The sequence below is a fragment of the Vitis vinifera genome, chromosome 12 (genome assembly GCF_030704535.1).
Source record: "Vitis vinifera cultivar Pinot Noir 40024 chromosome 12, ASM3070453v1".
NCBI lineage: Eukaryota > Viridiplantae > Streptophyta > Magnoliopsida > Vitales > Vitaceae > Vitis > Vitis vinifera.
The window spans coordinates 15,855,240-15,927,328 of record NC_081816.1 but is presented as its reverse complement, the minus strand read 5'-3'; the positions used below and the strand labels follow the sequence as shown (position 1 = coordinate 15,927,328).

The 72,089-nt window shown below is 34.1% G+C and overlaps 4 protein-coding genes across 20 annotated transcripts; 1 reads left to right on the top strand and 3 right to left on the bottom strand.

Moving 5' to 3' along the window:
- Positions 1-17,358: 17,358 nt before the first annotated feature.
- Positions 17,359-27,141, bottom strand: LOC100253849 (uncharacterized). Of its 5 annotated transcripts, none has more exons than XM_010659274.3 (6): positions 27,026-27,135; positions 24,010-24,116; positions 20,209-20,809; positions 19,725-20,112; positions 18,584-18,867; positions 17,359-18,378 (listed from the first exon to the last, which is right to left on the bottom strand). In XM_010659274.3, the coding sequence occupies exons 3-6, from the start codon at positions 20,747-20,749 to the stop codon at positions 17,609-17,611; spliced, it is 1,983 nt and encodes a 660-aa protein (XP_010657576.1). In that variant the 5' UTR covers positions 20,750-20,809; positions 24,010-24,116; positions 27,026-27,135; the 3' UTR covers positions 17,359-17,608. The 5 variants fall into 5 exon arrangements, with proteins under 5 accessions (XP_010657576.1, XP_059597161.1, XP_010657574.1 ...); XM_059741178.1 differs by having other exon boundaries at positions 26,978-27,077; XM_010659272.3 differs by having other exon boundaries at positions 19,725-20,809; positions 27,026-27,141.
- An 18,456-nt stretch (positions 27,142-45,597) lies between these two features.
- On the top strand, positions 45,598-58,305 carry LOC100248753 (vacuolar protein sorting-associated protein 20 homolog 2). Of its 13 annotated transcripts, none has more exons than XM_010659277.3 (8): positions 45,598-45,824; positions 46,973-47,040; positions 50,366-50,528; positions 51,377-51,529; positions 51,685-51,837; positions 57,274-57,357; positions 57,688-57,850; positions 57,942-58,305. In XM_010659277.3, exons 3-8 carry the CDS (start codon positions 50,427-50,429, stop codon positions 57,965-57,967), a joined length of 681 nt encoding a protein of 226 aa, XP_010657579.1. In that variant the 5' UTR covers positions 45,598-45,824; positions 46,973-47,040; positions 50,366-50,426; the 3' UTR covers positions 57,968-58,305. The 13 variants fall into 13 exon arrangements, with proteins under 13 accessions (XP_010657579.1, XP_002270590.1, XP_010657577.1 ...); XM_002270554.4 differs by having other exon boundaries at positions 50,361-50,528; XM_010659275.3 differs by having other exon boundaries at positions 46,958-47,040; positions 50,361-50,528.
- A 6,583-nt stretch (positions 58,306-64,888) lies between these two features.
- Positions 64,889-66,803, bottom strand: LOC100243618 (putative clathrin assembly protein At1g03050). The gene is made up of 2 exons (XM_010659280.3): positions 66,148-66,803; positions 64,889-66,074 (listed from the first exon to the last, which is right to left on the bottom strand). The coding sequence occupies exons 1-2, from the start codon at positions 66,788-66,790 to the stop codon at positions 64,969-64,971; spliced, it is 1,749 nt and encodes a 582-aa protein (XP_010657582.1). The 5' UTR covers positions 66,791-66,803; the 3' UTR covers positions 64,889-64,968.
- A 2,561-nt stretch (positions 66,804-69,364) lies between these two features.
- Positions 69,365-70,101, bottom strand: LOC100265935 (14 kDa proline-rich protein DC2.15-like). Its single transcript, XM_002270733.5, has one exon. It carries the CDS (start codon positions 70,015-70,017, stop codon positions 69,610-69,612), a length of 408 nt encoding a protein of 135 aa, XP_002270769.1. The 5' UTR covers positions 70,018-70,101; the 3' UTR covers positions 69,365-69,609.
- Positions 70,102-72,089: the final 1,988 nt, after the last annotated feature.

Below are 72,089 nucleotides of genomic sequence, written 5' to 3'. Positions count from 1 at the left end.
TGTGAACTCTGCACATCAATTAGCAGATGTCTTTACTAAAGCTCTGGTAAAAGAAGTCTTTACTCCTATGATTCGCAAGTTAGGAGTACAGGATATCCACTCTCCAACTTGAGGGGTAGTGTTAGGAAATTAATCTAGCAAATCTTCTATATAAAGAAGATATATTCTGTATATAACAATTTCCCCTTTATATTCCTAGATTGTAGTTAGATTGATTGGTGATAGCTTAATTATAGAAGAGACTAACGTGTAACCAAAGTTTACTTGATGTATAAATACATCAATTGACATAAATGAAATTCAATTCAGCCAATTCTTCTTCTTTTCAGAAGGCTAGATCATTCTTGGTGGAGAAATTTTATCCTGACATCTCTCTCAATAAATAAAGCATTGATATCACCACAGTGCAACTACCACCCAACTAAGGTGATTTCTCAGACAAATTTGAGTCTTTTGACTGGTGTTACTTCATTGGCCTACAAAGAAAATAGAGAGTTCTGGTAAATGAAGGTGAACTAACTGTTTGATAGATTATCAAGAATTTAACCCCACTTCATGTTCCCATGTTTCCTGGTGAAATTGTATGGCGGATCTCAATGTTTTGTATATAATTTTCATTTTACATGAATAAACCACTTTTAATAAGAAAAATAAAATGGTTGGATAAAAGTCTCTCTCTTCCTTTCCTGTTTGTTTTCTGTTTAGAAAGCATTTGATTTCTTTGCAAGTTTAAAATTCTTCACTTTGAATGACTACAACATCCAACTTGTGTTTTACTTTATCTATATAATTTGGCAAATTTCATTGGCCTTTCTAGTAGCTACAGTGTTTACAAACATTAAGGTTGCCATAGGTTGGGCCATGACTAATTGATGTCATTTATTGTTGTGGGCAAGATCTTGTTTTTTGTTCCCAAAAAGCTTGCTTAACTAACAAATGTTCTCATGGAAATTTGTTGATTGCAGTATTTGGATATATTTGCGTCTTTGGAACAAGGCTCTTAAGGAAGCTTTCTTTTCTCGTTCTTAACAAATGTTCTCAAGATACATCATTCCCAAGTAAGTGGAAGACATTTTGAAAATAAGGTCTAACAATAAGTTCTCATGGCTTTCTGGATATACTTTGATCCTGTTTTTTTAAGCATATCATTTCCTGACAGAAACTTCTGTTCTAATTGACTTCTTCTGAAGGGCTAATTCTACGTCTATGTGGTTAAAACTTTTTTTTTTTTTTGGTTCCAAGTTATGTCAATTTCAATTTTAATATTGGTAAAACCTTTAATCTGATTTCAATTTCATTGTTAATCTTAGCCAAATTACTCTGAATTGTGTTGAGATCAGGCTTAATCTCGAGGAAAAGGATTTTAATGACATCAAATTGTCTATGGGGCTAGCTCAGAACATGCACCTAATTATGCCTCAGCAAATCCTAGTTATGGTGGGATGCTGTGTGGACTACACAAAGATGTATGGGCAGGGTAGGTCCTTGTCTAAGTCAACAATAAATTAATTTTAGAATTTCTTTCAAGTGGCTGCATGCAGATGCATGTGGCAATAAGAGTTAGGTGTGGGGACATGTCCTACATCGGAATGCAGGGGGTAGGATATTTCTTACAATGAATGGAAGTTCCATCACAATAGTGAACCTTTGATGTGAGATGCAAGGAGAGTGCATTTAGACTTTACAACAATAAAAATGACACCATTTTGTTTGAGACAATGTGGTCATGTTTGAATTTCCAATTCTGAAACCTCTCCTATCAGCAATATGAAGTCTTTCTACTTGCCAAAGCCTAAAATCTCCTGTCCTTCATCAGAACTCTACAAACCTACAACCTCACCCCTCACAAGGAAATAAATAGTAATAATAAAAAGTACCCATTTTCAGCTTCTTATGGGATCTCTCATCATTGATGCTTTTGATAAAAGTGCCAAGTTGTTATTTAACTTTTCAAAATTCCCTTGCCAAATATGCAACACAATTAGGAAAATAGAAATTATGGTGGACTTTGGGTGTCAACTCTATTCCATCTATAAGGATCAATGTTTTTAAGGGTCATTCGAATGTAAACTCAGATTTGAGCTATTGCAATGCAAGTTATTTTTTGTTGCTCTTGTCAGTATTTCTATTATACCATTCAAAATGCTTTTACTAATTATTTAAAGATGTCAATTTTGTTAGGTTATTTTGGTGGCATTTCTTTGTGATGTTTTGCAATAACTGTTTTGAAACATTATTTTTTTTCTTGCTATAGATGGTTGTATAATAGTTATGGAGTTATATCCTAGTTTTTCTTATATTGGGGTTTATATGATTTTGTGCAATACTCTTTCATAGGGAATCATATGGGGGCTAATAGTTGGTAGTGTTTTTTGTTGCACATTATATTAGACCAAGTTGTATGATCAAGGAATGATGTTAAAAGAAGTTATCTATTTTTTTTTTATTAGGAACAAAAATGAACTTTTATTGATTAAAAAAAGAAGAGAAGGATGAGGGGTTATTCTCTCAAAATACAAAACCTAATCAAAGTAAAAGTATATTCCTCCACTATGAATTATAAAGCGAAAGTCAACTTAGCTGAATAATATTAAGTTGAACTCCCCTAAAAGCGATGGAACAAAAGGCCCAAAGAGAGGAGTAGAAATAAAATAGATCCCACAACGTCTCTTCCATTCTCCATCTATGCTAAAAAATCCTAATGTTTCTCTCTTGCCACACAATACAAAGAATAGTGAGGCAAGTAATTTGTCAAAGGGTCATACCTCTCAATGAAAACCTCAATCCTTTAAAAGAGATAAGCATCATATTTCTAATACTCCTCGATGGCACCCAAGCCAAATTGGCTAAATTGAAGAGCTTATTCCAAATGCCCAAAGTTAGTGGACAATGTAGAAAAAGATGGTAATCGATTCTCCACTTCCTTTGCATAAAATGCACCAATGCGGACTAAGGGATTTGTAAGATTTTATCACCTGTTTTACCTTCTTGTGTACCACCAACCAAGCAAAGGGCTTCACTTTTAAAGAGGCTTTTGATTTCCAAACAAAATTGGACGGAAAGGTTTTGATGAGGATTTATAAGCATTCATTAATTAAACTTAAAATATGGTAAACATTGTTCTATCTCTTGCATTTGTAAAGGTGGTAATGTTGACAGTCGAATTATAAGTTCTCTTTGCCATTCTCACGATTATATTTTACTTATTGTTTGCTTATCTTTCTTTGTTGGATTTCTTACCTCTCTTTACCATTCTCATGACATACTTGCAATAATTTCATTGATTGAACTACCTATTAGGAAAAAAAGAAAAGACATTTGTTTATGAAATTTAGAGTTTACCACTTAGGACTTAGAAATTAAATTTCACCTGTGTATGATCAGTTCATTTTTGTTATCTTAATAGATCTTACCTATTACGTACCTTCATTTATCCTTAATGTTTTATGAATGTGGCCCAGTTGTGTAGGAAAATAATAATTTCAGTTATTTTATTATTTATTGCAAAGGGTGAAGGTTGAACAACTATTAATTGAATCCATTGTAGATCAATGCCATCATTTGTGAAACCTCAAAAAGTGTATCTAGGACAGTGTTCTTAAAAGCAAAAGGCGAAAAACAAGGTAATCGTAAGACAATGAAGAATATAAATATATTTACCTATTTGATTCTTAACCAATATAAGTATCATATTTTCTTTTTATTATTAGAAACGAAATAAAAGTTATATTAATAATCTTAAAGATACAAGAGAAGGATAAGAGGTCATGCCCTCAAAATACAAAATCTGATCAAAGTAAGAAGACACCCCTTTATACAAATCTATACACAAAGAAAACCCCTACCTATCTCAAACTTTTGAATCACAAATTGCAAGCCAATTCAATTGTATAACACTAAGCAGAACTCCTTTAAAAGCAATAGTATAAGAGGCCCATGGATAGGAATAGAAGTGAAGTAAATCCCATAACATTCCTTCCAATCTCCCATTATCCTAAAAAATCCTAGTGTTTCTCTCTTACCACACAATCCACAGTAAAGAGAAGTAAGCAATTTGCCAAAATGTTTTACCTCTGATTGAATTCCCCAAACCTTTAAAAGTAATAATCATTATGTCTCCAATACTCCTCGGTGGAACCCAATCCAACCTGGCTAGAGTGAATAGTTTGTGCCATAGCCCAATAGTTAATGGACAATGTAGAAAAATGAGGTCAATTGATTCTCCATTTTCTTTGCATAAAACGCACCATTGAGGACAAAGGGATTTGTAGGGTCTTCGCAACTATAGCATGTCATTAGTGTTTACCTTCCTATGTGCTACTAACCAAGCAAGGGCTTTAACCTTTGAAGGGACTTTTGATCTCCGGCCGGAAGGAATAAGGTGGGATATGAGAAATTGGACAAGGCCAAGAAAAAAGATTTAACAATAAGCAAGTCTAGGGAAGACAAAGACCAAGCTATTGAATTTTTCACAGAAAAAGATAAATGCACTAAACTAAGGGAGGACAGTCTTTGAAGGAGTTCAATTTCTACATAAGTGAGATTGCGACAAAAGTTTAAAATTCTAAAAGAGTGGATAGGAATTGCCAAGGACAACTAAAACGGTGAAGTTTTTTCACATAAATAACTCTATAAATACCAAGGAAATGTGAGCACAAAGATTGGTCACCCCATCAAAGATCTTCCCCAAAATGGATTCTCTCCCCATTTCCTACCACAAGACGGATATATGGGGAGAAATCCTGAAAAACTTGTGCAATAGCCTTCCAAGGACATTTGTGTGAGCATAACCACCATGTTAGTGTCTCATCCATTAGGATGGTTCCCATAGATACTCACAGTAATGTGATTCCAAAGACCACTCATTTCCCTAGGGAACCTCCACAGCCACTTCGCTAAAATAACACGATTTCTCAATAATGTCTTCCCAAATCCCAAACCTCCCAACTTTTTAGCTTACAAACAATATCCCACCTAATAAAATGATCTTTCTTCATTTTCCCCATCCTTGACCAAAGGAAATCCCTTTGCATTTTTTCAATCTTTGAGGCTATTGATACTGGGATCTTGAAGAAAGAGAGGAAATAGCTAGGAATGTGAGACATATTTGACTAAATTAAGGTAAACCTTCCTCTTTGGTGACAAAAAAAGCCTTTTTCCACCCATCCAACCTCTTCGAGATTCTCTTAACCACCGAAATCCCAAAAACATATCGTCTTTGGGTTTCTTCCTAAGGGAAGATCCAAATAAGACAAAGACCACTCTAACATTCTACAATCAAGAATCAAAGCCAAACTAGACAACAACTCCCAACTTGTATTAATATCGAATAAGGTGTTTTTTTGTAGATTGATTTTCAATCTTGATACTTGCCCAAAAACCAATAGGATTAGCTTGAGGGTTTGTAGAAGTTTCGGAGAAAGTTTAGAGGAGAAAATGGTGTCATCTGCAAACTTTAGTAAAGACACTCTAGTCATATCCCTACCCACAATGAAACCCTAAGTTAACTCACTTTCCTCCACTCTGATCATCATCTTGCTTAGAACATCTACTACTAAGGTAAAAAGAAAATGAGAAAGGGGGTCTCATTGTCTCAAACCTCTAGTAGCGTTTACTTGATCTTTCACATTTCTGTTAACAAGGATTGCAAAACTTGTTGAAGATAAGCACCCCCTTATCCAAGATCTCCATTTTTGGTCGAAACCCTTACTTTCTACCACATGATCCAAAAAGCCCCAATCCACATGATCATAGGCCTTCTCAAAATCAATTTTAAAGATCACTCATTCCTCTCCTGACCTCATTTTCTCATCTACCACTTCATTGGATATCAACACAGAATCCAAAATTAGTCTTCTTTCAACAAAGGCTCCTTAAGAGCTAAAGATTGTTTTATGGAGGACTTTGTGTAATTGCCCTAATAAGACCTTAGTAATTATCTTATATAAGCTTGTAACTAGGCTAATAGGTTTGAAGTATGATATTTTAAAGGTTTGACTCTTCTTAGGCACTAGGGTAATGAAAGTAGCATTAGTACTTTGATTTATTATCTCATTACTGTGAAACTTTATAAACACCCTCATAAGGTCCTCTTTTATCACATTCCAGCACTCTTGATACACTGCAATAGTGAACTCATCTGGGCCAAGGGCCTTTTCCATGTTCAATTGGAAAACTGCAAAGCATACCTCCTTTTTAGAAAATGACCGATCTAGCCAAGTTGCACTCTCTCCAGAAATGGGAAACCAATCTGAACCTTCAACTCTCCAAGAAACACTTGCAAATTTAGAGTAGAGCTTCCCAAAGAAATTTACTATATCATCTGAAATAATTTCAATGTTGCTTAAAGTCACTCTTTCCTCATGAACCAACAATTTAATGAACTTTCTCATTTTGCCTATCGTCTTCAACAATCAACACTATGAATTTTTCATCCCTCATGATGTCTTATAAAATTAATAAAGTATTAATAATTAAGTGTTAAATATTAAAGCCCACACATAAGAAAAATCATATTGTTTAGAGAAATTTATGTTGTTCAAATGCATATTCTAATTTTTCAAACATCCAAAAATCAGAATAAAAAACAAAATAAAAGAATGAACATCCTACATAAGTTTAAAGATCCTCATCATAATTATCATTGAAATTAAAATTGTCATCACTTCCATCAAGACTAGGTTGCTAACTCTTCATCTTATAATCACTATGATTGATAATATGATATTTCATCTTATACTTTGTTTAATTTGATGTTAGATTGAATTAAATTACAATACAAGTATGCTTAATCTTAACCCATGGTCCAAGGTGACCGACTCTACATCTTAAGCCTAGGTGTTGCCTCTTTGAAGCCACCTTGTTTGGGTCATTAAAAGGCGACTTTAATATGCCCCACCTCACTTGGTGGCTTAAGGGACTTAATGCAATGAGAGAGTTGTCTTTTACTTTGTCTCATAAGGGGTGTTTTGGCATGCTTGTTCCTAATGGCTCCGACAAAACCTCTTTCATTAGTGTCACACTTAGCAAAATCACCACCAATTTTTTTTCTGTGTGTGGTGCTAAGAACCCTTTTTAGCCAACCTTTCCAAATGCCCCAACAAAAGCATCATAAAGAGGTAACAATCAAATATGGGAACCCTTTCTAACTTGTGTTATTAATCAACTACATGAATTACAAAATTGCTTAAGTGTCCCAACACTTATACATAGTTAGAGAATCCAAGCCACAATGCTTTACAATCTGATCAAGCATTATCTTTAAGTCCTTCTACCACACAGGAGGCTTTTATACACAATGCCTCTAATTTGAATTTCAAATTCAAACACTTGAATTCAAATCAGGAGCCTATGGTGGTGGTTGTGCAACTGCCACAACCAGCCTGCTAAAGACACTCTTTCAAACTGAAGTATTCTTTCATGTCACTTACAACCAACAACTATCTTCATGTTCCCTCCATGTTGTACCAAGGTTGGTGCACTCAAAGTGCCTCTTCCTAACAAGTACTAAGTAACTTCCTTTAAAAAGCCTCTTGCCAATGAGTGTCACTTAACCATCCTCTATAACTTAGCCAAATGACCCATTCTCTAAGTGAATCAAGTTGAAACGATGTTTGGTTCATGTTTGCAAGTCGATTCATGCCAATATGGTGCCTTACCCTTAATGCTTATAAATTTGGCCCACATCAAGCACCTCATGTGTGTGCCAACCCATCCAACTAGCATCTTGCCTTGGCCATCAAAGTATGTCCAACCCACTCTGGTACATCAATATGCTTTACCACACACACCGATGTCTAGCTCCATGCCATGTCAAGGTGCCCATGGCTCAATGGGGCTTCAATCCATGTCATGAACCATCTATTGCAAGGCCCTCTTATGTTTTGCCTGAGCTAACCATGCATCATCATGTCTATTGGTGTAATTGCTACAACAACACCCTGTGTCATGCCCAAGCCTTCTTGATTGCAACAATAATCCATGGCACAAAGCCCATGGCTTAGTTGGTTTCGTGCACAAGGCATTGAGCCCTTGTGCCATGCATAACCATCGTCCAAGTCAATCACATATGTCGCAACACCATCATGCCATTACATTGCACTCATGACTTCATGAATCACCTCAATGGACAAGGTTGAGTGTCCTTGTGCCAATTTCAAGGAGTGATAGGTCACACCACACCCCATGCCATTATAGCTATGGGTTTCACATCACACACATTGTAGAGCCCATGTGTGTGTGCTAGCTAATTGGAGCCAAAATATGTGCTCTAATAACGCATATTCAATATGATTTGCGCCCCAAAGGACACTCAAATCACCCAACTTGACCTAAATCAAAGCTAATGCCCTATCCATAAGTTTAACTTGTATTTTGGAGATTTATCTAAGGTTAAAGGGAAGAAAATGGTGCAAGTTGAATCACTTTAGATTTTGAAAGATCAAGAAAGTGTTAAACAAGGAAATAAGCGAGTCAAGACTCATAGATCTTAAGGAAAGGCAAGACGAGGATATCATGAGTTTGGAAGATGAGAAATGACCATTATGGAGTAAGAAAGAAGGCAAGAAAACATGGGAAATGAGGCATAAAGCAAGATTCAACTGCATGGAAATTTAAAACTCAAAATCTGATGACAACATATAATCTAACTTCAAGGACAAATTTGGAGCACTTCCTGAAGTCCATTTTATACATAATATAAATCATTTCAAAGCTTGGGAAGTTAGGAGTCCAACACTTCAAACAATATGCAAATCAGAGTTGAAATGAAGAAGTTATGGCCATTGGAAGAAAACTGCATAAAGTTAAAGGGCCATTTTGAAATGATTTCAAAATTCAACTTATGAATTCGAAATCTAACTTATGAATTCAAAATCCAATTTGAAATGACCCTAATTTCGAATTCACCCACTGTCACTTTGATGTTTTGTCTCCTCTGCCTTAGGAATTGCATCTAGAGCACTCCATCCACCCTAAGTTGGTCTCACACGACTTGAAATCACCATTTGATTATTTTATAATCATTTTTTAGATAATTATTTTTGTAATAAATGGCCAATGAGAGTGTGCCACATGTTAGGTAATTGGTGATATTATATAAAATCCCTTTTAGGTTTTAGGGATCTTGGATTTTTTTCTAGAGAGTTAGATATTAAAGGTAGAAGAAGACGAGAACTTTGGTTTGTTTTGTTTTTCTTCTTTATTAAATATATTGTTTTTAGTTTCTTTTTATTCAAATTATGGATTTTTACCCTATTATGGATTGTGAATGTGACATCATCCCCATGAGAGGCTAAGAAGCCAACTTGTGGCTTGAAGCATGAAAATCTAAGGGCTAGGAAACCTATAGGGGTAATGGAAAAATTATTATAACAATGAGATTAATTATTGGTTAGATGACAATTTATCAATTTTTTTTATCCTATCATTGTGAGTTAGTTTAGGGAATGATACGGTAGGTTATTACCCAATACTAGTGATTGTTGGAAATTCTTGATCATTAGTTATCCTCGTCTTCCCTATTATTATTTTCCCCAAAACAAATCTATAAGGAGTAGGAAGGGTTAAAAAGTCAAATATTAAACTGGTAGTCAATCTCATTCATTTGATGGTTTTAGGAATTTGTTTTAAAAATGAAAAAATAGGTTTCAAATGCAATTTTGAGTTATAAAACTCAAGTTGATCTGTTGTGACCGATCAGATTGGGTGTGATCTGTGATGAAAACCAAATAGGACAACGACGTGATTGATCGTATAGATGTGGTTTATGATGAAAATGAAATGGAGCTGTCATGACTAATCGGACTGGGTGCGGTTTGTGATAAAATCCATACAAGACAATGATGTGACCAATCATACAAGTGCGGTCTACGTCGAAAATGATATTGAACTATTGGGACTTATCGGCCCGAGTACAATCTATGACAAAACTAGACAGGACAAAGATGTGATAGATCTTCCACATGTGGTCTACGCATAAAACGGTACTTAGCTATCATGACCGATCGAACCAAGTGCGGTCTGTCATCAAAACTAGATAGGGCAACGACATGACCGATCATATAGGAGCAGTCTAAGCCAAAAATGGTGTTGAGTTGTCTTGACTAATCAGACCGGGTACAATATGTGATGAAAACCAGATAGCACAATGACGTGACTGATTGTATAGGTATGGTCTACATCAAAACTGAAACTGAATTATCAGGACCTATTTAACCAGGTACGGTCCATGACGAAAAACAGACAAACAACGATGTGACTGATTGTATAGGTATGGTCTACATTGAAATCGAAATTGAACTATTGAGACTTATCAAACTGGGTACGACATGTTACAAAAACTAGATAGGACAATGATATGACTGATTGTACAGGTTCAGTCTACACAGAAAGCGAAATTGAGTTATTGTGACCAATCAAAGTGGGTGCAATCTGTGACGAAAACTAGACAAGACAAGGACATGACCAATCATATAGGTCTAGTCTACTTTGAAACCGAACTTGAACTATTGGGACTTCTTTGATCGGATGCGGTCTGTCATGAAAACCAAACATGGTAACAACATGATCAATTGTATATGTGCATTCTACACTAAAAGTGATACTAAGTTGTCATGACCGATCAAACCTGGTGCAGTCTGTGATGAAAACCATATTGGACAATGATGTGACTAATCATATGGGTATGGTCTAATGCGAACTAAAACTAAACTATCGGGAGCTATCTGACCAAGTGTAGTTTGTGATGAAAACCAAACAGGACAACAACCTTACCAATCATACAGGTACAGTCTACATCAAAAACAAAATTGAGCTGTTGTGACCGATTAAACCGTGTGCAGTTTGTGATGAAAATTAGACTGGACAACAACATGATCAATCGTATAGGTCTGGTATACTCTAAAACTGAAACTGAACTATTGAGACCTATTTGACTGAGTATGGTCTATGATGAAAACTGGAAAGGACAATTATGTGACCAATTGTACATGAGTGGTCTATGCTGAAACTTAATTGTTGTGACCGATCGGACTAGGTGCCAATTGTGATGAAAACTAGATAGGACAACAACGTGACAGATCGTATAGATGTGGTCTACGCCAAAAAATGAAATTGATCTATTTTAATCGATCTGATCGGGTATGGTCTATGATAAAAACTAATCAAGACAACGACATGATCGATTGTAAAGGTTCAATCTAAACTAAAAACGAAATTGAGTTATTATAAAACTCAAGTTGATCACCTATACATGTATAGATGAATGAGATTGATTACCAGTTTAAGATTCGGCTTTTTAACCCTTCCTACTCCTTATAGCTTTGTTTTGGGGCAAATAACAATAGGGAAGATGATGATAACTAATGATCAAGAATTACCAAGAATCACTAGTATCGGGTAATAACCTATCGTATCATTCCCTAAACTAACTCACAAGGGTAGGATAAAAAAATGATAAATTGTCACCCAACCAATAATTAATCTCATTGTTATAATAATTTACCCATTGTCTCTATAGGTTTCCTAGCCCTTAGGTTTTCATGTTTCAAACCCTAAGTTGGCTCTTAGCCTCTCATGGGGGTGATGTCACATTCACAATCCATAATAGGGTAAAAAATTCATAATTTGAATCAAAAGAAACTAAAAACAATATATTTAATAAAGAATAAAAAGAAAACAAACCAAAGTTTTCGTCTTCTTCCAACTTCAATGTCAAACTCTCCGAAAAAAGATCCAAGATCCCCAAAACCTAAAATTAGGAGAGTTTATATATATTATCAATTACCTAACATGTGACAAAGTCTCATTGGCCACTTATTACAAAACAATTACCTAAAAATGAGTAAAATAATAATAAAATGGTGATTTCTAGTTATGTGGGGTCCACTTAGGGCGGATGGAGCGCCCTAGATGCAATTCCCGAGGTAGAGGAGGTGAAACATCAAATTGGCAGTGGGTGAATTCGAAATTGGTGTCATTTCGAAGTGGATTTCGAATTTATAAGTTGAATTTCGAAATCATTTCGAAATGACCCTTCACCTTGGTACAGTTGTCTTCAAATGACCATAACTTCTTCATTTCAGCTCCGATTTGTACACCGTTTAAACCTTGGATTCTTGACTTCTCGAGCTTCGAAATGATATATAGTATGTATAAAATGGACTCCGGAAAGTTCTCTAAATTTCTCCTTAAAGTTCTCTAAATTTCTCCTTAAAGTCAGAGTATATATTGCCATTAGATTTTTGAGTTCTAAATTTCCATGCAGCTAAATCTTGCTTCATGCCTCATTTCCCATGTTTTCTTGCCTTCTTTCTAACTCCGTAATGGTCATTTCTCATCTTCCAAACTCATGATATCCTTGTCTTGTCTTTCCTTATGGTCCATGAGTATTGACTCACTTATTTCCTCATTTAGCCCTTTTTTGATCTTTCAAAATCTAAAGTGATTCAACTTGCATCCTTTCCTTCCCTTGAACCTAAGATAAGTCTCCAAAGTGAAATTTAAACTCATGGCTAGGGTCTTAGCATCGATTTAGGTCAAGCTGGGTGATTTGAATGTCCTTTGGTGCACAAGTCATATCGAATATGTGTCATTAGAGCACATATTTTGGCTTCAATAAGATATACTATGACTATATTTCATTGAATTAATTAGACATTTAAAGTAATTACTACTCTCTTTGGGTTTCATATGGATAAGAGATGTAACAAACAAGTTATTAAGTTGAACAAAGGTATATGTAGTTGTAATAAGTGACAATCATTTGGCATCCCATGCTCACATGTGCTAACTGTTTCTGCTTATATGAGGATTAATAGTAGGCAATTTATTGAGAAATACTATAGGATGGATGCATATGCCAATAGTTATGCCTTAGAATTTAATCCCATTTCACATGAATCTTATTGATCGTATCCTGATTTTCCTATTGTCCACCTTGATCCCACTTTGATGAGGGATAAGGGGCATCCTAGATCATCAAGGATAAAGAATGAAATAGATTTGACGGAACCAAGCGTTAGGGTTTGATGTGGCTATAAAGGGGCATAATTGTTGCAATTGTCCTACAAGAAATGGAGAATAATCCTCCAGCCCCATTCCTTATGACAGTTGAAGTATAAAAGATTATCCATTTTTAAAATATGATGTTTTAGTGCAATGTCTTTAAATTCATATTCGAACTAATGTTAAGAATAATTAATGTCTATTTAATATATGCAAGTATTATCGCATAATGGATTTGAGACCATTGGATCTTACAGTTCTACATGGACAGGACACACAATGGTCTTCTCTAACATGGACAAGTGTTGATTCAAAGGAACCCTATTGTCAACATTGCAAGGCAATTTTCCATCACACTAGTGCACCATATGGACATATTATTCCATTACTATAGCAAGCAGGCTTCTATGGTGTTGCATGCTTAGGATTCATTTCCGATCATCAAGGATAAAGAATGAAATAGATTTGACGGAACCAAGCGTTAGGGTTTGATGTGGCTATAAAGGGGCATAATTGTTGCAATTGTCCTACAAGAAATGGAGAATAATCCTCCATCCCCATTCCTTATGACAGTTGAAGTATAAAAGATTATCCATTTTTAAAATATGATATTTTAGTGCAATGTCTTTAAATTCATATTCGAACTAATGTTAAGAATAATTAATGTCTATTTAATATATGCAAGTATTATCGCATAATGGATTTGAGACCATTGGATCCTACAGTTCTACATGGACAGGACACACAATGGTCTTCTCTAACATGGACAAGTGTTGATTCAAAGGAACCCTATTGTCAACATTGCAAGGCAATTTTCCATCACACTAGTGCACCATATGGACATATTATTCCATTACTATAGCAAGCAGGCTTCTATGGTGTTGCATGCTTAGGATTCATTTCCTTATATTGGAACCTTGTTACTGCATTTATCGAAAGATGGAGACTAGAGACTCATACTTTCCACTTACCTTAGGGAGAGTGCATAATTACACTACAAGACATTACCATTCTTTTTTAGCTACCAATAGATGCAGTAGTAGTTATTGGTACCACATGTCTAGATTGGATATATGTGTGTCATCTTTATTGAGGCTTATTATTAAGGACACATACATAGATAGGCAACGCCTTCATGTTTCATGGTTGGTTCAAAGCTTCCTTATTTTGATACTATATGTTGATGAGGAGTCTATTTGGCATTATACTGAGGCATATATTTTACATCACATTAGAGGTTTTCTTTTCTTTTCTTTTTTTCAGGAAAGTCTAGAGATAAGGTGCATCTTATGTTTTTACGCCTTCTAAAGGATTTTGAGGTTGCCGGTAGTTATAGTTAGGTAGTGTCTATTTACCTTGACTTTATCAACAATTGTGTCAAGCCTCTCAGATTGATACACATGATATATCTTATCTACTGTTTTTACTCTAGTTGTGGGTATGGGATAGGTTCCCATTTATTGCACCTCATTGTTTACAAATAGCTCCATATGATGACCAGTTGTCTCATCCATTAGCCATACAGTACATATGCATCATTACCATCAATTTACTATTATGGGGATATATAAACTTAAATTATAAATTTTATATATATATATATAGTTGGAGAGATGAGTTTCATACTACTTCGACATCCATGCACATCTTAGTTCAATATAGGCACTAGCTTGATCGACTTATGGTAGATCATGTGATAGAAGTTTGATTCTTTTCTTAAACTTTTTTCTCTAAACAAACTCCAAACCATTGATTATATTTAACCTTTCTTGACTATAGATTATATGACAAGCTTATGTTGATGACATGAATGTTGGAGTTCCCAATTATTGTACAGTTGAGAAAGACATATGGTGCATTATCTCACCTTTAATATGTTTTCACATAGTTAATTGGCATAGAATTGATCGGGTATTACAACAATTTGGATTTTGTCAAGGGATTCCTCAGTCATGTGACAATGAGTCAATCTTACATAAATGTGATTTAAGAGGTAGATATGATGTTGATTGGACTATTCGACATCGAGACTACATTCTATGTTGGGGCTCGAGGCACAAACATATGTTGGGGGCGTGATGGCTATAGGTCCATTGGGATATCATGATCCATAGATGGTGTGGTACCACTTCATTGCTCTTTGGTTTCTTACTCAGACTAGGTCCTTCCATGAGCTACTAGTAATTTGCATGTCTTATCTTTTTATTGAAATTTATTTGTTTTTTATAAGAATTTAACTTATCTCTTATTTGACTTACAGAGTCTAACATACATCATATATATGACATTGCACCTCCAAATGATATGCGTATTCACAGATTGTGCACTATTGTATTAGAGGTCATACATGAGATGGATTGCTTAGATGCTCTATTCAGTGTTGATGCCACTACGCGACTCTAGCCTCGATCAAGAGGTATACAAACTAAAGGACAAGGACCTCATAAAAAGGAGACTAGGCATACACCAGTTGTTATACATGCACCATCAACTAACATCAATCCACCACCTCATCAGTAGTTGATATCATCCACTCCTCCACCTTTGTAAGATCAGACTCAATTTAGTGTCATTATTGCTACACAACTCAAACATCGATCAAGAGGTGTACAAACCAAAGGAAGAGGGGCTCATGGGACGGAGACTAGGCATATATACCTATTCTTAGAGATGCACCATTGATTGTCATCAGCCCAACACCTATGGAGGTGTCATCCACCTCACTTGTAGTACCACATGTTGCATCATCACCACAACCATTAGAGGCTACATTGGTTGATGAGAAGTTAGTTCCTACAATAAATGATGATCAACAAGGACAGGAGGATTATTGTGGTTGAGGACATAGTAAGAGACGTGTTCATCAAGGACATGTGAGAGCACATGTCGGCCAATAGTGAAACATGCACATCATTGATGTCCACAATGAAAAAGGAAAGCTCCTTCTTGTTATACACATTAAGGATGTTACCATATACGACCTCTATGTTAGATATTGTTAATATTTTGCATGTTATTATTTTGGACAAATAGTAATAATGTATATTTATTACTTGCTATATTTTGGATTTAATAATTGTTGATTAACATAAGTTCTATAGTATTGTACCTATTTCAAAATTATTTTAGACAAAATAGTATTGCAACTATTTTAGAAGGCATGGACTTAATTGACATTTGGTTTACTCATTTTGATTAATATTGGATTGAAAGATCTAAATATTGATTATGATGATACGTGTGATAAAATTTAAATATTTAGTTGTATTAAGGATAAAACTAATTAAGAGATAGACTTTATTTTATTTTTTTAAAGTTGTCTCTTCAAACACAGCAATACACTTTTAATATAAATTTAATTTTATAAAATTATGAAAGATGTCTCTTGAAGAGACCACATTAAGTATAAATTCAATTTTTTTAATATGTATAATAAAAACAAAATTATGAAAATGTGTTTCTTGAAAAGACACGTTTCATACAAATTCATTTTTATGGAATTGTGAAAGGTGTCTCTTCATTTAATATAAATTCAATTTTGTAAAATTGTGAAAGTGGTCTCTTGAAGCACCTTTATAAATTCAATTTTTTTTTTCACTGTGTTACTCATACGAAAATTGTGGAAGGTGTTTCTTAAAAAAACATCTTTAATATAAATTTGATTTTATGGAATTGTGGAAAGGTATCTCTTGAAGAGAGACCTTCCGACATGGCAAAAAGTATCATAGATTTGTCAATATTTTTGTAACTACCAACTTTTAAGAATCTTTTTCAAACTAGCTATAGAAGTTAAAAAAAATCCTATGGAAATGACATGAAATGAAAAGTCATTGTGTATGGGGAATGGAATTGAATGGCTTAAACTAAAAAGTCACTATGACGAGAATGGAATGAATGGTATAAAAAAGTAACTACATGAATGGGGAATGAAGAGGACTAAATGGTAAGAACTGAAAAATCATTATGAATTGGGAATGAGACAAATGATGTGAACTGAAAAGTCACTATGAACAGAGAATGAACAACTGCTGGGAATGAACCAATATAAACAATGATATGAAGGGAATGGATAGGTTTTTCTAGGTTTTTTTAATTTTAATTAAATTAAACTTATTATACAATGGACGCATGTAATCAATTATGACTAAACATACTGCCACAAGCAACATTTTCAAGGCACAAACTTTTGTCCATGTCATGAGTTTCTGTAGTTGGGTAGGTTTTCTAAGTCAGTACCTGTTTTCTTCTTACCTGGTTGCTGCAGATTTTCCCATCCATGAAGTCTTATCAATTCTTAATTTCTTATATATGCAAGCTCAAGTACAAATTTGTTAAGTAAGATGTCACGGCACATAGTTGAAACATCTGGTATTGTAATTGGCTCTTACGTTTGATAAGAAGATTACAACACTCTAAGGTCCTACTCTATGCATGCTCCAACAATCAGCTGAATCAACTTCTAATTGGCACAGAATAACTATTGATTGATGCTGATGCAACATACCCAAGGTATTAGATTAGCATACAACCAAAGAAGAAAGGAAAAAAATGAACAGAAGAAAAGCTATATCAGTTTGAAATTAGTGATACATTGAAGTGGTTTTCACCTTGTACCCGCTCGTGCACTCATTGATGAATGGTAGTTGGTGCTTCTCTGTTTCCTATAAGAAGTATAAACATCATCGTATTGGCTCACTTCATTTGGATTAGCTGTGGCCCCAAGTCCCAACCGTGCTGAACCACTGGATCCTGGTTTCCGCTCCACACTTCCATCGGCATATGTCCCTGTTTCAGGATCCACCTGCAGGTTAGGAGGGGGAGGAATGCAAGCTCCTCCCTTGCGAACAGGAGAGTCTCTTTCATACTCATCATCTTCATCTTTTGAATCAGATGGTTCCATCGGTCCTTCAGAAGGATTGACCTCTCCAATCTCTTTAAAGAACTTTGATACTCTCTCAAGAATTTCAGATGGTGATACATTGGATGGAGGTATTACTGTTGGGATGTCCAAAGGGCTCATGGGGGAGTAGGGCACACCACTACCAATCTGCATCTTTCTTACCATTCCAGGAATAAGACCAGGTGGGAATAAGGGATATGGGGGCAATTTTTCACCAAGGCCAGCAGCTGTAGGCAAATGCAGTGCAGGTTGTTGGTTTGCTGGTTGAACAGAAGATGGTATGGGCATTGATCCTAGGAAAGGACCAGCAGGGACTGCATTCGGAAGAAATTGCTGTGTAGCCAAGGACGGTGGCATGGCTGCAAGGGAAGGCATTTGTTTATCAGGTTGTTCTTGCTCTAGTAAACTTGGCATAGAACATGGCTTTTCAGGCTGCCAATGCGGAATATTATGGTGTGCTGATTGTGGCAGTCCTGCATGAAGAGAACAGTGAGTAAACATTTCACTGCCATAAACTTAATTTTTTCTTTCATGCAAATCCAAAGAAGCATTACGTATTTATTGTATAAAATACCCAACAATCAGATAATCAGATTTCAACCCACTATTCTATATGTTGTGAATGAAATGTCAATGAGAGATGTGAGGTTGGTTTTGTAGGGGGGAGGATGGCACCACCTGAAACAGCTGAGGGATCCACAGGAACAGCAGATAACTCCTTATGAGGGCCTGAGAAAGAATTGCTTGGGGGTCCACCAATCATCTCACCTTCAAGCCCATAAATTGTATCATGATCATAAACTTCCTTGGAAGCCCAGAACTGTAGAATTTTCTGTAATCTTGATTGATTTTCCTCCTTGTTTTGAGGGTTGTGGTAAATCCTTGCAAGCATGGAACCTAAGACAGGTTTAAATGCTAGGGCCTCATTATCAAGTTCATGCGGATTGATCCGCCTTTGCAAGCTGCAAATTCCAGATGATAAAGATCAATTAAAATCCAAGGAAATTGCACAGCAGCATCAGAATGCAGCATATGTTTAGAAATCCTTTTTCTTTGAAAAAAAAAGTCATATATTTAAGCAGGAAAATTAATCTCCCAATGCTTGGACTACACAATTAAAATTCATTCTGACCCTGGGTCCAGGCCTCATAACCATATCATTTCAATCAGTCAATTTAGCAATCCTGCCTGAAAACATTGGAGAAGCATAAAAGAAAGCCCCCGGTTACAAAAAGTTTGTTTTCAAGCTTGGCTTGGTTGAATTTGAATTAAGGTCTACATCCCTGTTTCAACATGTTGTTTGTTCGGATCTAGTTCAGTTCAACCTTCTTCAAATTTTGGGCTTTTCAAGCTCCACATCTCTGTTTAAGCCTGGTGTTTGCTTATAGATATCTTGGATATGCAAATAGAGATAATATTAAATAGGGGTACCACATGTAAGCTGGAAGTTTACAGTGTTTGCTTATACTTGGTCAAGTTCAACCTTTTTCAAATTTTGGGTTTTCAAGCTCGGCTTGGATGGACTTGAGTTAAGCTCTAGTATCCCTGCTTAAGCATGGCACATTCAGACTTGTTTGAGCTCAACCTTGTTCATCGCTCTAACATGCATTTGTCCTCAAAAGCCAAAATTATCAAGCGAAAACATGCTTTATTGGTACAAGAGTGTGCGATCCAAGCTATCAAGTTAAAAAAAAGGAGGGGGGAGCAGGCATGGGCCATCAGGGGCTAACCACAAGTGAGTAGGAAATATAAGATTGTTTCGGGAAATGCAATCAGAACTATGATGAAATAGTGATCAGTGCAGGACTAGATGAGGTACCTGTCGAAAAGAATGTCATTGGCAAGGTAAATTATATGCAATTGTCTCTCAGAATCATCCACAGCAAAGACCCTATCTCTAAGTGCCTCAGCCAAAGCTGGTGCAAATGGAGACCTCTGCATAAACCAAATCTTGGCACCTTTAATGGATTCTTTGGTACCAGTGAGATTGTTCAGAACATTACTCAGCTCCATAGCAACATCAGATGGAAGTGGTCCAGACAGACCTTTGAAAGATTTGGATGAGGGGTCAAAATCTGGTCGACCATGTCCTAGGAAAGGCTGAGGATGTTGATGCTGTTGCTGCTGCTGGTCATAAAATGGTAGATATGGAGGTTGATGCATTTGAGGCGTGCCTAACATTGAAGCCGAAGCCCCAGCAGCAGCAGCTGGAGGAGCATTTAAAGATGGGTTCATCATGGGATTCATAGGAGAATGCATCATAGGTATAGAAGAGGGAGGGAAAGGAGAGTTGAAGGGGCCACCTGAGGAACGTGTAGATAACCAAAGCTTATATCGATAATAATTATGCCCCTCACCACCAAAGAGGAAACTGTATGCTGGGTTGTCTTGTTGTTTTTCACGGATCATGACTTCAAATTCTGGGCCATTCTTGGCCGCATACTCAACAAGTTTATCTATCCGCTTGTGAAGTTCAGGATCAGAAGGGGGGTTAGATGGGGGTGGGCCAGATTCAAAAGGACCATGAAAAGGTGAAGGAACAAGGTGAGAGGGTAAATGAGGAGGGAAACCAGATGGAGCCTGCTGTTGCTGCTGGAGATGCAGGAGGTGAGGATGAGGTGGAGGATGGGGATGGAGTTGTGGTTGTGGTGGCATGTGGCGATGGAAAGGATACTGTTGGAGAGAAGGATGTGGGGGTAGAAAAGGAGGACCATGCACTGATGGAGGGAACTGTTGGTGTTGTGGATGAAACCCAAAAGGTTGCTGCTGTTGAACATTAGCTGCTTGTTGCTGCTGCTGAGCAAATGCCATAGCAGCAGCATAATCATGAGCCTGTCGATCCATCGACCTTACTGTTAAATGCTTGAGGAAGATGCTACAACCTTTCCAAAACCCTTAATATACCTATAAAAAAACATTAGTTAGTGTAGCAAAAGGAATAGAGCAACATATTAATACAGTATCCTGATAAAGAATGACATTACCAGCAGCTGATACATTTCCTTAAAGTAATAGAAATCTTTTACAGTAAACTTTATTTTTTCAATAGGCAAGCAAAGAAATGTATTAATAGTGCACAGAAAAAGGGAGCACTCAAGTACACAGGAAATATACAGAAGGGCCAAAAGGTAAAGGACAAAAGAGGGAAACAGGAGGAAAGAAAAAAGACGCCCTCCCCTTGCTTAGAGTGTACCCAATCAACAAAGGGAAACAGGGGAAGACAAAAAAGACTCCCTCCCCTTGCTTAGAGCATACCCAATCAACAAAATCTAACATAAACATTAATGCCCCATCTAAATCCACTCCAACAAATCACACATAAAAATGATTTTGAGCACTTAATCTGATTGTTCTATATTGTCAAACAATCTTTGATTTCTCTCCTTCCAAATAGTCCAAAATACGCACAAAAAAAGGTTTCCAAGCTATCTTCCACTTTTTCTCAACAAAGAATTCATGTCAACTCAAAAGGATCGCACTTGCTATAAATGTGTCACCCAAGAAATTCCAAATAAGGAGAAGGCAAGCTGCCACAATTCATGCTTTGTCATAGTGCAGAAAGATGTGATCAATTGATTATTTTTCATCTTTGTACATAAAATATATATTCACTAATGTCCATCCTCTCCTTTTTTAACTCATTCAAAGTCAAAATGCTTTTCCAAGTTTCTTCCCAAGCAAAGAAACTCTTTAAGGTCTCTTTGGATCTGGGACATGAGGGAAGAGGAAAAAATAAGAAGAAATATCAATCTGTACTGTTTGTAACAGAAATAGGAAGGAAAGAAAATATGATGAAAAAAAATGGGAGAGAATTGTATATTTTGAAGCTACATTTTTGTAGGCAAATTAGAGATTTATTAGGTAGGCACTCATCCGATGAGGGTGCACACATCATGTATCCCTTTTCCTATATTGTGCTCTTTGTGGAAGAAAAAGAAATAGAGGAAATTTTGAAGGAAGGAAGGTATGTTTAGCTGATTGGTTGACCTCCACCAAAAAATTGGGTGGTTTTTCTTAGATATTGCATGAAAAGATATAGAGGGGATCAATTATTAGATTTCCATTTCCCACATGGAATACCATTGGTTCAAAGCCGATGTTTGGAAGACAGTTTTATTTCCATACATTTTGTGGGAAAAATTAGTGGACTATGCATACATCTTTTATAATGTTTACAATAAGATGGAGGGAAGCGAGGAATGGCAAAACTCCTTTAGACTAAAAAAAAACATGTGGCTTAAAGAGGAAGGCTTCAAAGACCTACTTAAAACTTGATGGATGGACTATAGGTTTAGAGCTTTTTTCAGCTATATCCCGGCCTCTAAAATTCAAAGCCTTGAAGATGGACTTAAAAGCTTAGAATAAAGAGGTCTTTAAGAATGCTTCAGTCAGGAAAGCAGAAGCCTTAAATTGTATTGGTTTTTAGGTTGCTCTTCTTGTTAAAGAGATTGAGGTTAGAGGGGTAACTGGAAGAATACAGCAAGCGGAAAAAGCTAGAAGAAACATCTTAGAAGCAAAATTTTAGAGACTATGGTTGAAGGGGGATGATAACAATACAAAATTTTCTCCCACAAAATGGCCAATGAGCACAGAAGAAGAAATGCCATGGCTAGAATAAGAGTGGATGGTGCTTGATAATATGAGCAAGAGGGGATTAAGGAGGTGGTTTCTAGTTCTTATCGTGAGCTTTTTGTTGAATTAGGGGATTAGAGATCTTGTATCAATGGGATTCCTTTGAACCCTTGGGGAGGGAGGAAATTGTGGTCATGGAGGTGCCCTGTTCAGAGGAGAAACTCTTTTCTGCTCTTTTTGCTTTGTGCTGGTAGAAAGCCACTGCAATGGATGGGCTCAGTATAGCCTTTTGGTATCACTATTGGGACTTTGTGAAAAGTAAAGTGGTGGGTTTATTTAGGGAATTCATGGAGCAAATAATTTTGTTTTTTGGTAAGAAGTTTAAATGGCATGTTCTTGGTCTTATTCCTTAGAAAAGGGGGAAGGGGGAAGGAGGAAAAAGAAAAAAAGCGGGAGAGGTGTCGGTTATTAGCAAAGTTGTTGGAACATAAGCTTAAAAAGGTTGTTGATAGGGTAGTAGACAAATTTTGGATGTAATGCTTATTGCAAAAGAGGTTATTAATTCAAGGCTAAAGAGATTTTTTAAATGTATGCTTATTGATTCAAGGTTGAAGAGCTTTTTCAAACGTGTTTGATGTAAGCTTAATATAAAGAAGGCCTATGACTATGTAAATTGGGGTTTCTTGCTTACAATTGTGGAAAAAAAGGGCTTTGGCTAGAAATGGGTTGGGTGGATTAAGTGGTGTATCTCAATGGTGAGGTTCTTGGTGCTCGTTAATGGACCCTTACTCTCCATAATTATTCATTTTTGTGATGAAGACTCTTAGTTGCCTTCTAAAGAGAGAAAAGGAATGGGGGTTTTATCTCAAGCTTTGTGGTGGGAGGAAGAGGTGGTGAGGGATGGAACTCTCACCTTTTGTTTCTCAATGAAAATTAACATTCATACTTACCCTAATTGGTCTTCTGTCATTCTCAAGAATAGTTGTTAAACTGCTTCTCCAGCAACCTATAAGGTACTCTGCCCACACAAACTCTTTCAATCTCCTAATTGTCCCCTGGATTCAATGAATGAAGACCACTTACAAGCAAAGTGCAATTCTTGCCAATGTAACTGGTAGATATTTTAAAATAAAAAGAAATTAAATAACAAAAAAAACTGGAAACAACTGAAACGTAGCTTCTTATTTTAACAATCCCGAAATAATGTGTAGATAAAATACTGATCTTATAAGACCATTTGACGAAACAGATATATATGGAAAAACTATTTTCTTATAGGCAAACAAGAGGATATATTAATAAAGAAAGAACCTGAAAAGAGCAAAGCAAGGTCAACTCCAAACAGGCAAGCAAAAAGGAAAAGGAAAACAAAAAAACACCCTCCCTCTCCTTATTTTGACCTCAACCAATTTATAAAGTCTATCATAGAGATATAATGATATGGAAAAAGCTAATGACAACGGAAGAATTAAAGGGAACAGAACAGTATAGCAAACAACTAAATCTGATGAAGACAAGATTGAGATTGAAACCTGGACGCTGTCAAAGCTCCAGTGGTTGAAGAGCTTCACAGTCAGCTCCTGAAGATTGGTAATTCCACCAGCAGCATCAGCTATATGAACTGCCATTCTCATCAGACCTAAAAAACCAAGGACAAAAAATTATCACAAATGATTCAGAAAAAAATAAAAATAAAAAATACATTTTACATTGATTTAGTATCCAGATGAGGTAACTCTCAACCATTCAGTTTGATATATTTTCTTGGCAAACAAACAGATGGTTTAAAGGTTCGCAAGGGAGCAAACATGTGATCATAGTCATTAAAAACCTATGATATACAACACAACACAATGCTATGATACATTTTTTTATGGAAATCAATATGTATTGCATTACGTATCTTAAGGGTACATTATAATATATATATATGGTACACAATATGATACATGATACACCAATACATATACCTTCAACTTTTTATAATTTTATGAAAAAACAAATTGAAAAAAAAAAAAAACTTAAAAGCATAATTATATTAATTGTTTAAAAAGGAGAGAGGTAAAATAATCCTGCATAAAACACTACATTCTTGTTGTCAAAGACCATATTGGAAGTTAAATGAATTATTCTTAAAATGAATATAGAGGATTTTCATTTGAATTTTGAAATTGAAAATGATGGTAATTGGTAAATAAAAACTTTTACTTTTTATATATATAATATTTTTTAAGAATGGACTTATGACAAACATTAAAAGTTAAAATTTTGGAAACGACTAGTGTTTTAAAATGCAATTGAGGCTTACACTTGGAGGTTCGCCTCAAGGCAAGGCTCTGCAAATTAGCCTTAGCCCTTGCTATAGCTTTAGTTAAGGTAACTGATGCTTAAGTCTAACCCTGTAAGAGGCTTATAGCTTTGAGGCTATAACCTCAAGGTTATTGAGAAGGCTATAGCCTTAGTTAGGGTAATTGAGGCTTATGTCTAACCATGTTGAGGCTCATATCTTTTAGGCCATAGCCTCAAGGTTGTTAAGGCTTAAGCCTCAAATATCCAAAAAGTTCTAAAGGGTTTCTAACTTTTAAGGCCTCTAGTATGCATTTTATAAGGGGCTTAAGCTTTACATTCAATGAGTTTGAATGGGTTCCATGCTTTTGTGGGCTTTTGGTATAGGTTTCATGAGTTTTATATTGGGTAATGACTTGGGTTAAACTTTTTATGAAATAAGGTTTAATTGATTTCCAATTAACCTTTTAAATGGATGGAAAAAGAGAGATTTGGACAAAAACAAAGGGTAATTGTTGACTATCTTAGTGGTTGAGCTCATACATAATCATTAAATCATTAATAAACAAGAAAAAATAACATTGCAATTGGTATATAAAGAAGAAGAATGGGTGTTACTAACATTAATGGGAAGGAAATATAGCAATTGGATATGATAATATTCCTTGGAGGCTCCCATTACTAATAGTGATAGTAGTGTTGAAAATTATTTGATGAATAGAGGTCTAAATTTGGAAGAAAGGAAAAGGAACTAAATTAGAAATTATTAAAAATGAAAAATAATTAGTTTTATTATAATGAAATTTATACCTTTTTATTATTTGATTTTCTTGTGACTTAATTACCTTTCTGATTTTTTGAGAATTTTTATTATTTATTTATTTAAGTTGGAGTCAGCACCTCATTCAATCTCCAAGGTTATGTCTCCCCTCATTTGAACAAAACACATCAAGATCATCTTTAACCTTTTAAAACATCGCAAAAGACATATAAAGACGCATATATAAACAACGCATAAGTACATATGCCTAGTTAAAATTTTGAACTAAAAATCATATATAAAAAGTTTGGTTTCATGGATTTAATTAACTTATGCCTTTAACTCATATTTTATTAAATTGAACTTTTCAAAACTCTAATATTCAATGTTTTCAAATGATTTTTTTTTTTTTTTTTGATAGATAAATTTTTGCCCCATTAGGTGTTGAACCTGGACCCTCCCACAAACCTTCCCCATCATGCCAAGCCTCAAGGGCTATGTTTTCAAATGATATGATGCAGTTAACTCTTTAAATCATATCATCTTCCATGAAATTAGTTAAATATTACTCTATACTTCATGCTTCCAATATACACACACACGCTACTCATTTTCACACAACAAAGAAAAACAAAAAAATGATACACAATATATTTTACAAGTTAACAACTAGGCCTATGATGGAAGGCTTGGAGCTTTGAGTGAAAGAAGAGAGTAAAACCCTAGTTTTCAGATGAAACCCTAGAATTAAAGGCATGCTTGGCCAGTCTCATGACACTTCCATTTTTTCACGTGCCAGTTGCATTTAGCATGATAATTTTAATTAACAAATGCATTACTGATAGTCAATACATCCAAATTTCAAATCAGATTAATTATTTCAAAATAGACTAATATACTCTTTTATATGCAGTTTATGCTAAAAATCGTTAAAATTTAAAAATAATAGAAAATAAAAAATTTCAATCTTCGGGCTCTAACAATACAAAATGAAATAAGCCAAAAAATGTTATAGAACTTTTGTGTCCTATATAGCATGTCTACATTGTTTTGGGTCTTCTACCTATACTAGTCCAGAATCTACTCATTCTGGATATATATAAAAAGTTATAAATTCCCATTGAAATTCCTTGCAAGAATTCAACTTGAAAGACGTGCATATAGGATTATTGGATTTCCTCTTTGACTATTAAGTCATCAGATATCTCCATGATCGTTTTCTCCAATCTACTTTGCTACCAATTAATATCTATTATGCTTTTAATTTTGCAGAGCCTTCTTTTGAATCACACAAACAAAAACAATAAATCAAGGATAAATCGAAATAGTAAAAAAATACCCAAAAAATAGTTCGGACAAACAAAAACCCAAAAAATACTACAGAAAATATCGTGCAAATCACCATAACAAATTCCACAAACACGAGTTCATAAACTACAACACGAATCTTATACCTAAATCCGAGACTACGAAACGATATTAAGATCGGAGCAGACACCAACCTGAAGTTCTACAGAGAGAACGATGCCGGAGGCAGGCGAAAGCAGAAATGAATCAAAAACCCTTGGAGTTTCAGTATTTGGGCCTAATTGGCTGGGCTCCAGTCATAGAATCGTTGGGCTGGACTTGGCTCTTTTCATTTGTTTTGGGTTATATTACTAACTCCAGACGCGTAAAGAAAACCCTCCATTTTTTTTATTTTTTTTTTATCATTCGCTAATTATAAAAAAAAAAAAAAAAACAACTTCAACTTTTATAAATAAGTTTTATCTTCATTCATTTAAAAATATTTTAAAATATATGCACTTTTTCATAAGTTGGATAATTATTTCCTAAATACCCTTTTACTTTATAATATTAAATAAAATTATCAAAAAAAAATAATTTATCATTTTAATATGATAAAAGCATCTTAAAAATAAATATGTTATAAAATTTTTATTACATAATATGAGATACAAATCATTTTAATTAGAAAAATTCTCCAAGATCCAATTCCCTAATTAATAATGATTTTTTATCTTGTATTATATAAATCCACTCATCTTCTCATTTTTTTTAATAAAATTGAATAAAAATATTGTTAGTTGACATTAACAATAAAAAAAGAAATTTTAAAAATTAAAAATACAATTAAAACTAAAATGCTTAAAAAATTAAACACAATTAAAACCAAAAAAATTAAAAATTAAATACAATTAAAACCAAAAAAGTTATAAATTAAAAAAAATAAAATATTGACTCTTGTTATATTTCCAACTCTTTCTCGAATCTATATTTTCTACTAGTATGGTTTAGCGAAGTAAAATTTAATGTTTTATTTTTATATTTGTAGCAAAGTTTTTTATTTTAATTGTATTTTTAATTTTAATTTTTTTTTATTTTATTGATCTCAAATTAGTTTTTACAATTTAAAAAATTGTCAATTGATGTTATTAACCTGATAAATAAAAGATCATTTTAGAGAATAATTATTTGACTTATGAAAAAATACATATATTTTAAAATATTTTTAAATAAATGAACATAAAACTAATTTATAAAAGTTGGGGTTCATTTTGTTGGGAAATCATTAAAGTGGCCCATGTTAACTAATTGTAAATTATTAGTTATCTTTTTCCATTAGCTCATTAAAGCGATCAATTAAGCATTTATTTATTTATCGTGCTTGAGCATCTCATTAAGTGTGGGCCTTAATGTGTAGATACCACTTGATTTTATTTTATTTTTATGATGAACCAAAAATAAAATAAAATAATATAACTAGGTTGAGGTCCTAGCCTAAACAAATTAGAGATTTTACTCATATTCCATCATTGAGTGAAATAGGATTTTTCTCTGTAGAGGAAAAAAAAAAGTTTAGACATGGAAGATTAAAACTGCATTCCACAACATCACATTGGATTTAGGTACACTTTCGATATATTTTTCTTAATGACCTAATATGATCTTAATTTTGGGATAAAACACATCATCTTGATTTTGGGTTATAACTTGATCTTGTTGTAGTTGGACTATTAATATGAGATTTTGAATAGGTTAACAAGAGTAAGTAGGGCACATGAGAAAATTTTTAGAAAAAGAAACTAATAGAGAGCTAGAGAAGAAGATACAAAGGCATATTTTGGGTTTTAGAGAGCAGAGAGGGCTTGCATTTAAGGGTCGAAGAACAACATAAGAAGAGCAAAGGAGGATGGTTTAGCTAGCTCACTAGTTTTGTTGGTTTTTGGAAGAGGACACAAGATGTTTGAAGCCCAGTAGAACCTTGTTGGAGATAAGCTCTCCCAAGTATGAAATGGATTCATTTGTTCATTTGGATTTTTATTGTTCTTTTATATTTCTTGTTGATATTTGAATATTATTGGCTTGCTTGGGAGTGGATAGTGAAGACTGAAGAATTTGAAGAAAAATATGAAGGAATTTGAAGACAAAATATGGAGGAACACATCAATTCATTCTGTGATACCTTCCTTTACAATGAATGAAAGCATAAATAAATAGCCTACGGATATGAGACAATTCCGGAATGGGAATTAAATAAACTACTCTTACATGGAAAGTGAATAAACTACTCTTACATGGAAAGTGAATAAACTACCTTGTTAGAATTATTCCTAAATCAATTATAATAAAGGTTGTACATTACACTAATTAGGGAAGTAAACAGAGGATGCTGGCTTGATTTCCAACACTCCCCCTCAAGCCGCGTTGTAGATGTTGATCATTCCAAGTTTTTCTGTCAGATCTTCGAAGTTAACTCGAGCAAGAGCTTTTGTGAGAATGTCAGCCGTTTGACAGTTTGTCGGAGTGTAGCTGACTTTGAAAACTCCTTCTTCAATCTTTTCCTTGATAAAGTGTCGATCTATCTCCACGTGCTTAGTTCGATCATGATGAACCGGATTCTTAGCGATACTGATGGCAGCTTGATTGTCGCAGTATAACACCATGGGATGCTTCAATGGAACCCGTAATTCTTCTAACAGCCTGTTCAACCAGATTCCCTCGCAGATACCTTGTGCCATAGCACGAAATTCTGCCTCAGCACTGCTACGGGCTACCACTGACTGTTTCTTGCTTCGCCATGTAACCAAGTTCCCCCAGACAAATGAACAATAGCCTGAAGTTGATCTCCGATCAGTCACTGAACCTGCCCAATCTGCATCTGAAAAAATTTCAATCTCTTTCTTTGTTGTTCTTTGAAAGAAGAGGCCCTTTCCTGGTGTCATCTTGAGGTATCTCAATATTCTGATCACAGCAGTCATGTGTTTTTCGGTTGGATTATTCATGAATTGACTTACCACACTAACGGAGAAGCCGATGTCTGGCCTTGTATGAGAAAGATAGATGAGTTTCCCCACAAGACGTTGATATCTTCCTTTATCAACTGGCGCACTTCCATCACTTTCTTCCAGTTTGACAGTTGTATCCATAGGTGTTTCTGTCGGCTTGCATCCTAGCATTCCTGTTTCATTCAATAAGTCCAGAACGTATTTGCGTTGTGAGACTGCTATACCTTTCTTTGACCTAGCAATCTCCATTCCGAGAAAGTACTTGAGGTTTCCAAGATCCTTGATCTCAAATTCCTTTGTCAGTAATTTTTTAAGTAAGTCAATTTTCTCTTCATGATCACCTGTCAAAATTATGTCGTCCACATATACAATGATAATTGCCAGTTTCCCTTCTGGGAAGTGTTTCACAAATAATGTGTGATCGGATTGACATTGAACGAATCCGTACCCTTTCACTACCTTAGTGAACCGTTCAAACCAGGCCCTGGGAGATTGTTTGAGACCATACAAGGATTTTCGGAGTCTGCAAACCTTGTTGAAATTTGATGTCATCTCAAGTCCAGCAGGAATGTCCATGTAAACTTCTTCCTCTAAGTCACCATTGAGGAATGCATTCTTCACATCAAGTTGGTGAAGCGACCAATCGAGATTAGCTGCCAAGGATAAAAGTACACGAACAGTATTGAGCTTGGCAACTGGAGCAAAAGTTTCTTGATAGTCAATGCCATAGGATTGGGTGAATCCTTTGGCGACCAACCGAGCCTTATACCTGTCCACATTACCATCTGCCTTGTACTTTACTGTGAAAATCCACTTACACCCAACTGGTTTCTTACCTCTTGGGAGGTCAGTAATTTCCCACGTACCATTCTTTTCCAGTGCCCGAACTTCCTCATCGACTGCCGCCTTCCACTTAGGATACTTGAAAGCTTCCTGAATATTCTGAGGAACTTGTATCTCTGTGATGCTAGAAGTGAATGCACGAAACGTAGGTGATAGCTTATCATAAGAAATAAAATTTCCAATGAGATGCTGAGTGCATGATCTAACTCCTTTCCTCCAAGCTATGGGCATATTAAGAATATCATTTTCTAACTCGGAATCAACAGTACCATCAGGAGCGTTGTTACCTGGAAGTTTGCTTGGATTAGGACCCGGTTCTGCCTCATGGGTTTGTTGAGAAAGTGCTCTTTCCTCCGTTTCCTCTTGGATGTGCTCCTTATCCCACAAGTCAACAATGGACTCGGGTTGATTAAATGACTCTGGAGGAATGTGATTTTCAGTGGTGATGGGTGACTCACTGAATGACTCAAGATCCCAAAATTGATATTCCTGAGTTGAATTCTCCCCCTGAATATCGTTTTTGGGATAGTAAGGCTGGGTTTCAAAAAAGATGACATCCATTGAATTGTAGAATTTTCTTGTGACCGGAGAGTAACACTTATACCCTTTTTTATTTGAAGAATACCCAAGAAAGATGCACTTGAGTGACCTAGGATCAAGTTTACTTCTATGTTGTTGATTGATATGAACAAAGACAGAGCACCCGAAAATTTTGGGTGGGACGGTGGAGATGAGACGAGTAGTCGGAAAGGATTTTAGGAGAGTTTGACAAGGTGTTTGGAATTTTAGTACCCTAGACGGCATCCTATTGATGAGGTAGGCTGCCGTAAGAACAGCTTGCCCCTAGAATAATTTTGGAACATTCATAGAGAACATTAGTGATCTAGCCACCTCTAACAAATGCATATTTTTCCTTTCAGCGATTCCGTTTTGTTGTGGGGTATCAACACATGAACTTAAGTGAACTATCCCTTCTTGTGCTAGAAATTCTCCTAGAATGGAGTTGAAATAATCCCTAGCATTATCAGACTTTAGAATTTGTATTTTTGACTGGAATTGGGTCTGAATCATATTTTTAAAATTTTTGAAAATTTGACTCGTTTCAGATTTTTCTTTCATGAGGAATACCCAAGTTAATCTAGTGTGATCATCTATGAATGAGACAAACCACCTAGTACCAGTTACATTTTTTATTCTTGACGGACCCCAGATATCGCTATGAATCATTGAGAATGGACTAGACTCTTTATAGGGTTGAATGGGAAAATGAGACCGGACTTGCTTTGATAATTGACAGATTTCACACTCAAAGGATTGTGGATTTTTATTAAATAATGAAGGAAATAAATGCTTGAGATACATAACATTTGGATGACCTAAGCGATAGTGCCACAACCTAATTGCACTATCGTTATTTTGACATGAAACCGAAAAAGAATTACTACCAACTGTCATTTGAGGTTGTTCTTGTGGATCGTGGCGCTCCTTAAGGATGTAGAGTCCAGAGCATTCCTCAACATTGCCAATCGTCTTTCCCGAATCCAAATCCTGAAATTCACAGTGAGTGGAGGAAAAATTAGTAATACACCTCTTTTCCTTAGTGAGTTTACTAATTGACAATAGATTACAGTCCAAGTTAGGAACAAGGAGAACAGAGTTGAGAGTAAGATCCCTTGATAGCACAACTAAACCAGTTCCGGCAACCTTTGATAGTGAACCATCTGCTATTCGGACTGTTAAATTATTTGGACATGAGCTATATGTATCAAAAATTGTCGCATCTCCCGTCATATGATCAGATGCTCCTGAGTCCACTATCCAAGGTTTTTTACGTTTCTTACCAGCAGTGAAGGCACTCAAAAAATTACCTTTGTGAGCCAAGGTTCCGGAACCAATGACCTGGTTGGAAGATGAGCCAGTTTGTGACTGTACTGACAAAAGAGGAGATAGTAGTTTCTGAAGCATCTCCATTTGCTCCTTATTAAAAGGGCTAGCTTCAGGTTGTGGCGATTGTTCATCGGTAGCCACATGATTGCCTCGTCCTTCTTTCTCAAGTGGTTGATGTGGCTTCCAATCTACTGGCTTTCCATGAATCTTCCAGCAAGTTTCTCTTGAGTGTCCCGGCTTTCTGCAATGATCACACCAAGGTCTACCTCCTTTAATTTTTTGACGGTTGTCAAAAGGAGCGAATTGAGTCTTAAGAGCCGAGCTTTCTACCATATTCAGTTGTTGATGGGATCCCATCATGAGATTTTTCCGACTTTCTTCGCGACGGACTTCAGAGAATGCCTCTCTGAGGCTAGGTAGGGGTTTTACTCCCATGATTCTTCCTCTAATTTCATCAAGATTTTTGTTCAAACCTAACAAAAATTTAAACACACGTTTCCCTTCGACAATCTTTTTATACAAAAAACCATCTGTAACACAATTCCAGTTATGAACCTCAAACGTATCAAGTTGACGCCACAGACGAGTAAGAGTATTGAAATATTCAGTTACCGTAAGGTTTCCTTGACGCAAATCGTGGAGGATGCCTTCAATCTGGATGATTTCAGATGTGTTTTCCTTGTCTGAGAAAGTTTCTTTTGCAGTGTCCCAGATTTCTTTGGCAGTATCAAATGACAGAAAATTTTCACCAATGTCAGCGGTCATAGAGTTGACTAGCCAGGACATGACCATATTATTTTCTGCTATCCACTTTTTGTCGGTTGATGCTGTGGTTTCTGGTGGCGCCGAAGCTCCGGTGATGTAGTCATCTTTCTCCTTTCCCCGTATAAACATTAATATGGACTGAGACCATTGCAAATAATTTTGCCCATTCAGTTTATGGGCTGTGATTGGAAGATGAGAGGTTTCCATCTGCTCTGATACCATGAAGAATTTGAAGAAAAATATGAAGGAATTTGAAGACAAAATATGGAGGAACACATCAATTCATTCTGTGATACCTTCCTTTACAATGAATGAAAGCATAAATAAATAGCCTACGGATATGAGACAATTCCGGAATGGAATTTCCCTTACATGGAAAGTGAATAAACTCTTACATGGGAATTAAATAAACTACTCTTACATGGAAAGTAAATAAACTACTCTTACATGGAAAGTGAATAAACTACTCTTACATGGAAAGTGAATAAACTACCTTGCTAGAATTATTCCTAAATCAATTATAATAAAGGTTGTACATTACACTAATTAGGGAAGTAAACAGAGGATGCTGGCTTGATTTCCAACAAAGACCACTTGTTGTTTGTTGAAATATGATCCTAAATCCTTATTTGTCATTGTTATTCTCATTCTGTTTTGCCTTTACTATGAAATGCTTGAGAATCATGTCAATATTAATATTTGACATGGTCTTTCCCACCTAGTCAACAGGCTCACTGATGACCCATGAAGTGGAGCCTCATTTGATGATATCTTTATTTGTTTTCTTTTATGCTCTATTTCCATCGTTTCTTCCTTGTTGTGGTTTCTCTTTGTTCTTGGCTCTTATCCAAATGCATGAGCTATGAGGAAGAAGACCCGAGTTTGGTTGTGAACTCCTACAAGGATAAGATGTCATCAAAGAGCAGGTCGGGTTTCTATGTAAGCTCCATAAGAAACCCTTGAGAAATGGTTTGAGAAGATCTCTTGTGAAGTTGTACAAAATTGGTTAGAAGAGCCTTAAGATATTTCAACAACTCTAGGCCTTATCATTGTTAGTTTTGAAGGAGGCTATTATGGTGGGAATGTACTATGATTTGGTAAATAGGATTCTACTATCGGAGGTTAAGAGGGGCTCAGTTGATTCAATGGCACCTTTCAGAATTTGTTGATGCCCCACTTGTGTGTAGAAGGGTTGTCCAATGGGTCATCTTATTAGATAACACCATTACAGAACACTTGGTTGCTCGACAGTTTGAATGGTGGCACCCAGATTCCAGCTATACTTCTTTTATCCTTGGCTCCCTTAATTACTCTTGGTCATGCATGCCAATCATAGCCTCTTCATGGGCTTGAGGCAATGACAATTTTGATACTCTTCTTGGCCACAAATTTTGTTCTCATTATTCTAGAGATATGTCTCCAATCGTCCTTGAAATCCTCTACCTAAGAATGCATCGGGGTGTTAAGAGATGTCACATTAATGACATGAGGTTGTCATCTCTCTTCTAATGCAGTCTATTAGAGATTTTGCCAACTATGGGCTATTTAAGGATGAGACTGTGAAGATTTAGAACTATCAATCTAGTCAGTACACAAGTGTGATTATCTTAATGGAAAAATTGGTTGTATGTTTAGTAAAGGTTCATGGTTGCTTATGGGTATACCAAATGTTGTTGAAGTAAGGCACACTTAAGTTTGATGATGATGAGTTCAAACTTTGAATGGTTAAGGCAATAACTGTGAGATTAATATACTGTAAGATGGATTAGATGAATCAAGTTGTAATTTGTGAGTCTCTGTATTGAACTTGTATTTGGGTAGCAGTGGTGACAAAACTTTCAATTGAAGTTGCTAACCTGAAGGTGAATAATTTTCTAAGATGTTTCCCCTTAGAATAATGTATACCCTGGGATGTTTATGGTTTGAGATATCAACATCCCCAGTCTTTGTGGGCAATTATTTAGATTTCCAAAAGACACCTATTGAAGATCCCATAAAGACAAACGAAACCTCTTGGCAAGTACTAGAATAAGCAGGAAAAGGAGTTAGAAAATGGAAAGGGACTCACTCTTCAGTCCTGCATAGGTAGTATTGTAATGACCGGGTATTTTAGGTCATGTTAGAATTTCAAGTTTGAAAAGTCTTCTATTGGACGATGGTTGAAAAGTCAAAAAGACAATTTGAGAACACGTGTCAATTTTGGATTGAAGGAATTGGAAATAATTTATAGGTCAATTAAGTGAGTTGAATTTTTTTTGTGCCACGTCAACTTTATGGTAGAAAATTTCTTAGGATCGTAGAAATTGAAAATTTTTGAAAACGAAAAGTGAAAAAAAAAAAACAAAAACGAAAAATGAAAAATGAATTAATTAAAATTAATTAGAATTAATTAAGTGAAAATTAAATTAAATTGCTTAATAATACATTTGAGAAATTAAAATTTTTGTGTTGGTGTTTGATAATTTATTTTGTGTGTTTTTAAAAAAATGAATTAAGAAAGAAAAACAAATTGAATTGAAGAAAAAAATAATAATATAAAATAATATGTTATATTAGTGGTCGTTTGGTATCTGGAGGGATTAAAAAACAAGGAAAAGAAAAGGAAATAAAAAATGAGAGAGGAAGCTTGCAGATTGCGTTGGCGACTATGAGAGGAGAACATGTTGTTTTATGATCGGCCATTTTGACGGCCAAACGTGCTCCTTTTTGCGTGAAATTTTGAGGGAACACTCTACTCGATACAAAAAATATTCATACGATGTCGGATTTCATTTTCAAAAATTGGATTGTTAGATCTGTGGTAGAGAGACTTAATCCTAAAACTTTTATTTTTAATGTCTTTTTCTTTAAAAAAAAAATTATAAATCTCGTTGTTGGAAGTTAAATAGGTAATATTTATGATACAAGAATTTTTATTGGGTGATTTAAGAATTTTCCTTAGAATTTTTGTGTGATAATGGAAGTGTTTAATTGTGGAAAAATAATTGCATTTGGTTGTTGACTTTACTGGGGTTGTTGAGAAATAATGGAATTTTGGTATAAATTATGTTTAATTGATATTTGAATTATGGAGAATTTATTTGGTTGTTTTTGGTAATTTAATTGTGGAGAAATAACTATATTTGATTATTGGAATTATTGGGATTGTTGAGAAATAATGGAATTTTGGTACACATTATGTTTAATTGATATTTGAATTATTGAGAATTTATTTGGTTGTTTTTGGTAATTTAATTGTGGATAATAATTATATTTGGTTGTTGAAATTGTTGGGATTGTTGAGGAACAATGAAATCATGGTATAAATTATAATTTTATTGATATTTGGATTAATGAAAATTTTATTTGATATTTATGATACTTGTGAATGAAGATAATTAATCTCATTGTATTTTATATGCATCATGGTTGTGAGAAGGGAAAAAAAAAAACAGTGAAAGGTGCATGAAATGGAAAAATAAAATAAAATAGTAATGAAAATTAAAGGCCTGTGAGAGGCAAATCAAGAAGATAGTGAGATCACTAGGGTGAAAGACCCAAAAATCCACCCCAAGAAGACTCTGAATGGAGAGTGTATTTGGGTACGAACGCGTATCATTCGGTGAAAACCTAAGAACAATAGTGAATTGTATGACTGTGTGTCACATTCTCATATGCATTTTATTTAATTGTTGAGAATTGTTGAAGTGGTGTAATGTGACCAAATGAAATGTTTGGAGTTATTTATTCTACGGTTGAATGCTTAGTTTGTGTTTTTTTTTCTTTTTTTAAACTTAGTAATCCCAATTAACCCCCTTTGATGTAAGACACCCTATTGAGCAATGTGGAATGTTCATCCCTTCATTCTTAAATCTTTTTAGAGGCATATGTAGCTCTTGATTATCAGTAGATGAGACAAGGAGGACTTGAGGATGCCCCAAGAGATTTTGGAGCAACTTAGAGGATTTTGTTATCCTTGGTTGTGTTGGATTAGTGGAACATGTTCTAATAGATTTTTAAATTATGTAATCGTTTATGGATTGTATTTTGAATTGCTCTATTATGGACACTTTTGTTAGACTTTGGTTAGAGATCTTATTGATATTAAATTGCTTGTTGCTCTTGAGTAGTTGTTGTATTTTGATAAGTTAGAATGTTAGTTGGAGGAAGCTTTGCTGTGATTTATGTTTAGAAAAAAAAAATTTCAAGGCATTTTAGTTAACTACCAATTTGGATTAGGAGGAACCCTTAGGGTCAAACCTTTGACTTGGGGTCATGGGTTAGATTTTAGGTCCCCCAGAATTTGGGTCGTGACAATGTGGTATTAGAACTCAAGGTTGTGATAGTATCTGAGCTTGTGTGTTATGTGTGCTTACTTTCTTATGTTTTCTTCCTTTGATGCTTGATATTGTATATTAGTTGTTAGTGGATTCCAATTTATTTGTTGAAGAAATAGTGTTAGAATAAGTATTAAAAATAGCTTAAGCATGCAAATTACATGTTATGGATGCGTAAATTGCTTGTAATTAATATTGTTGATAATGATTGAATAGAGCATGGGTTGATGTTGTTATTATTTGTTGAAACTAAATTGCGATCATGTTGGTCTTATTGTAATTTTGATTATATTATGGTAGATTGGTCTAAATATTTCATTAATCTTAAGTAGAATGATTGAAGTAAGTGAATCGTTTGGACATGGGATTGGGATGTCTCGAAGACTTAGATGAAGTGATATGATGTGAGAAAAAAAAAAAAGTAAAATTGCATCTCAAAACCTTTGAATGATTTTGGAGTTTTCCAAATATGAGTAGTATTGTCAGATTTAGACAATGACCATTTCAACAACCAAACATAGTCCTTTTCGTGTGAAATTTTGAGAGAACACTCTACTCAACACGAAAAACATTCGTACAGTGTCAAATTTCGTTTTCAATAGTTGAATTGTTAGATTTGTGGTAGGGAGACTTAAACCTAAAACTTTTATTTTTAATGCCTTTTTCTTTTAAAAAAAATTACAAATCTCGTTGTTGGAAGTTAAATAGGTAATACTTATAATACGATAATTTTTATTGGGTGATTTAGGAATTTTTCTTAGAATTTTTGTGTGATAATGGAAGTGTTTAATTGTGGAAAAATAATTGCATTTAGTTGTTGACTTTATTGGGGTTGTTGAGATATAATGGAATTTTGGTAGAAATTATGTTTAATTGATATTTGAATTATGGATAATTTATTTGGTTGTTTTTGGTAATTTAATTGTGGAGAAATAATTACATTTGATTATTAGAATTATTGGGATTGTTGAGAAATAATGAAATTTTGATATCCATTATGTTTAATTGATATTTGAATTATTGAGAATTTATTTGGTTTTTTTATTTTGTAATTTAATTGTGGATAATAATTGTATTTGGTTGTTGAAATTGTTGGGATTGTTAAGGAATAGTGAAATCATGGTATAAATTATAATTTTATTGATATTTGGATTAATGGAAATTTTATTTGATAATTGTAATACTTGTGAATGATGATAATTAATCTCAATGCATTTCATATGCATCATGGTTGTGTGAAAGAAAAAAAAAACAATGAAAGGTGCATGAAATGGAAAAAAAATAAAATAGTAATGAAAAGTAAAGGTCCATGAGAGGCAAATCAAGAAGAGAGTGAGATCCCTAGGGTGAAAGACCCAAAAATCTACCCCGGGAAGACTCTGAATGGATAGTTTATTTGGGTACGAATGCATATCCTTCGGTGAAAGCCCGAGAATAACAGTGCATTGTATGACTGTATGTCACATCCTCATATGCATTTTATTTAATTGTTGAAGTGATGTAATGTGACTACATGAAATGCTTGGAGTTGTTTATTCTATGGTTGAATGCTTAGTTTGTGTATGTTTTTTTTTTTTAACCTTAGTAATCCTAATTAACCCTCTTGGGCGTAAGACACCCTACTGAGCAATGTGGAATGCTCACCCATTCTTTCTTAAATCTTTTTGGATGCAGATGTAGCTTCTGATGATTAGTAGACGGGATAGGGAAGGCTTGAGGATGCCCCAAGAGATTTTGGAGCAGTCTAGAGGATTTTGTTGTCCTTGGTTGTGTTGGGTTATTGGAACTTGTTCTAATAGATTTTTAAATTATGTAATCGTTTATGGATTGTATTTTGAATTAAACTTGCTCTATTGTGGACACTTTTGTTAGACTTTGGTTAAAGATCTTATTGATATTAAATTGCTTGTTGCTCTTGAGTAGTTGTTGTATTTTGATAAGTTGGAATGTTAGTTGGAGGAAGCTTTGATGTGATTTATGTTTAGAAAAAAAAAAAATCAAGGCATTTTAGTTAACTACCAGTTTGGATTAGGAGGAACCCTTAGGGTCAAACCTTTGACTTGGGGTCACGGATCAAATTCTGGGTCACCGAGAATTTGGGTCATGACAATATGCTCAAGATCATCAGGCAAATCAAGAAGAGAGTGAGATCCCTAGGGTGAAAGACCCAAAAATCTACCCCGGGAAGACTCTGAATGGATAGTTTATTTGGGTACGAATGCATATCCTTCGGTGAAAGCCCGAGAATAACAGTGCATTGTATGACTATATGTCACATCCTCATATGCATTTTATTTAATTGTTGAAGTGATGTAATGTGACTACATGAAATGCTTGGAGTTGTTTATTCTATGGTTGAATGCTTAGTTTGTGTATGTTTTTTTTTTTTAACCTTAGTAATCCTAATTAACCCTCTTGGGCGTAAGGCACCCTACTGAGCAATGTGGAATGCTCACCCATTCTTTCTTAAATCTTTTTAGATGCAGATGTAGCTTCTGATGATTAGTAGACGGGATAGGGAAGGCTTGAGGATGCCCCAAGAGATTTTGGAGCAGTCTAGAGGATTTTGTTGTCCTTGGTTGTGTTGGGTTATTGGAACTTGTTCTAATAGATTTTTAAATTATGTAATCGTTTATGGATTGTATTTTGAATTAAACTTGCTCTATTGTGGACACTTTTGTTAGACTTTGGTTAAAGATCTTATTGATATTAAATTGCTTGTTGCTCTTGAGTAGTTGTTGTATTTTGATAAGTTGGAATGTTAGTTGGAGGAAGCTTTGATGTGATTTATGTTTAGAAAAAAAAAATCAAGGCATTTTAGTTAACTACCAGTTTGGATTAGGAGGAACCCTTAGGGTCAAACCTTTGACTTGGGGTCACGGATCAGATTCTGGGTCACCGAGAATTTGGGTCATGACAATATGCTCAAGATCATCAGTGGTCTTTGTCTAAGAAATCAATGGAGACTTTGAAATCTAAGCAAGTGAGGATTGGGACACATCAATTGACAACATCGCCCAAGTTGAAAGAGGTTGTTTTGAAACTGAGCAAGTCGTTGTGTTTAAGCGAAGAGAAATACTGTTCTTGGACCATGTCATCATGAATTAGAATTACTTACTATCGGCAACAACTCTCTTTCATAGTTTGGTGCCTTCAAATTTGAATTGGGTTTTTCAGTGGCAAATCCAAATGCTTTGGTAATATGGCTACTTAGAGCTGGAAACTATAGATCATTAAAGCTAATGATCTTGATATTCTTTTTCAGGTGCTGAAGTCAGGAAATCTCCATCATGGGTTATTGCTTTTTTAGGAATAAGTTGTCTCATTTATAAGCTTTTCTTTGGCATGAGATTAAATAAATAAATAAATAAAACACCAACCTAAAGAGCTATGTAACATTGTTTCCATTCCAAAGTTCTTACCTTCAAATTATGCAGAGTCTACTGTGAGGGCATGCATAACTTCAAAAGTTAACCACAATGACTGATGAGCAAGATGCATTGGGGCTCATTTCTCCCACTACTCGACCACTCACTTCCTCACAACTTTTTTTCTATCCTACCCATGTGCATGTGACCCATGCGTGCATGGCCACCCAAGGCCTTTGCAAAGTCCTCCATAAAAAATTGTCATCTATCAAATCCAATCTCAAGCAAACAATTCCATGCATAAAACCTTAAGACAAACCCACCATTTTCTTAACCTTCACACCCACTAAGCTCATAACCATACCACCACCATCAGTTGGTCCCTCATCACCATGCCCACCAAGCACTCCTCATTCCTACACGATATTGACCACTGTTTGACATGTGCTCAATCTGAGTTTTGAAGGTTTGCTTGAGAATACATCAACGGAGATAGATGCATACTTAGTCAGTCCAATTAAGTACACATCTGCAATGAAGAATGCTACAACGCCAGCTGTATGGAGATTTTTGTCAATGGCAAGAGGGTCTCTATCTGTTTCATTTGATCTGGGAGTACATTCAAAGTCTTCAACAACCAATTCTGATAAGTAAGTGCCCATAGATGAGTATCTTGATGGGTATTTAATGGCAAGAAGAAGCAAATATGGGAGAATGATGAAAAAATCGAGTACCAATTTCTTCTCCAAGTTATGACAAAGTTGAATTGAATCCTCACCTCATGGCTACCTTTGTAGCACTAAGCGATCTGACAACGCCATTGTGAAACTATCATAGTATTTCTTGAACATGCTTATAGAGGTCATTTAACACTCGTGTTTTTAATGAAACATCAGATTCAAGGATTAGAAAAGTTTTCATAAAATTGTTAGTCAAATGGTAAAAAAGAATGGTGAAGATCCACGTATTAATATTTAATTGGGAGAGATTTTGGAAAAGTTGGTCAAAAGTCAATAGTTTGAAAAGTTGCCACGTCGGATGCAAAGAGTAGGAATTTCAAAAATTAAATTTAAATTTGGAGAAAAATTTAACCATCAAATAATTGAAATTATATTTTGAAAAATTGAATATTAAATATATTATGAGCATTAATTTAATTATTATTGGATAATTATTAGAGAATCATAGTGAGAAAAACTTGGTAAAAATGTATGTTATATCAAATTGTTATAATGGATAATTAAAAAGGAATTGAATTTAAATTTATAACGAATCAATTTAATTTTTATAATTGGAATTAAACCTTATAGAATTACAAAACATCAAACAAAATTGAATTGAAATTAAATTAAGAGTAAATTATGATATGTGAATTTAAAAAGATACACAAAAAGGTAAATTAATTAAATGTGAATTTTGTGAATTTAACTTTTGAAAGTTTGATGCAATCAAAGAATTTGATAAATGAAGTAAATTAAATAAAAGTTATACTAAAGCGTTGAGAATTTGAGTATTATAAATTGAATGACTAAATAATTGATGGAATTAAATTTTAGAATAATGCTTAAATTTTTGTTGGTAAATAAATATTGGTGAAATTAACAGGTTAAATGTTATTATGAATTTCAATTTCTTGGATGCCGAAAAAATTATTTTATGTTTCAAACATTTTATGAAATTGATTTTTTTTAATAGTTAATTAAATCATATCCTAAATGAATTTCAGAGTAAAAATATTTCAGATAATTACAGTCAAATTATATTTTTTTGAAGAGCATGTTTGTAATAAACTTAATTAAGACTACGATGGTATTTTTTGTAATGTAGAAAAACATTAGTTGAGTTTGATTTATAATTGTATAATGTGAATTAAAGAATAATGGTTTTAATTTATTGAGAAAGGGATGTACATGGTATTTTAGAATTTATATATATAATTGACCTGCCAAACGAATTTCATTTTGCGTGAGATTTTAGGAGGATACTCTATTCAATACGAGAAACATTCCTACGGAGTTTGTTTTTGTTTTAATGGTTAGATTTTTGGATATGAGGTAGGGTGGTTTAATCTTAAAACTTTGATTTAATATTTTTCTTTGGAAAAAAAAAATTATATATTGTGTTTTTAGGATATAATAAGTGTTATTTATATTATTTGGAGTGTGATTATGGTTATTGATAATTTTATTTTGTAATTTATGAATTGTTTTGAAATTTTGGTAATATTTGAGATGATTTAAATATAGAAAAAAGTTGTATTGAGTATTAGGAATTATTGAGATTGTTGTATATAAGTAAAACTATGGTATAAATTGTGTTTTTATTGATATTTGAATTATTTAAAATTTTCTTGAATTTTTTGGTAATTTAAATGTGGAAAAATAATTGTATTGTGTGTTAAAAAAATTATTGAGATTGTTGGGAATAAATAAAATTAACATATAAATTATGTTTTATTGATATTTGGATTATTAGGAATTTTCTTTAATAATTGGGATGATATTGTTGAAGAAAAATTGTTATATTGGTGGTTGGAAATTATTAAGCATGTTGGAAATAAATAAAATTCATGTGGCTAAGGTTTAAAATATGTTTTGATGATATACAAATTATTGGTGAATTTTCTTTGATGTTTGTGGTGATTAAAGTGAAGAAGAAATCGTTGTGTGAATTGTTGGAAATCATGAAATATAACGGGAATAAATAAAATTATGTCTTGGAAAATTGTGGATGTTAAAATATGATTTTGATTGCACTTCATATGCATCATGGTTGTGTGAAGAAAAAGAAAAATTGGAGAAATGGTTGTGTGAAATGGAAATGAGAATGAAAAGCCCTCAAAAATAGCAAAAATGAAAAGAAAAGAGAAATAAAAGGGCCTTAGAGATGACGAATTAAAAAGGGAGTGAGATCCTTAGGGTGAAAGACTCAAAAGTTTACATAGGGAAGACTCCAAATGGGGAGTGTATTTGGGTACGGACGCATATCCTTCGATGAAAGCCCATGAACAATAGTGCATTATGTGATTGTGTGTAAGCATTTGCATCATATTGCATTTGGAAGAAGGATTTGTATTATTTATCAATTGTATATTTGAATATATTATTTGAGACTAAAATGACTTGTTTATTTTGTAAATTTAGAATTGTTGATACACTAGGCATATGATTGAATAAGAGAAGTGATAATTTTGATTGATTTAAATATGTAAGTTGTAGTTGATTTAATGTATACAATGTAGATGTAATATTATATTTTAACATGCGATTGTATTTTATTGACCTAAAATTTCAAAACCATTTGGGGTGTAAAACACCCTACTAAACAATATGGAAATGCTCACCCCTTTATTTTCTAAAATTTTTAGATGTGGATGTAGTTTGTGGAACTACAGGAAGATCAGAAAGTTTTCTAGAAAGCTCTAGAGAGTAAAATAACCATAATGATGGTTGTTTTTCAGTTGTATTACGTTTTGACATGTAATAATTTGAATTGCAAGGACTTTTGTAACTTAAATTATATTTTATTAGTTTGTAAAACTTTTTTTCTAAATATTTGGGTTATCACCTTGGGTGGTGAGTGGACTGATGGATTTATTATACTTGTGAACATGTGATAGTGTGATGGTTGCTTTTTGGAAAAAATAAAATAAAATAATATGATATGGTAAATCTTAGCTCGATAAATTTATTGGGGGAAAAAAAAAAGGTTATTAGGTTTCACTGTCAGCTTGGATAGGTGTAACCCTTAGGGTCAAACCTTTGACTTGAGGTCATGAGTCAAGTTCTGGGTTGCCCAGAATTTGGGTAATGACAGGTCATAAGTTATGTCATAATATTGTTGATTACCATTCACTCACTAGAAAGTCTACCCAACTCTACATTAGTGATATTGGTGACTTTGGATTCCTATCCGAAAGCTTCAAGTCATTTAAGCCTAATGCAGTCAGACTCAATACTATCATTATTGGGGTTGTTCTACACACCATGAAGAAATCCAATAACTTGCAAAGTGGACTCACTATTGAGGGTCTATTTGTGGTTACATCTCTCATATGGCCTTGTAATACTGTGGCTTCTTGATAGATCAATGGTTAGAAGCAAGATGATTTATGCAAGCTCCAAGGAGAAATTTAAGAGAGAGGTCAATGGGAATAAAGTTTCATAATTAATTTTCTTCAAGATGATCTAGACCAGATTTTAATAAATTTTCTTGCTATTTTTCTGCATCTTTTACAAATTTCCTTGATTTTTAATAAATTTCTAACTTTCTCAATTTTTGATAAACATGAATAAAGTTTCATAATTAAAAAAATAAATAGAATTCATATGAAAAAAACACTTTATTTTATATTTTTAAGAATAAAAAATTATTTTCTAGTTAATGAATGTAGTTTTTTTGTTTTTTTTTTATTTTTTGTTTTAAAGAACAAAAAAATATTTTATATATGGATAAAGAAGTAAACTTGTAAATAAAGTAGTGTAAATTTGACATAATATCAATTTACATTATTTTGAGATAGACTTAATTAACTTAATTATAAAAATTAATATATTAATATGGATTAAAAAAAATTTATTTATTAGACTTGTGAAAACGAAATTGACTTGGATCGAAAACTGTAATAAATTAGGGTTATTTGTCGGGGAGAGGCATAGGATGTATTATTAGAAATCAGCGCATATGCGCCAGGATAGTCCAAGAACCGAACTCACGTTCAACACGGTTTGCTGGCAGCAGAAGAAGCCCCCCATCTCTCTTTGCTCGACAGAGTTCGATCATTCCTTCTCCAAACGCTGCTTTTCGGTCGATCTCCGAGTTCAAGCATTCAAGGTACTCTTCCAATCTCTATTCCCAATTATTTCAATAGGCTGCTAGATTGTATTCAATCGTTTGGGTTCTGAGAAAATAACGAGAACATGAAAGAAAAGTTTGAATCCTAATTTTTTCATCATCTAGGGCTCGCTCGAGGTAGTAATCAAAATACGTTCTTAATTTTGATTTTTGATCTGTTTTTCTTCATTTTCTTGGTAATCCGAACAGAGGGAGGGATTTCACTCTCAGTGCTTTATAAATTGGGAATGCTGTTGCTGTGAGTTTTGAATTCTAGGGTTTCTCTTTGGACATCCGTGGAACTATTGCTAGTTTGGATTACAGATGACGCTGAAACTTTTCTTAGATTAACGGTCTTCATTAGTTGGGAATGTTTTCTTGTGTAAAAAGATTCAGTTTTGATACAGGGAAAGTATGAAACAGGCATTAAATTTTTGAATTGTAATTTTTTCTCCAACGACGGTTCGGGAATACAGAGAAATGCCACCTAAAATTGACACTGCTGAGGGCCTTTTTCTTTTCTTTCTTTTCTTTTTTCTTTTTTCTTTTTCAAAATGACTTAGGAATGAAAATGTTCGTTTCCTTCATTTGTGCATTTTTTTGGAAACCAAACAGAGAGCTAGGTTTCTCTTGGAATGCTTTCAACCTGTCAATGCTATTGTTGAAAATTTTGAACTCTAGGAATTCATTCTGGATTACATGGAAAATGCCAAATGATCAATGAAGCATCATTTCCCTCATCATGCTAAAACTGTTTTTAGTTTATATGGCTGAATTCCTGTGAAAATAACAAAGGAGAATTTCTCACCTAGATGAGGAGATATTAGAACAAATTGACTAATTCTGGAAAGGAATTTGAGAGAGAGAGAGAGAGAGAGAGAGAGAGGAATTTGCAGAAAGTGTCATTTGGATTGACAAATATAATTGGTTCAGCCACTGATTTGAAAATCCATTATTTGTAAAGTGGAATGGTTTGCAAAGGCAATCCTGTTTCATAATTTCTTATGCATTTAGCTTATAAAAAGGGAAAAATTCTTGGGCAGTTTCTATAATTAATCTTATATGAGTGTATATTATCCTTTTTTGATGGAGAAAATTTCATCTTACCTGTTCTTTTATTCTAAGAATTTCAGGCCTCTTTCTTTCAGCTGTAGTGAGGCCTATATTGGACTCCTTTGAAACATCCAAGCAAGTTCATCAACCTGCCCTAAGTCATGTAAGTATCAAATTTTGCAAAATGTTCATCTTGGTAATTAATTCATTTTGCCTTGCTGTTGAATTGTTATATATTTTAACCTAGTTTTAGAGTGTGAGCACATCTTCATTTTTAAGATAATAGGTATTATGGAAAGTATATGAGGTTTGAAATCTCTCTTAAATCACAGTATTTCACTGGCATCTGGCTAAGTTTGAAGAGAACATTTTAATGCCATCAATGAATATACCTGGAGATGAATATCTTATCATCTATATATGGTATTATTATTATTTTTTTCTAGTTGGACGGATTTGTTGGCAATAGAGTGTCTATGCTTTGTTATGTTTTATCCTTTCATCCTTTCGTTTAACCATTTAATGGGGCAGATTTTTGAGTCTAACAATTTTAAAGTGCAAAATAAGTAAAGTGGATTTTATACCTTGGTTCACTTTTTTGGTGGCCCTTTTTATCTTTTTTTACCTTTTTATGAAGTGAATTTAATTTTATCAATTATAACTGATAAAGAATAAAAGGGTCAATTTATTATGGTCTTTAAAGTGAGGTTATTATGGTTGTTATAGTTAAATGATAAATAAATGAAATATGAGAAAATGAGTGATATAATTAGGGTACTTTAGAAATAAAAAGTCTACAAACTCTTTGTACTTTTATGCACAATTTAGATATGGATATAGATTTCATATTCATTATTGTGAATATTAGAAATGGGATCATAGATAAAAAAAAATGTTATGCTTATGTAAACTAAAATGATTTTTATCATGATTTTGATTTCTCTTTTCAATATGATACTGCGATTTTCTTTTGTTCTAATTTTATTTATATGTACCAAACATACTAATGAAAAAAAAATGAATACAAATTATATTTCTTAAAAATCCTCAAAAATAGGTATGGTAGGAGGTTTTGAAATTAAGAAAAAACCATCCATTATTATTCACATGGGAAAAATTAAAAATGTAATAATGATTAACTTATAATCATATTTTTCTCTTTTAACATTAATATATACATCTCTTGATTCCGATAAAAAAAAAAATATTAATCATATTTTTTAAACTCAATATGATCTATGTGGATTTTAAAATATAAAAGTTTTGGAATTCCATTCTGTTATTCATTTTTTGGATGGTTTGGAAGGAAAGGAATAGATTAGCTTTTAGGGGGGGATTTAGCAATTTAGAGGTTTAAATATTATTTTGTATGTAATATTTGGGGTTGGGCTAAATTGTATATGGAAGAGGAGCCGCATTCCCTTTTAGGTTTCCTGGAGTGGCTTGCCTCCAGTTAAGGGGTGGTTTGTTTTTGGCCTTTTTGCTTGTAAGGCCTTTGCTTCCTTGTATACGCCCTGTATACTTTGGGGCTCTTTAGCCTCCTCTTAACGAATTGTGCTTGCTTATAAATATATATATATATATATATATATAAAATTTTTTGAAATATTGTAGGAACTCAAGTATGGCAGCATTAGCCGATTTGGTATATCAATACATGTTCCTATTCTCATTCCCATCTTGTCTAACTTTGCTAACTCCCCCTTCTCAACCTGTATCTTGTTCGTTCTGGAAACACGTCTTCCTATTCCTTCTTTTCCCGAATCTTGTTTAACAGAAGAAATAGAAGCTCTAGAAGGAATACCAAAACCTAGTTCACTTGCTGAGTCTCTTTGCATCCATGGCTGAATGGTTAAAGCGCCCAACCTATACCAACCTAATAAAGGGGCAAATTTGTAGGTTCGATTCCTGCTGTTTTTATTTTTTTATCTTTTATGTAGTATTGTTCAAAATCTTCAAGATTTAATCCTAAATATTATTCTAGTGCAAAATCTCTTAATCACCTTTTCTTCAAAATCTTTTAAATATAGTTTTGAATTATTTCATCCTCTTCAAAATACCCACCAGACCACCGGTTGTTCTTATTGACATATCAAGTTCTAATTCTAGATATTAGCATTCCACAAAATGTTTTCATATTCACCTCTTCTTTCCAAAAATAATTTTAAATATAATTTTTAATTTCCAAACTATCTATCATTTTCTTTATTATTTCACTTACTAATTATTATTTCCAAATATTGATATTATACAAAAACCTCTTCACATTCACTTTAAGTATAATTTTTTTTAATTATTTTATTAATTTAAAAAAAATTATTAGCACCTAAATTATTAATGTTTGATTTATTGGCAAGCATGACTAAATAATTAAATTTATTTGATTATTGTGGCTGATAAAAAATGGGTGAAGTGCATCTACTTTGTAATTTCATGAATTATTGTGAATTTAATTATAATGTCAAACTCACTTTTTTTCTTTTAGCTTTTTAAAGTTATTTTCAAATTTGTTGTTGAGATCAAAATGTGATGATAGAAGATGACATATGGAAATTACATTGAAACATAATCGGTCTATTGTGTTATAACGTTATACTAATTCTTTTTCATTTTGGTACCTAATGTGTGACAGTATTACTACTCAATATTCAACATTATTTTGTACCAGCTTATTATTTGTTTTTGTCTTTTTTATATTTACTAAAGAAATATTTGATTAAAAGGTAAAACATATGACCCTATTGTGCGAAAATGACTTCCATTTTTTCAAAACAAGAAGAATAACATTTTTTTTAGATGAAAATAGTCTCCATCAAACTTTTTATACCCATTTCACATTAAAACACTTTTTATAAAAGTAATATCAGGGTATTTTGGTCTATTTGAGGTTATATTTACAATTTCAAACACATGAAGGTTTGGTTTTCAAAGTGGGGAATGGTTTTACCCTTTGCACAAATATTTCTTCATTAAAAATATAGCCTACTCTTATCAAAGAGCACCTTGGAGCAAGTTAAATATTTTAATGAATAGAAATGAATACAAAGAGCACCTTAGCCCTAAGTCCAATTCTTCAGATCCATCAGACCCTACCTCTTCTATCCTCCAATCATTTCCCTTCTCAGGTTTGCTAGTGACACCCCACTGACGCTTTCATGGTTCCAATTTTTTTTAAGGTTCATCTCCTCTTTCCTTCCGTTGCAATCGTTCGATGAATGTGGTTCCTTTTTGCATTTCCTTGGTTCCTTTGTGTCTTGGTCAAATTTATTCATCTGTGGGTGTTCTGTTGAGAACTATGATGTGTTTTGGTGATTTAAGAATGAGAAGATTCATGAAGAATATATTTCCAGAATTTTGTGTTATTTCTTTTTTGGAGAATGTTAATTGTTCTCTATTTGCTTGTGAACCTTTAAATTGGTGAGTTTTTGTTATGTATTTGCTCTATTGAGTTGTGATCATGTTGTTTGTGTATCAATGCCACAGAACAGAACACAGAGAGAGGCTTAAGCTTCGGAAGGCTGTGCCAGATCGATACAATAGCAAATTAAGATGGGGAATATATTTGTGAAGAAGCCTAAGATCACAGATGTGGACAGAGCAATTCTGTCTCTGAAGACCCAGAGACGAAAGCTTGCCCAATATCAGCAACAGGTCTCCCATTTTTCTATCAAATTTTTATTCTTTAATTTCTGTTATTCAATTTTTTTTATACACCCCAACTGATGATAAGTAATAATAAGAATGCTTATTTGTGATTGGTTATGTTTGATTATTCACAGTCGAAACATGAGCTGGTTAAACCCATTTCTCATGCTTTGTTTTTTTTATCATATCATAATTGGTTTTCTTAATAATTAATGTCTGAGGACTTGCTTATCTGTTGTGTTGAGTCATTGGTGAGTATCTTCTTTTGGTTTTTACAAGTGGTTATCTACTGTTTATTTGGTTTTGGGCTGGCTTTCATTTATTTTGTTTTTAGTTATATTTTTGGGTGCTAGTTGATTAGGTAAATTATTCTGAAAATATAATTATTGTTTCGTGAATTCTCTCTTTATACGTTTTCTCTTTTGGAAATAGATAAGGTAGCTAAAGAGTATGTGCTTTGAGAATTTGCCTTGGTGTTAAATCTGGAAGTTAGTCCTTCGACATGGGTTTCAAACTATCAGTTTAAATACTGAACTAAACGCATCATTGATCCCAACAACATTGGGCTGCCATATGCCTCATATAGAACTAGACATTGTATTGATGCATTCTTTTTTCTCTCTTCAATTGGTGCAACCTCTGCCTTCTCATGTATGCACCTATTTGTTATTTTATTTTTGATTTGGAGCTGAACTATTTGGAACCTTCTAAAAGATTATAACCTTGTGGTTAATAATTAAATTTGTAACTTTTTAAGGAATTAGCATGGTGATAATGTAATTTGGAATATAATGTTAACTTCATGTCTTGTAATTCTTGTGATAGTTACCCTTTGTCATCTGATATTTTTCCAGCTTGATGCTGTCATTGAAGCTGAAAAACAAGCTGCAAGGGACCTGATTCGTGAAAAGAAAAAGGACAGGGCCTTGTTAGCATTGAAAAAGAAGAAGGCACAAGAGGAATTGCTCAAGCAAGTTGATGCTTGGGTCATTAATGTTGAACAACAAGTAAGCATCACTATTATGAAATAATCTTTTGTTCTATGTTCTTCAAATTCTCCACATTGATGGTCAAGTGGATGGTTTAGTTTTACTTGTTGGTACTTTCCTGTAAGCACGCTTTATAGTTCCAAAAGACACTTCCATTTACAGTTTCAATTTAGTTGGCAGATATTGAACTAGCAAGCAAGCAGAAGGCTGTGTTTGACAGTTTGAAGGCAGGAAATAATGCAATTAAAGCAATACAAAGTGAAATCAATTTGGAGGATGTTCAGAAACTGATGGATGATTCAGCTGAAGCAAAAGCTTATCAAGATGTGAGTTCGACTAATGATTATTTTCCCTTTGAAGCTCTTTGATGTTATGACTGGATTTAGTCATGCTTTATTTGTTTTTATTGCATGCTGGAATGATTTTATATCTACCAAAAGATTAAAAAAAAAAAAGAAGATATAAAAAAATTGATATAACTTCTTGTTTGGGGTAAGCTAAAGGATTTGTTTTGTTTCTTGTAAGAAACGGTGCAGATCCATTATGTGCAAGGACTGTTTTGGCTTTAATTGGCCTTGCATCTTGGCTCCTCCCCCTCCCCTCATTACTCTTTCGCACCCATCCCTCCCCCCCACCCATCTTTTTTCATTTATTGCTTATAGAAAAGGCAGTGCCCATGTAAACAAGAGGTATACATGAAGAAAAACAGACATGACATGTAAAATAGAAGTCATTTACCAGGTCAACCACGGAGAAAGCCCCTTTATACTTGGTTAAGGGATTTTATAAGATTCTAGCAAAAGTCTTGGTTAATAGAGTAAAAAAAGGAGTGGAAAAATTGGTTTCAGAATATTATCATGCCTTTGTGGAAGATAGATAAATTTTGGATGCTGTGCTTATTACTAATGAAGCCATTGACTCAAGGTTGAAGAGTACCGACAATGAGGTCATTTGCAAGAGGATATTATGAAGGCGTGTATGACCATGTCAATTGGGACTTCCTAATTTTGGTGTTGATTAAAATAGGTTTAGGCGATAGGTGGGGTGGGTTCGACAGATAAATGGTGTATAACTATTGCTAGATTTTTAGTTCCAGTCATCAGATCATCGTTTGAGTATTTTTTAGAGCTCTAGGGTGTGTAAGGCGGGGAGATCCCCTTTCTACCCACTTATTCATGTTGGCTATGGAAGCTCTTAGCTGAATTTTGAGTAGGACTAGGAAAGGGGGCTTTATTTTGAGTTTCAAGGTGGGTGGAAGAAGAAGGGAGGGGATGGAAGTGTCTCATATTTTGTTTGTTAATGACACTGTAATTCTTTGTGATGTCAATCAGGAACACTGGGAGCATTTAAGTTAGTCTTTCATGTGGTTTGAGATGGTATCCAACTTAAAGATAAATATGGAGAAAAGCAAGCTAATTCCAATTAGAGAAGTTGCAGATGTAGAGGGCTTAGCTTCTTGTTGGGTTATAGGGTAGGGAAGCACCCATTACTTACTTAAGTCTCCCCCTTTAGGAGCTCCTCATAAATTGACCAAGGCATGGGGTTTGATGGAAGAGAAATTTCAAAAGAAGCTTGCTATGTGAAGAGACAATCCCTCTCAAAAGGAGGTAGATTTACTTTGACCAAAATCACATTGTTAGGCCTCCAAATGTATTTCTTGTCTCTCCATTCTGAGAAGGGTAAATTTAAGACTAGAAAATATTTAGAGAGGCTGCTTCCTTTGTGGTGGTGGTGGGCTTGAGAAGAGGCCTCATTTGGCAAATTGGTCCATTGCTTGTTTGGACAAGAAGTATGGGTATCAGAAAACTTTCCCCTTTAAACAAGGGCCTATGTGGCAAGTGGAATTGGAGATTTGTAATTGACAATTAGTCCTTATAGAACCAAGTTATAGTAGGAAAGTTTGGAGAAGAGGTAGGGGATGGTGTTCAAGAGAAGTGTGGAAGGCTATTAGAAATGAGTTTTGGGAAGACATATGGTTTGGTTAAATGACTTTGGGAGAGGCTTTCCCAATGTTGTTTTCTGTAACCGTCTCCAAAGAAGAATGGGTAGCAATGGTGTGGGAGGTGGATGGAAGGGAGGCCGATGGAGTTCCTGCATTTTATGACAACTCCATGATTGGGAACTTGGAAGAGTGGAGGCTTTTTTAAGGAATTTGCACATGACCTTAATTAGAGGCAATGAGGAGGATAGGATGAGTTGGAAGGAAACCATCAGTGGCATCTCCTCTGTCAAATCTCTCTTAAGTTTCCTTAGCTAGGGAAGTTAGAAGACCTTTTCCTATTAACATGGTTTGGAATCCTTGGGTGCCAATGAAAGTAGGTTTATTTTCTGCATGGGAAGCCATTTGGGGAAAGATTCTGAAGATTGATCAACTCAACAGGAGGGGATGGAGCATGCTGAATAGATACATGTGTCAAGGTGATGAAGAATCAAATGATTACTCTCCTCCAGTGTGCAAAAGCAAGATTGTTGTAGCAGCTAGTTTTTTCTTTGTTTTGTGTGTCATGGGTTATTTGCTCCCTGTAAGAGAGGATCTTTTAAGCTTGCATGGTTCTTTTGTGGGGAAGAAACGGAGGAAAGCTTGGAAGGCCACTCCTTTGTACTTGTTTTGGACTCCTGGGAAGGAAAGAAATAGAAGGTTGTTTGTAAATACTGTGCAGTTGAATCAAACAACTAAAATATTCCTTTATGACTATTTTGTTTGGAATGGGTTTCATCAATCAATATTTATGATAGGTTTTGTCAATTGACTAAACTTGAAGTAAGGAGAGGGAGGTTGTTTTTTTGTTTTTTCTCTTTCCTTGTTGACTAGCGTTTAGGCACATATTGTATACATCATGTGTACTTTGGTGCCCCCTTTCTAAGGCACTATTAATATATTCTTTTTTATTGCCTATATAATATTATATGTATATTCCAAATGATTAGCAAGTTAGATTTTCCTATACCCTTTAGGGGACTCAACCATATCCTATTTCTGATCATGGTCTGTTTAAATGAGTTCTGGCTTCATATTTTGATTTTGGAATATGTATCTTCTTCACTCTTGTCTTTAAAGATTCTGTGAGTGAATGGTGGAGGGAATTCTCATGTTGAAGGTTGGGAGGATCATAAGTTCATGCAGATGCTGCAGCCTATTAAAATTAAACTGAAGTTTTGAAATGAAGTTACTTTTGGGGATATTAAGGAAAGTAGAACTCTAGTGAATGGCAGGCTACTTATCAAATGATCTTATAGCTCTTAGAGCCTCTAAGAAAGTGGAAAGAGAAGCTCTATTATGAGAGGAGGTGTTTTTGGGGCTAAAATCAGTAGTTAAATGGGTTCAGGGGGTTAGAATTTCAAGCTTTTTGATGGTAAAAGGGGAAAAAAAAGCTAATAAAATCCTTGATGTATAAGAATAGGTGATGTTACCATGATCTTATTTCCAAGAAGATCTTGATTTTTTTTTTTTTTTTTAGTTGAATTTACAAGAGGCCCCATTGGACACTTGGAGGTTGAGGGTTTGGCCTGGTCTCTCCTCTTCAAGGAGAGTGTGTTGGTTGTAGTGCCCTTTATCTAGATAATTTAGAAAAACAGCGTTTGTGAAAGATAAGGTAAATTGGCCTCTAGAAGGTTGAGGGTTTGGGCTGGTCTTTCATCTCCAAGGAGAGTATTAGTTGGGTGGACCGCCCTTTGAAAAAGAAATTAGAAAAACAGCATTTGAAAAGAACAAGAAAAAGCACCAAATCCAGAATTTATTTTTGTATTTTAAGCATTTTACTGGGAATTTTGGATTACTACAAGGGAGAATATGTTGAGTTTTCTTGAAGTTCTATAATAGTGGGGGTGTTCATAAGAACACCAATCCCACCTTTATGGTCTTTGTTACTTAGAAACTCTTTGCCAATTTCTAATTTCAGGCCCATAGGTTTGGTGACCAGTCCCTACAAAATAATTGCCAGAGGTTCTATAGCAGATGGTATATTCACTATCCTTTTGGTGGTCTAGCGTAGATGAATTCCGAAATATTTGTAGGGAGGTGGAGGACTAGAATCACTATGGGTGCTATATGCCTTTTTTCCCATCTTTGGTATGAAGTACTTTTGCATTCTCATGTACTACTTTGTGAGTTTGAGTGTGATCTTGTTAAATTGGAGCTTTGTTTGTTCTACTAGGAGAATTGTGGAGGTTAGCATAGAGTGGTAATCTCTTCCCATGGGTTTCCTGAAGCTTGATTTTAATGGATGCTCGTTTGGTTAGGGATTGGTTGTGTTTGCAAGGATCATTGTGGAGAGGGGTTAGAGCCTTTTCCAAACTTGGTGGGGTGCGGTTGGCCATAGAGTTAGAGATCCTATCCTTTTAGAATGCTTGCATCAAGCAAGTTCTTTGGGCCTTAATAATCTCTTTGGAGGATGGAGATTTGACCATTGTTAGATCATGGGTGTTAGAAAAGGAGTGAGTCCATGGAAGTTTGATGATTGGGTGAGCAAAATCATCAATGTTGTTAGGAGTATTTTTTTTTTTTGATAAGTATCAATGTTGTGAGTCCATTAATATTAGGTTACTATTTTGCATGAATTCCTTGTTTGGCTAACTAGATGGTGGATTAGTTGGGTAAGCAAGGTGTGCAATGGTTAAACCCTATTTAGGAGAGCTCCTTAAATGCTTAAAGTAGAATTTGAAGGTCAAAGACAACCTTCTTAAGAGCATTAGGATGGAACTCTCAAACATGGGTCCCACATCTTTAACATGATTTCTTCATGTTTTAGAAAAGCAAAGAGACTCATACTTGACCCATGTTTGAGAGAATGAGCCACCTTACAATGAAGAAGAATAAGTTAGCTGATTCCTCTGCATGCTGTTATTGAATGAAGCTTCTCCAGAAAAAAAATAAAAATAATAATAATAAAATAAGAATAAAAAGGAAAGAAAGAAAAAGAAAAGAAAGGGAATCCCTTTACCAATTGTAAAATTTCCTGAAAACTAGTTTTTTATTCTTGCCAAAATTTTCTTTACAAAGACAAATTGGCAGTAGATCCTTTTAATATGAAGGTTAAACCTTTATATTTTATATAATGGTTTCACCTTATTGTCCAATTGCATGTTTTTCTTTACTTTGAAAAATTGAGTCACTTTAGGCTTGTTGCATACTCATCATCTGGGACATTCATAGAAATGAGGTAGGATGGGAGCATTGAGCATCCTTTTAGAAGGTAGAGGCCAAGAAAAGAGTTGCTTCAAAGGGTTCTGATGTTCTTGGAAGTGGTAAGGACAAAGATGTAGGCATAGAATCAAGCTTTTCATTTCAACTATTTAGATTTGTCCACTATTTTAACTTTTTAGATAATTTCTTTTTCTTTAATTCATGTATTTAATCATGTTCTATTTGATCTGCAAGTATGTGGAACATGAGAAGATTCTATATGTTAACAGATAGGTTCCCAATAAAGTAGAGATAATTTGTATATGAATGTGGCTTTCCTCAGTCCTTTGAAATGGGGCTAGTGGCTTTTCATGTCATCAAAAAATAAAAAAAAAATGTAGAAAATTTCATTGCCTTCTTTTGTTTTGTTATTTTGATTAAGATTGACTAGTTCTTTCTTTTCTATTTCTGCATCTTCTCTATGGCTTTGTATTATAATCATTCAGTGTCAATTTAGTGTGGGAGTGTGGTCAGCTTTTACTGTTCAACTGATTTCTTCACTGCACCTTTCTCTACTTGCATTGTTCTTCCCCTTTTTAATTTCTAAAAAGATTCTCCTGTCTTTATAATGGATTTGAAGGAAATTAATGCAATCTTGGGCGAGAAGTTATCAGCAGAAGATGAAGAGGAAATTTTAGCAGAATTGGAAAATCTGGAAACACAGGTGTGCATCTTTTCTATTTAAACAATTAGCTTATAAGATTTATTGTTTCTGTTGGCAGCAAATATCGTGGTATCTTTCCCAGTGTTTTATCTATGTTACTAATAATATATCCTGCTGACTTCCCCCATTGTTTAATTCTAAATCGTCAATGTTAATGCTCATTTGGTTTGTATTGAACTAGCTGTAGTTTCAATTATTATTTGGCATGCAGTAAGGTACATTATTTTGTTTGTTTAATAGGTTTCAGAAATTTGATTTTGAAGCGAGGAATATCTGTTTAAGTAGTAAATTTTTCTTATCAAATTGAGAAATTCCCTTTTACTTGTCTAGATCACCCTCCAAGATCTACCGGCAGTTCCTGCAGCAGTGCCACCTCCGGAAGAAAATGAGAAATTGGACCTTCCTGATGTACCCACCAAGGCACCAGTTGCTCCCCAGGCGGTTGCTGATGAGGCTGAAGATGCTTCAACTGGAGTTTCAACAAGGAGAAAAGGTCTCTCTCTCCTTCCCTTACCCCCTCATTCCCTATCTTTTTGTGAGCCTTTTCTTTTCTAAAATTGCTTGACAAATTTTTTATCTCACAGTTATGGAAGAACCATTGCCTGCATGATTGGGCAGAGTATATGGGCCTGGTTACATACACAAATGCGTATGAAAATGACATGATATTGCTATATCCGGGAGCTGTTTGTGATCCAAAATGGACCATCTTCTGGTAGGGATGTGCTTTACAGATTTTTGTATGTACAGATTGGTTCTGATGTTCTGCAATCACTGATATTCCAATATCCGATATCATATGTACAGATTTGGTCACATAAGCTTTTGCCATTGTGTACATTTGCTTCAGTTTCTGAGATCACCAACATATTTGCTGTTTATGTAATGGTCTTGCATAATAAGTTACTATCCCAAATGAAAGATGGATCCTGTCATACAGTTTATTTATTTACTTCTTGTGTTGTTATTGAAAGTTGGACTAATGGGAACTTTGGGTGGCATGAAATGTCCTAATACTTCCCCCCCTCCTTACCTCAAATTACTAATGCTCAGTTTGGAAGTTGATCTTGAAAACTATTTTCCATTCCAAAGAGCAGAAAACAATTTCTAACTTAGAAAATATGTTTGACAGAATGTTTTTTTTTGAGAATTTATTTTGAAAATAGACTGATTTTTAGGACAAACTTGAGGGCAATGGAATGTGTCATCTGTGGTCTACCCCAGGTTTGTGTTCTTCTATGGTTCACATATAATTAGTATTTTACAAAATATTATTTCACTAATTACAAATTAGGTAAATGGTTTTGATGAAAGATCAATGTGATGATGTACATGTGCCATGCGCATGCATTATTGTGAATGTAAATGTTACATGACTATGATTCCTACGTACTGTTTGCAAGATTAGTTTTTGGTTATTTGGATGTATAGTCTAAAATAAATACCTCAAATTACAAAAAATGACCTCCCATTTTAATTTTACTAAAAGATAACATTTTAGACATTTAACATATCATACCAGTATAATACTCATAAAAAGGTAACAATTTTATAACAAAAATATAGTGATCTAAACTCTTTAACAAATTCATAATAAAAGATAAAATGGTCTCATACAAAGTGATTTCAGTTTTCAATGAAAATCCAAATATGTTCATAAATACACAAACAAAGTGGTCCCAAACAAATATGAAACAATTGAGAAATTTTTTTTCCTCTACCATGTCAAATTGGTCCCAACAACCAAACTAAAGTGGAAACCTTTTTAATGGAAATCAATAATAATCATACCGAACAACTCACCCGGAAAATAAATTAAAAATAAAAATGCATATTCAATATGACCAAAATAATATAAAAAAATTAAAAAAAAATAAAATTTAATAATATTTTACATAAAAAATGTCATTTCTTTCTCAAAACCTCCTTCAATATTTCAGATTTAATATCTCAAATCTACATTGTTAAAATTATTAACATTTCGATCATTCAATCCGAGTTATAAATTATTTATTTATTTATTTTGTATAAATTGAGGTATTTTTGTTTTTTGGCATTTTTTTTTTAAATTCTTACCCCTTAATGGATTTCTTGCTAGATTCACACAAAAAACAAGCTTTGTGGAGATGGTTTCAAATTATGACCTGAAGTGCTGGAACATTTTCCTACCTTTTAGAAGAATTATCAAATGACCCTTCATGCTCTTTTTTCTTACCCTACCTACTCTAAGGGTAATTTACCTTTTATTTATTTATTTATTTTTTTAATTCACTTTTTTTACTAAGATTAATTTCTCATTAAGGGTGTTCATCTAAACTATATAGGAGTTAAGTTTGGTTCAAAAAACCTAAATAAAGTTAAGTTCTCAGTTATAATGATAATTTGAACTATATTATCGTGTTAACAAGTTATTTATTGACAATTCATATAAAATTAATTCAATTCCTTTATTAAATTAAATAAACATATTGTGTCATAATTTATGTGTAATAAACTAATCCTTTCTGAGTAAGGTGACTCTGATATGATTATTTAATGGGTTGTATCTAACTTGAGTAAATTTAGTATTTCTTGCTTCAACACGATACAAAGCCGATACAACATTGACTCATTGCCACCTTAGGACTCCTTAGGCTTAACTGAGGTGAGATCTAAACGAAGCTCGTAAGTAGAGAATGATCCTTGTTTGCCTGCTTTGGGAAAAGATTCTAGCACTAGATAATAATTATTTAGGCTGATCACTACATGGGAGCAGTAGGAAAGCCTAATTGTGCAAAGGTGAACAATCCTTAGAACAATAGCAAACAACCTATTTATAGCCATGCTTCTTCCACTTATCCGGAATGGGCGTTAGTTACAAACTTGTAATCTAATAGGAAAAAAATATATTTCCATACTCATAATAATGAACTTGCCTTTTCGAGTGGTGGTGGCAAAAAGGTTTAGTTCCATCATGATTTTGCATATCATGACCTTTTTCTTTTTATAAACACTTTGATTCAACATTTTAGAATCAAATCAATCATTTAACCAAAAAATTATTCGTTCATGATTTACTTGTTAGACTGATGATTAAACTACAGTCAAACCATAATGCCTTAATTATATATTTTATGTTTTATTAAAATTTAAAATGATTAAAAAAATAGAAATGTATAAATAATTAAAAATCATAAGCATATTTCTTATTTTATCATTAATATTCATAATTTAAATTATGATAAGGAGAACATGTAACTTTATTAAACTATCAATATTTCTAATTTCATTAAATATATAAATTTTAATTGTTAAAATAAAATAAAATTTTATTATTTAAATTTGTTTAGATTTCAATAGCTATATATATATATATATATAAAATTTTAAAACATCGCTACTCTTTAACACCAACAAATAAGGAGCCTTAATGTATTCTTGCAATGTCAAAATGTTACATTGCATGGAGGTTAGATACTATTTTTGATGCATTTTTCAAATAGCAATAAGTAGCAAAGGACATTTCATTAAGCTTGTGGACATCAACCATACATGACATAGGGCATCTCTTAAATATCAAATACGAATCTCGATGGATGACAAAATAAAGCGCCTCGTCATCTCCCATCACAAGCATATTCAGGGCATATTTTTTTTTTTTACATATTTTGTAAATAAATTCATGTTGATTTTTTAACCAAATATGCATCTCACATGGCATTCTTCTAAATATTCATAAAACTATAACTCACTACACCATTTCAAGAATCCCATCTTGTTTCAAATATTCAATGTATACGTAGTTGACAAAGTTCTTGTTTTGCATTATTAGTGATACAAGGAATAAAAATTAAATTGCATAAGAATCAATGCTTTAAAAATTGGACCGGTTATTAAAATAGAAAAGTTATCGATTCACGATTCCATGATCGAATTGATGATTGAATTACAATTGAATCAATAATTTCATAAATATATAATTTATATTTTATTAAAATTTAAAATATTTTTTTGAAAATTTAAAATACATATACAATTAAAAATCAATAATATTTATTTCTTTATCTTTTATATAAATGTAGTAATATTTTAAATTTTATTAAATAAAATGTGTATACTTTTTAAATATGAAAATATTTAAAAATGAAAGAAAAATCATATTATGTAATCATATATATATATATATATATATATATTATTTTTTGAAATAATATATGTAATTTATTTGTTTTTTGTTTTTTGTTTTTTTTTTTTTTTTTTTAACAACTTACTTTTCTTGAACCTATGGTTTGTGGTTCAAGTTCAAACAATCTAAACCCAATTCTTAGAATTAGAGGAACTCTTTTTGGACAAAATGATAAAGAAATGCTCGGAAACCATCTACAAAAGCTTTGCATGAGAATCCACAAACAAATGGTCCTTCTACAAAAACATTAAAAAAAAAAAAAAAAGAGTTAGGAAGGGAGTGAGCTTTGAATCATCGAAGAACTAGACTGGAAAGACCACCGATCGAGAGTTAGACCAACATGTATAGTCCAATTTTCAAAATATTGATAAAAAGTAAATTTGTATAAAATATTCAATAGGGGTAAGGTGATTTGTTCAATTACGATTACCGTGTTTGGTAATTAATAATGGATGGGTGAAGTTAAAAATTACATCACTCTATTTTAGTTAATTTAGCACCATTAGAAGTAATATATATGTTTGATTTACATTATTGGCTTTGGCTTACGAGAAAACATGCAGTAAAACAGAAGTCTATGGGAAAATTGAAATGATAAGGTACCCTATAAGAAACAAAAGGCAATAATTACGCTTTTTAGGTGTCAAGAAATGTATCAATGACACTTTCAAAAGTTTTAGGGTTTTTTTTTCTTAATCTAAATATAACTTAATTTAACTTAAATATTAATAAAATTTAATGATATTAAATATCAAATTGTATGTTTCTATTAATGTTTATTTTTTATTAATATTTTAGTGATGTTATGCACTAGATAAATCAATTTTCTTATTTTATATAATTGCAATAATTTGAAAAAATAGTGGTTTAATATATTTTTCACATTCTAAAATACCAAAATTTGTTACATTGCTATTTATATAATTAAAAACTAATAATTCAAAAGAAAAAAAAAATTTTTAACATATTTCCCGAGATCGCAAAATAAACAAAAAATTATAATAAAAAATTTATAATGACTAATTAGGTAATAAGTTAGAAAATTAGTAATTAAGTTGTAATTAGGTTTTTCATTTATGTTTGGTTGTTGAGAAAATGTTAGAATTTTTTTAGACTAAATCCTCTTTTCATTACACACAACTGTTTTTTTTTCTTTCTTTTTGTCTCTAATATTTAGTTCTTATATTTTCTCAATAACAACTCCAACCCCAACTCACAAACACAGAAGAACAAAACATAGAAACCATGCATCATAGTTGACAATTCCTACAATGGATCAACTATTGATAATTTTTGTTGATATCACCATTGCATGATATTATTTTGAACAAACCTAATAGTAGCATATTTAATATGTGGATTAGTTTGTTTCTCCTTCCAAGTCCATTAACACTTGGACCTATTAACAAATTTAACTAGTCATATACCCAACATTAGGAAAATGTTTTTGAAAGCAATTTTTAAGAATAGTTGGTGTTTTAAAAACAAAATTATGTTTAAAAACTGAATTTTAAAAAATTATTATTTAAAAAAATGATAAACATGTTTGGTAGAATTGATAAAAATAATTTTATAGAATAAATGAAAAAAAAATTATTTTGAAGCTCTTTTTTAAATTGAATGTTTTCTTGGACTGACATTGTAAATATAAATAATTTTTAAATTTACACTTCATTAAACTAAAAATATTATATTCATTTTTTAAATTACTTGCATAATTTTTTTTAATAATAATTTGTTTACACTTCAATTGTTAGTTAACCTAAAATGCAAATCATGATAGCAAAAAGAACAACTCATTCAATAAAAAATAATACATGAAAGGTATGTGAAAGAAAAGTCTTCTTCAAGCTAGTTTCTGCATATCATCAATCTCACCATATGACAAACCCAATACAAGGATCAAGGTGCCCATTTCTTAATCCTTTTTTAGTATTCCAACGAGTTTTTTTCCCCTTCCTATCTTTGGATTGGCATTGTAATTGCATTTTTTTTTCTTATGCTTCCAAATCACATTGAAGATGGGTTTTTGGGTACAATAACTTCCTCCAAATCCCTAGCCCATAAAATTAGTAGATTAAGGAGAGAACCCTTTACCATTGATTTTCTTTTTCTTTTTTCGATATTGTTTATCACGCACAAACGGGTGGCAAATTCCATGTGAAAGTCTCCAAATTCGTTCTTTCTCTACTCTCAAATCCAATGAATTAGAGGTTTGATTTGAGAGGGTTTTTACCCAATATGTAATCAAATGTAACAACATCAAGTTGATAAGGGGAGACACAAGAACTTAGAGAATACCCTTTCAAATGTACAAAAAAAACCCTTTTTTGTTTTCTTCTAAATAGTGCAAAAAGCATGTGAAAACACCTTCAAGTTGTTTTCAGAAAACGAGATTTTGAGAATAAGGAAAATATAGAGAACATGAATACCATTCCTTATCAAATATATTTTAGTGTTTTTTTTTTGTTCTAAAAAACAAAAACAATTCCTAAAAGCATTTCTCAAATAGATCCTAAGTTACTTTCGATCTTACATTTTATTATTCAAATTCAACACTATATATAATCATTCTAATATACATAAATGTAACAAAGAAAAAAATAAAAAATCCCACGTCACGACAAGTTAGTCACTAGTTGTAAAGGAGGAGGCACGTTCATGCCACATATATGCCACGTAACTTGTGCCTTATTTAAGGCTCAATGCTAATTATTCAAAACAAATCTCTACTTCAAGCTTAAAATCGAGCTGCCCTTGTCACCGTACTAAAAGTTTAGTTATGAACCTAAAAACATTATTGACTATAAAATTAGAGTAATGCTATATGTTTAGGAGTGTTTTGGCAGTATTTTATATTTTATTTTAAAATATTTTCTTGAACCTATGTGTTGATTAATGACTATAATTGACATCTATATTTTGGAGTCTTAGGCTGTGTTTGTTTTTTTACTTAAATTATAAATAGAATCTTAATGTTTAATAATGTTAAATATTAGGTTAGTTGTTTTTTTAGTATTTTATTTTTATTAAGTATTAAAAAATAAAAAAACTAATATATTATTTTTTTATTTAGAAAAAGTTGTATATTTTGACTTTTTTTATTTAGTAAAAAGTTTATAATAAGTAATGAAAAAGTAGAAAAACAAATGACCTAAATTTTGAAAATAAATTGCTTTCAATAAAAAACCAAAAATAAAAATACTACCTTAATTAATTTCTTTCTCTTTTGTTTTTCCCTAAAATTAGGATAAAAATATAATAAAAAAGAAAAAAAATTAAGAAGGCGATGATGATCATTAAGTTTTGAGATCAATGGAAGCTAGCCAGCAAGCCTCGAACTATTAATTACAATATCATCTATGGAGACGGACTTATGCAGTTCTCCCCTACCAAAAGCATGGACATTATGGCAAAAATGAATTATAATTGACCCAAATTCCTCTTCAATAGCTGTGTGTGTATCCTCCATTGTTGTACGGACTTCCTTGAAACTTTGGAATTCCAAGATGTCCTGGCATCCCATCCCTTGCATACTGTTGCCACAGAAACTGCTCCTCCATCAACAGCTTCTGCTTCTTCTCCATCTCCGACATCTGAACATACGTCGGTGGTGCCACTGCCAGTGATGCTGCAAACGGGTCTACGCTTCTTGTTGATGCCCCATCATTGGATGTTGGAGGGGCCGGCAACGCCAGCATCGCAGGCCTTCCAATCGATCCAAAGGCCACGCTGCTAGCGCTTCCGCTGGCTCCAAACGTTCCTCCCGTTGTCGCTTGCGCCATTGTTGCTTGCTGATACATGCCGTCCAGCAACAACATGTCGAAACCGCCGCCTAAGTTGGTCTTCTGCTGAGACAAACCGCTTGCGGATTGGACCAGGGCTGTTTCCCAATCTGCTGCATCGTCGGTTGTGAAGGCTTCCCAGGCTGGAGCCGCTGGATTTGCTACTGCACCTCCATCGAATAATGCTAAGGCCAGTTGGCTTCCGTGTTCTTGAGTCGTCACTGCATCGTCTCCCAGGTTCAAAAGGTCGCCTTCTTCTTGGACATTAATCTCCTTCTTCTCCTTCTTCTCCTCTTCCTTGGGCTCCTCCTTTTCTTCCTCCACCGGGACTTCCCAGCCCTCGGGCGCTGGTAGTGCTTTTATTGCATTAATGTTTTCTTCAACGGGTTCTGGCTCTTTGGCTTCCACCACGGGTTCCTCCGGTCCAACAATCCTATTCTTCCTGCTTTGCGCAAGGGCCGCCTTGTCACGGATAAACTCATCCATGAGATCAAGCTTCTTCAGTGCAATTTTCTCTACTTCTGGATACTCCGACGAGCGTGCTATTCCAGTACTCCTGCACCAGGTGTAGAAAGAGTCGAGCTCATCGAATTGCTTTAAGACCCGGTAGAAGATCTCATGGACCTTAACACAGTCCTGGACTTCAAGCTCCATGAACCGTTCAATCAGTATACCCATTATTTCTGTTATGTCGTAGTATATCTGAAAACTTTCTTTTACGATTGGGTAGAGAGCAACAAGCACAACACGATTGCTCTTTGCCTCACCTGTATCATTTACAAGGGGTTAGTGTGAATGAATTATAAATAGTTTTTTGGGAGAACTGGGAGAGTTACCTACCTGTTGGCCTGCAAGCTAGGAATCGCTCCAGCAGCTGCTGCAAGTGGTTAATCCTGGAAAATATGTCAACCGTTTTCATGTCACAGACGGGAGTGTTCCTTGCCTGGGCAGCTGCACCGCCCTCCTCCTCATCTTCTTCGTATTCAAATGCGCTGCGCTTCCCCCTCTTCCCTTGCATACGGAACTCAAGCCGCTCGTCGAGGTAGAGCGCATAGGTGCGCACGAAGGCAGAGTAGTCCCATGAGTTAGACTGCGAGCTGTGGTCGCGAAAATCAGACATGTTGAGGATGCGAGTGCCGCGCCTTGTGGAGAAGAAGATCTCCTGCTCATACGAGGGGTCTCCATCGGCGAGCAGACGATGAATCAACATGAGGGTCTTCAGGGCGACTGTCCAGTTCTTGGTCTTGTTGAGGCGCCTGGCGAGGGTATTTACGCAGGCACTGACGAAGGCGCGGGAGTAGCAGGTCAAGCTGAGGATCTCCCGGATATGCCTCTCCTCCGCAGGGTACTCTTCATGCCTGGTAGCCTTCACGATGGCCACATCGAGATCGGCTAGGGAGTTGCTGCTGCCAACTTTTGCTAGGCCTATGCTGGTCTGGTCCTTCACTGCTCCAAGAGCTCTTCTGATCTTGCTCGGCGCCATGGAGATGTGAGACTAAAAATCTGTGTCAACCTCAGAATTCAGTACAAATCTGTTATAAATTATCAAGCATGCATGTAGAAGATTGACCAGGAAACAATCCCAGTCTTTGATGATGGAACATGATAGTTTTCTTCCCTTTTTATTCGGAGCCATGCAACTATTTTGATAAAAAAATCATCTTATCTTCAATACACATTTTCCGGAATGAGAATGAAAGCTAATAACAATATCATACCAAAACAAAATCAATTTTCTATCTCTATTTTTCATCCCAACATTGAAAATATGTATTCAAAGTTGCATGAATAGAAAGAAAGAAATGCAGGAAGGAAAAAGTGAAGAAGACCCCACCAGTCTTCCAAATCACCTTGGGCACAATTCAATCTTCAAGGTGAGTGTTCCAAATAGTTTTGTGAGACACACACGTAGGTATTGAATTATCTTCTTCTTCCACCAATGTTTGGAGATCTCTCTCTCACCACAACTAATAAAAAAGAAGTGGGTATATTAATTATTATTGAGAGGAAATGATTAGAAGAGAAGAAAGACAGCTAGCTTTTTCGTGTTTGCCGCTCTTTCTCTCTCTCTCTTCCCCGCTTCTCCTCTCTTCCTTTTTGTTTTGTCTTTCTATTGATTTTTCAAAGGAGTCAACCAACCATACAATACCCTTTATTGTAGCATGGAATTAAGGAAACCTAGTGAAAGGGGATGAGCCACTTGTCACATTTCATGTTGATGCCATCCATTTGATTTGATTTGATTGGAGGGTGTAGTTTCAAGTTTCAACACCCTCTTACCATTTCAAAGGTCCAAGAGCCTCTAAAGAAGTACTTCAAAATAAATTAATCACCTCCTCCCTAATTTCTAATAATTAAGAATATTTTTATTTCAATTTTAAAAAAACATAAATAAAAAATATTATTTTCTTCTTATAAATAAAAAACTTTAAATTCAAGATATCATAAGGATTTAGTGCCGTAAGACCCACCTCAAGGGCATGATGATCATTTCACACCTCAAATTTGAAGTTTAAAATTTGAAATTTGAGATATAAAATAATCATCATGCCTTGGTGGGTCTTGGAGTGTGAACTATGAACTTTTTATTTATTTATTTATTTTAAAATTTTTCAAAGTATTTTGAAAAAAAAATAAAAAATACTCTCCTATTACCATCAATTTAATATATGAAACCTTAAGTTAGATACATTTTTATTAACATGAATTTCTTTGTACTTAATCTAAACTCCTTGAGGCAAAATGATTTATAAAGTATAAGAAAGATTTTGAAGAGAATTAATAAAGCTTGAAGAGATGTTATTAGAAAATATCTATATCTATATCTATATTTACTTGGTTCTCATGAATTTACTATTTTAAATGTACTTAATTTCTAGTATTCCATGCACACAACCAGGTAACATCCTCCAAAACACCTCAAGGGTTTTTATTTTTTATTTTTATTTTTTATAATAATTGGTTATTATTATCATCGGTTCTTAGAAATAAAAACAAAGAAATGTATCCAAACTATACTTTAGATTTGAAATAATTAGTTTTGATAGGCCAAAATTATGGTAATTTGTTGTTGGAACAATCTCATGGTAAATGAAAGATGATAGGAGAGAAAGGATATCAATTGGTTAATTTTCAAGATAATTTTTGATTTTTTTTTTCATGTTGGAGTTTTTTACTAGAGCTTCCAAGACAGGCAAACCGAAGTCTTCCTCATCTAAGCTCAAGAAATTTTTGATATTCCATGAGATTTGCGACATTATCAAGAGGAAATTGCTCAAAGAAATACATGAATAAAGCACATATCTTGAATGGCCGATGGATGTTGCGGTGGACCGTGGACATGGGGCATACCTCGTCTACACAGTACTCCATGATCCCGACCATGCTCTTGGTTGGCCATTTTTGAAATTAATTCAACACTAGAATGATGAAGCCCAACTATATCATTGTCATATTCCCTGGAAAGATGTAGGCTGTTGCAATTCAAGAATCTTTTTAATGCATGGTACGATCGACAAAAAAATACTTATTGGATTTGATCTTGATGAAATTTATTGGATTATAATTTCCTAGTTATTTTATTGCCTTTTAGGAAAATACTTACAATCTTGGTCTATTTTAGGCTTATATATATTCCCCATCCAAGAATAATAATAAACATAGATACATAAATTTTGGTTAGCACTCTGTCTTCTATTAATTGCAAAAATTTTCTTTGAAAAGTAAGAAAATTCTAATTACTTAATCAGTGTGGAGCAAATGATGCATTAATTAATTTTCTGCATGCAGTAGTAATCGCCAACACTTGCCTTCTGCATGCACACATGTAATGAAATGCCTTATCGATCAAAAGTCATGCATGCATGCATCGACCATAACTCAAATTTTCACTTTCTTCACTGTAGTTTTAGGGTTGATCTACCTGTACTGCACTCCAGTAGAAGCAACGTCACAAGGCACAAATTCTAAGTAAATAAAATAATATATGATTGACACAATCAACTGTAAGGACAGTAGAAGAAACTTTGTGCAGAAAGGATGAAAAGAACTCCGGACATCAGTAAACATAAATAATCTTTTATTTCCCATATATGCGGTTGCATATGTAAGTAGACATTAGGAACTGATCACTTGAGTTTACAGAATAGGAAGTTTATTCGCTATTATTCCAGCACAAAGACACAATTATATTGTAACAAAGGAGACAAGCAGTTACCACTTATACCAATCTTAAACCAGAACTTCATGCGACGCACGCAGAACGAGCAAAAGGATGAAAGAGGAGAAGGAACAGTGATTTGTTTAGGCACACTGGAAGCCAGGTGGGACCTTCTTTGAGCAGACATTGAGAAGCAAGCTAAGAGAAAGAGGGATATTGAGGTTGATGCCCAAAACATTGGCTTTAATAGCAGTGCAAAGGCAAACAGCAGCCTCGAGATCAGCAAGGCCTTGGATGAGAGAGCAGCATGGGGTTTTTGGAGGGGTACCCACAACAGCTCCGATCAGCCCGCCAAGCAAATTGGCACATACTCCCAACTTAAGGGTATCTTTAGGGCAAGTGGCCTTAGCAGGACTGGGGCTAGGAGTTGGCTTGGGCTTGTTCTTTGACTTAGGAGGGTTAGGGCAAGTGCCACATGCAGAGACAATGGCAAAGAAGAGAAGGTTAACTAAAAGGAAGAAAGCCACTGATGCAGAGCTCTTGGAAGCCATATCCCAAGCCCTAATTTTTTTTCTCTTTTTTTACAATAGTAATAAAGTGGTGGCAACTATAGAAGCGATTGGGATGAAGAGATTGGAGTGAGTGATCACATTTTATAGAGTTCAAGGAGGGGAAATTTTTTCGATTGAGGTACAAACAAAATAATAAAAAAATATATAAGTAAATCTACGCAGTGGCCATGAGTGGCCTTGGGATGTTAGCTGGCACCGAAGGCAGATTGGAGGCTAACTTTTGGCTGCTTCTGTGGTGGGGATTGACAAATTGCTATGTTGCTTGCTCTTGCGTTAATCTAATGTTTTATTCAGTAATTTGACCTAGCTTATGGCTTGCACTGTACAAATCCTCATATTCTAGCTAGTATACCCATGGAGGATGGGCTTCGAAGAGTATGGACGTCTCCTAATCCTTTTTAAGTGTACTACATTTTATAGCAGTATGTACCCAGTAGCATATAAACAGTTCTGAATTTCTAGAGCACAAAGTCAAGTATTCATTCCATTGGAGTGCTGTACATTGTTAATACTTATTTTGATTTAACAAGCAAAATCTTCTTATTTTCCAAACATGAAAATCTTGTTCTAGAAGGCTATACTTTCCACCCCTGTACAAATGCCCTCGCCGCAAACAAATAATTTTTGTGAACTTTGACTTTAAAGCTAATATGCACCACTTCATTTCCAGCTTGCTTGAGAACCATGGAAAATCTATAAGTACTTGCTAGCTGGAATTAGATCCTGCACATGACAAGATTTTTCATTGATTCTTTCCCATTCTTGACTTGGTATGATTCAAAGAGATAAGCCTTTGGGGTAGAATACAAAATTATTAGAAATGAATATTTGAGTGTATAATTAATAAATGTTGTTCTCAATAGCTTCTGTGGTGATCATGGTCTTTCATTTTGGCATGTTCTTGGTGCAAGTTGCTTGCTGGATGGAAGTGTCACGAGCATCACCAGAACCTCCACGGGCTCCACTGAACCTTGAAATGAAAAATTTGTGTCCGGATGATAATCCCACGTCAAATCATGTATAATATTCTTTTCTCCATTCACACCGGGGGAGATGGCACTTGTTTACACATCTTTGGACCTTAATGGGACTGTATGGTTTGATTCTACTGTGAAGATGGATTTTTATGGATCATCCTTGAACCGCGTGGAGCCATTTGCGCATCAATTTTTTCGCCATGTCCGATTTTAATATTTATTATAGATCAGTTTATGAATCTTTGTACCGTGTGGAGCCATGTCTGGTTCTACAATATATAGCTGATAGTGATATAAAGACTTGGATTAACCCAGAGTCGCATGAAGGATCAACTGAAAATATGGCCTCATGTTTGCTCTATATTGTCATGAGCATGGGCGTTTGCCCGTGAATTCAAAGTAACTGATATCAGAGTATAAGTACGTGCGTAGCACCAATTAATGGTGCTAGGTTCACCACCATTGTCTTGACGCGTCGACATAGGTATTCATAGCATATCTTCTCAGATAGATCCAATTCTGGTCTGTGGACAAATGAGGCAAAAGAATGGGGAGGCCAATCTTAATTTGTTTCATAAAAGGACGTGACATTTCAGAAAAATCCATACATGTCACAAAGACAAGCCGTAATTAATTTGTCTCTTCTGTTTGGTTTTCTTACTGGAAGGGAATGCCTTCGTACCTAGTCCCTGATGAAATAAAGAATGCATGAATAGAGGCCAATAATTTTGTGATCATGTTTGGAGATCTCTCTCTCACCACAACTAATAAAAAAGAAGTGGGTATATTAATTATTTATGAGAGGAAATGAAAGAAGAAATGATTAGAAGACAAAAAAGACAGCTAGCTTTTTCGTGTTTGGTCCCCCTCTCTCTCTCTCTCTCTCTCTCTCTCTTCCCCTCTTCCCCTCTTCTCTCTACCCCTTATTGTAGCATGGAATTAAGGAAACCTAGGGAAAGGGGATGAGCCACTTGTCACATTTGATGTTGATGCCATCCATTTCATTTGAATTGATTGGAGGGTGTAGTTTCAAGTTTCAACACCCTTTTACCATGTCAAAGGTCCAGGAGCCTC

Coding starts and splice junctions, on each gene's coding strand:
- LOC100253849 (XM_010659272.3), bottom strand. CDS start 20,749: ATGGATCGACAGGCTCATGATTATGCTGCTGCTATGGCATTTGCTCAG. Junction 18,868..19,724: donor AATGACATTCTTTTCGACAG/GTACCTCATCTA, acceptor TGGAATTTGCAG/CTTGCAAAGGCGGATCAATC. Junction 18,379..18,583: donor GGATCCCTCAGCTGTTTCAG/GTGGTGCCATCC, acceptor CTCTTCATGCAG/GACTGCCACAATCAGCACAC.
- LOC100248753 (XM_059741171.1), top strand. CDS start 50,427: ATGGGGAATATATTTGTGAAGAAGCCTAAGATCACAGATGTGGACAGA. Junction 50,529..51,376: donor TTGCCCAATATCAGCAACAG/GTCTCCCATTTT, acceptor ATATTTTTCCAG/CTTGATGCTGTCATTGAAGC. Junction 57,358..57,687: donor TGGAAAATCTGGAAACACAG/GTGTGCATCTTT, acceptor TTACTTGTCTAG/ATCACCCTCCAAGATCTACC.
- LOC100243618 (XM_010659280.3), bottom strand. CDS start 66,790: ATGGCGCCGAGCAAGATCAGAAGAGCTCTTGGAGCAGTGAAGGACCAG. Junction 66,075..66,147: donor CCTAGCTTGCAGGCCAACAG/GTAGGTAACTCT, acceptor TAAATGATACAG/GTGAGGCAAAGAGCAATCGT.
- LOC100265935 (XM_002270733.5), bottom strand. CDS start 70,017: ATGGCTTCCAAGAGCTCTGCATCAGTGGCTTTCTTCCTTTTAGTTAAC.